At 34.4% G+C, this 72,089-nt stretch overlaps 2 protein-coding genes and 1 long non-coding RNA gene across 3 annotated transcripts; 1 reads left to right on the forward strand and 2 right to left on the reverse strand.

Moving 5' to 3' along the window:
• Positions 1–19,805: 19,805 nt before the first annotated feature.
• On the reverse strand, positions 19,806–21,813 carry LOC149416008 (uncharacterized). Its single transcript, XR_016303480.1, has 3 exons — positions 21,619–21,813; positions 20,334–20,486; positions 19,806–20,185 (listed from the first exon to the last, which is right to left on the reverse strand). It is a non-coding gene; the product is annotated as an uncharacterized LOC149416008 (long non-coding RNA).
• A 3,260-nt stretch (positions 21,814–25,073) lies between these two features.
• LOC149416009 (uncharacterized) lies at positions 25,074–31,257 on the forward strand. Its single transcript, XM_089641537.1, has 4 exons — positions 25,074–25,193; positions 29,665–29,780; positions 30,606–30,755; positions 30,874–31,257. The coding sequence occupies exons 2-4, from the start codon at positions 29,714–29,716 to the stop codon at positions 31,038–31,040; spliced, it is 384 nt and encodes a 127-aa protein (XP_089497663.1). The 5' UTR covers positions 25,074–25,193; positions 29,665–29,713; the 3' UTR covers positions 31,041–31,257.
• A 12,144-nt stretch (positions 31,258–43,401) lies between these two features.
• LOC149416010 (uncharacterized) lies at positions 43,402–49,361 on the reverse strand. Its single transcript, XM_089641844.1, has 5 exons — positions 49,252–49,361; positions 48,955–49,158; positions 47,414–47,563; positions 46,763–47,264; positions 43,402–43,408 (listed from the first exon to the last, which is right to left on the reverse strand). The coding sequence occupies exons 2-5, from the start codon at positions 49,106–49,108 to the stop codon at positions 43,402–43,404; spliced, it is 813 nt and encodes a 270-aa protein (XP_089497970.1). The 5' UTR covers positions 49,109–49,158; positions 49,252–49,361.
• Positions 49,362–72,089: the final 22,728 nt, after the last annotated feature.

A 72,089-nucleotide genomic window follows, 5' to 3' on the forward strand; every position in this document is an offset into this window, starting at 1 on the left:
GAAATGGAGATTTGACGAGACACATGCTGCCTCACAAGCGAGAAAAACCTTTTTCATGTTCCGATTGCAGCTATTCATTTTCCCAGAGAGGGAGTTTGAAGAGGCATAGCTGACCCACACTGGAGAAAAACCTTTTTCATGTTTGAACTGCAGTTTTTCATTTTCTCGAAAGGAAGATGTGACGAGACACATGCTGACTCACAGTCGAGAAAAACCTTTTTCATGTTCCGATTGCAGCTATTCGCGTACTTAGAAGGGGAGTTTGAAGAGGCACATGCTAACCCACAGAAGAGATAAAGGGTTTTCGTGTTCTTGCTGTAACTATTCATGTTCTCAAATTTGGGGACATTTGATTAGTCATATGCTGACGTACAGTAAAGAAAAGCTTTTTTCATGTTCCGACTGTAAATACTCATGTTCTAGAAAAGGAGATTTGAAGAGACACATGGTGACTCACAGTAAAGAAAAACCTTTTACATGTTCCCACTGCAAATATTCATTTTATCGAAAGGGAGATTTGACGAGACACATGATGACTCATATTCATCTTCTCAATGCGGTAATTTGAAGAGGCATATGCGTACCCACAGTCGAGAGAAACCTTTTTCATGTTTTGACTGCAATTATTCATGTTATCGAAAGGGATATTTGACACGTCACATGCTTAATCACAGTGTAGAAAAACTTTTTACATGTTCCGACTGCAACTATTCTTTTTCTCGAAAGGGAGTTTTGAAGAGACACATGGTGACTCACAGTAAAGAAAAATCTTTTACGTGTTCCGACTGCAAATATTGATATAATTATGCACAATCGAGAAAAACCTTTTTCATGTTTCCATTGTAGCTATTCATGTTTTCAAATCGGGAATTTGAAGATGAACATCCTAACCTACACTTGAGGAAAACCTTTTTGACATTCCAAATGCAAATATTCATTCACATGAAAGGCATATTTGACGAAACACATACTGACCAACTTTTAAGAAAATCCATGTAATTGAGAACCTAAGGAATTTCACTTATATCGATCTTTATGGGAAGTATGGTAAGCAGATTAAGAGCTTGCTTCGAGGTACAGTCAGGCAGTTGCGACAACACAACTTTTAAAGACACCATTCGCCTGCACTTAGTCAACACGACAAGTTGCTCGATTTGTCGTCCGTTTTGTGTTCTTTTTAGTGAAAAATGGTTTTTTGATTTTGCGTTCAAACGAAAGCGATGAAAATACAAAAGCGGATAGTGGTATAACATATTTTACATATTAGGAGCATTTCGAATATAGTTTCTGCATTATTGTTTTGTATAAATTAAAATATTTTAATATTTACAATATTTTTAAAGATATATTGATTTATCTTTTATAATCCGCCTTTTTATGTTTTTAGTGTTAGGTTTCGCATTTTCCTCCAGTGGCAGTTTTTTTGTTTGTTTATTAAATATCCCTGGTACATAATATTCCAGCGTTTGGCCTCCATACTTATAAGATATTATGATCAAACCTTTGTTTTCCGTAACACGAGTGCTGTGACTGTGCACTATTGGTTCTCTATACTTCATTCATTTTTTTTTTTTTTTGGAAAAAAAAATATATTCACAAGAGATGAAAATATATTACATTTCATATCAGACATCAATTTTTTTGTTTACCCAATTTGTAGAGAAATATTCTCGGGTCAAACTAGGGAGCTAGTCTATGTGCTTATAGATAATAATATGTATAGTTACAAAAATGGAAAAAGAATATTTTCAAAAATACTGTAAAATACTACAAAATATTGTAGGTACAATTAGAAAATTACATATAATTATAGAAACAGAATATCAACAAAAATCAACGAAAAATCAACAAAAATATAAGCAACAATATAAGCAACAGAAATAAGCAACAGAATGTATCTGAAAATCATCGATAAAAGTAAGTCAATCTTCTCTGTAAAAATACAACGAAAGTTTTTTTTTAATTTTAAATAATTTTTCTCACTTTTTATTGCATCCGGTAAATCGTTAAATAACTTTGGGCCTATATATTCATGATGGTGTTGTGCAGCTGTCGTGTTGCATCTAGGTACATACATGTTCCCAGATGTTCTATGTCTTATACTTCGCGTTGAGGACCTTTCAGAATCTTCAAAAACTTTTAAAATAGCATTTCTTTGAAATAGTTTTGAAATCGGTAGGACCTTAAATTTTTCAAAAAGTTCGTTGGTTGGAAAAATTCTTGGTTTTTTAATAATAACTTTGATTATCATTTTTGTGTTGTTACTATCGAATACAGATTATTCTTATAGATACCTCCCCATGCGATTATTCCGTACTGCAACACTGACTGTACAAGAGCAAAGTAAACCATTTTTATATTTGAAAGATTTAGGATGTTTCTTTGTATAAAAATGTAAGTAGGTTTTCTAATTCTTTTTACACAGTTTTCGATATGTTTCTTAAATTTCATGTTACTTTCTATAGTGATCCCTAGATATTTGACATCTGGGGTTTTCTTCAGGATTTTACAATTATTATCGTTACATTCTCCTCCTTTACACGAACGACTGTGCACTATCACGCTAATATTGGAATCTATGACAGGATCATTAAGATAAAAATGTATTTATGATGTTTTTTCTACATTAAGACTAAGTAAGTTATCATCAAACCATTCCTTCAATATGTTAATGTCAGCATTCGCAGCTATATTCACTTCTGTCCATGTTATTCCTTCGATTATGATGGCTGTGTCATCCGCATATGAGATGACACTTCCATTAAGAGGGAGAGTGAACATGTCATTGACATATATAAGGAAAAGTATAGGCCCAATTACTGTGCCTTGTGGAATTCCATATTCAGAAGACAAGGGTTTACTTAGTGAATTATTTAGTTTAAGTATTGTTCTCTATTTTTTAAGTAACTCTGGAACCAAGATAAAGCTTTGTCTTCCAGTCCAATTTTCTCTAGCTTAGCGATCAGCCTAGAATGCGACACACTATCAAAAGCCTTTTTAAAATCGATAAATATTCCCAGACACTTCCGACGTCTATCCAAGTTTCCAATAACTAGAGAAGTCAATTTTGCAATTGCATCATGAGTTCCTAGATTAGGTCTAAATCCATATTGGTTAAAATGCAGATTTTTTTCTTCTTCTAGAAATAGGAATAGTCTCTTTTTCAATTATTTTAGAAATGTTAGATGTCAAAGATATAGGCCGGTAGTTAGTCATTTCATCTGGGTGCCAGATTTAAAAATCGGACTAATAACAGTTTTTTTGTAATTATTTGGAAATCTTCCAACCGAAAAGCTTAAATTAATGATATGCACGATAGGTATTTTTAGAAAATCTTTAAGATTTTTTATGATTTCTACTGTTATTCCATCGTATCCCGGCGCTGAGCCACCTCTCAGTGAACTAATTATATTTACAACTTCCGGTTCCGATGTGGGTCCAAGAAGTTGCATTTTATTTGTATCTATTGAATTTCTCTCAAAAGCCTCAGTGGTTTTGCTAGCAGCTAAAGGGTTAATTTGTTGTGCTAAATTTTTTCCAACATTTGCAAAAAAATTATTAAATAAGTTCGCACATTGAGTCGGCTCATCTTTTACGTCTATAGAATTACAGTTGTACGTCAGTCTGCGTATTTCCGACCCTTTCCGTTTCTTATCAATAATTTCATTAATTGTTGACCACATTTTTTTTATCATATTCCACTTGCGACATTTTTATTTTATAATATTTTTCTTTAGTATTCCTTATAAATTTGTAAGCATATTTCGATATTTGACAAAGGTATTTTTTTATATATAATTGAAAGCGTTGTTTTCACAAAGAATAAATAAACGTTGTTTTTCACGCACAGATTTCACAAATCCAGGACTAATCCACAGTTTTATTGGGCGGTATTTAGAAACTAGCTTCTTTACCTTAGAGACGGTGCTTGCCTCTACAAGTTTTGTTAAAATTTCCTCGAAGAGGCGAGAGCTCTCTAAAATATCACGGCGGTTTAATACACAAGCCCAGGATTCCTTAGATATTTTTCTCCGGAGAAGCTCTTTATTTAACACTAGTTTAATAATTTATTATAATAAAACAAATAAAAAACTTTATTCCACTTAATTTTATTTTGACCGTAACCGGTTTCAGCTCGTCAAAGCCATCTTCAGACTGGTACACAAAATTCTTAGTCTACGGTTTATATACACAACATATGGGGTTGGGGGGAGAGGGGTAGTTTATAGGGTTTTAATCAATTTTATTTGTTACTAAGTCGTTTAAGATTGTTGATTTTCTAAATATTTGGTAATTCCAGTAAGCTAATTACCTTGGGTTTGTAGCTCATTTCAATATTTATTAGGGAAAAAACCTCACAGGTAATATGCATTATTAATGACCTAATTTTACTGTCAAATCATTATTTATGATGGGATTATATTTGCTTTTTGAAAAGATACATGTTTACATTTGAGAAATTATTATAAGAATTAAGAAAGTAGGGACTTAGCAACTGATACTAATAGCTTATTAATTTCAAAGTTACTTATTGAAGGGGTACATGTTTACATTGAAGTAGGGATGGTCTAACCTAACTACATATTTTAATGTCGAAGTTATTATGAAAATTACAATGGATACAAGAGCGGAGACTTGGCAAATGATTCTAATTGTTTATTCATTACAAAGTTAGGGTCTATTTTATTAATTAAGCGAGTAATTTCTAAAGATTCTAATCTATCAAGCTTGTGGCCTTTATTGCAAGTATGGAGGACTTTAACATCTCTGTCTTTATCAAACGAGTGTTTGTTTTCTAATAAATGTGATGCTACATTTGACAATTCGCCTTTATTATTTACCCAATTTGTAAAATGTTCTTTAATACGGGTTTTGAAAGATCTCCCTGTTTGACCAACGTAATATGCTGGGCAGTTAGCGCAGTTCACTTGGTAAACGCCCGAGTTCTCGAGTTTTTCTCTCTTATCTTTGTTGTTACATTATAAAAAGCTGTTTTGCATTTATCATTATTGGTTAATCTAGATATTTTTGTTGATATTTCACCAATTTAAGGGATTTTAACCCATTGTTTATTACTATCTTTTTCATTTTTATTTTCAAGGCCTTGTGAAATGATTGTTAATGTAAGTTTTTTATCCTTTTTCTCTATTAGCCTATCAATAGTTTTGCTTTTGTATCCGTTGTTATTGGCGATAGTTTTAATAATATTTAATTCATTATTATAATTTATATAATTCAAAGGCACGTGTAAAAGTCTGTGAATGAGTGAATAAAATACTGATAATTTATGTGAAATGTGGTGTCTAGATGTATTGTGTATGATATTATCACTATATGTAGGTTTTCTATAAATTGAAAATTCTAATTTATTGTTAATGATTTCGATACCTATGTCGAGAAAGTTAATCTTATTACCCCCCAATTCCATTGTGGATTGGATTGATTTGTTAATTTTATTGATTTCTTTTAGAAAAATATCTAATTGTCTGTTTGTTCCTGTCCAGATAATCAGAATGTCATCTACATATCTACGGTAGAAGGCGACTTTATTAAACGATTTTAGTTTTTCGATATTAAACGATTTAGAAATTACTCGCTTAATTAATAAAATAGACCCTAACTTTGTAATGAATAAACAATTAGAATCATTTGCCAAGTCTCCGCTCTTGTAGGTATCCATTGTAATTTTCATAATAACTTCGACATTAAAATATGTAGTTAGGTTAGACCATCCCTACTTCAATGTAAACATGTACCCCTTCAATAAGTAACTTTGTAATTAATAAGCTATTAGTATCAGTTGCTAAGTCCCTACTTTCTTAATTCTTATAATAATTTCTCAAATGTAAACATGTATCTTTTCAAAAAGCAAATATAATCCCATCATAAATAATGATTTGACAGTAAAATTAGGTCATTAATAATGCATATTACCTGTGAGGTTTTTTCCCCTAATAAATATTGAAATGAGCTACAAACCCAAGGTAATTAGCTTACTGGAATTACCAAATATTTAGAAGAAGGAGTACGACCACAAACATGTGTGGCACGAGATTTTTTAATATATATATATTTTTTTATATTAACTCCACACAGGAGGCCCTGAAAAAAATAATTTCCCTCAGGGCCTATGTCATCTTTGGGGATGCTGTGTGGAGGGTCTTTTTGTAGAGAGGAAGGAAATAACATGGGTCTTGAAGAGTCCCATGTTGTAGGAGGGTGGAAACACAGAGGCCGGCAGCTCGTTCCACAGCCGAGCTGTTGAACTTAAGAACGAATCGTAGAAGCGACCCGTTCTCATGTGACAAATGTCAACCGTGTTATTTAAAAGTAAAGTAATTTAAAAGTAATATTCGTTTTATTGTGTTTTTACCGAATATCTGCCAACATTTTAACCTTTTTCGGCTAGTAACGCTTATGCTCCTGCATGTAAATTCGCATAATGGTAGTGACGTATTATTAATTCTGTCAACTTATGCTTTGCAGGTAAAATAATAGGATGTTTTTGTTAAGAAGTTAAATGGGGGTTGCTGTGGACAATCTTCCACCAACTCGTTAGTGGGAGATTAATTGGTCATGTAAGAACGGGTTCAGAGCCTTTAAAGAACTGTTTTTATTTACACTTCCATTTTGAAGTGAAACTTCTTTACGCGCGTCATGCATTTTTGAGGACCGGAGTAAAACCGACTCATGATCGTCACGAAAAACCGTGATCATTTTGCTAAAGGAGCCTAGCTAATATTTATATACCTAGTTTAGGTCACTCTCAAAACTCAGCTTCGCGGTCTAGAGGCAGAGCGCCCGACTGTCATCGTGAAGAACCAAGGTTCGATCCCCGCTTTAACTAATTTTTGAAGTGGAACTTCTTTACGCGCGTCATGCATTTTCGAGGACCGGAGTAAAACCGACTCATGACGGTCACGAAAACCCGTGATCATTTCGCTATAGGAGCCTAGCTAATATTATATACCTAGTTTAGGTCACTCTCCAAACTCAGCTTTGCGGTCTAGAGGCAGAGCGCCCGACTGTCGTCGTGAAGAACCGAGGTTCGATTCCCGCTTTAACTATTTTTCTTTTCTTTTTGTGATTTTTTTAATACGAGGAAAAGTGATAAAATGCTCTCGTGCTGCGACTTTGTCAGGCATACATATAAGAAGATATCAACATGATTTGTAATAATGTAGTAAAAAATTACATAAATTTGTTAATTTTAACCGAGAGTCTCCCGAAATGTTTAAATCCATTTAGTGAGACTCTAGACCGGCAGGTGTTTACTCGAGTGATTAGCTAGAAGTAACGGTCGGTACCTATATGATATTTTGGTCGAAATATAGCTTACAAATCGAGCAGGTAGAATCGCTCGGTATTTTGATTAAATATTTTTATTTTGAATCATTAAAATTACTAATCAAGGCCTATAACGCGACTCATTACCCTCGCTGACGTGCGTGACAAGTTTTTTTAGTAAAAAACACAGCCGTAAGTGAGTTTTTCAAAATTTAGAAATGTTTTTCAAATTCAGACTCCATACGGGTATGAGACGGTTAAAACACGATAGATCTTTTCCAAAACGGACAAATATACAGAGATATTTTGAAAAACGACAGATATGACTTCACACTGCCGATATATCTTCGATTCGACCCTATATAAAGCGTTAACGAGACGTTATGTGATATTATTCATTTGCCGTGTTTAAAAAAGGAAAATTTGCGCGGGACAAGTCAATTGAGGAGTACACGTTGTATACGCGGTTCTCGTCGAGCGAGATACCTCTCATCGCGGTCTAGAGGCAGAGCGTTCGACACTCGTTATGCAGGACCCGGGTTCGAATCCCATGTTTTTATAACGTTTTTTTTTTTTTATCGCATGCTACTTATAAATATGTCAATAGACAGAAAAAAAGAGAGAATGAAATGAAAAGATAGAGAGAAGAATACTAAAAGTTTCACTTCCGTCGTGCGTAGGCTTGCCACACACTGTATTTATTTTTTTTATCAAGGCATCTCGTTCTGCCTGAAAACTGTATTTTTGTGACGATGCAATTAAATATTTCAAGGCTAATTCTAGTTCTTCAATGTTTAAATTTACTGATATTTTAGTCTTTGGCTTATCACAATTATTTATGAATCTTAATACAAAGGCAGTTACTTGCAAACATAGGCTCCGTCTCACCCTGTCTCCGCCCTGCGACCGCCAATTTGGGTTCGTCCCCGGTAAGTCCACTGAGCACGCCATTAAGTATGCGCTAGAATGTGTGAGGGTTTGTACCAAGAAGTATGTAATTGGAATATTTTTGGACATCTCGGGTGCCTTCGATCATGCGTGGTGGCCGATGATTTTAACTAAGTTGAAAAGTCGTAATTGCCCGCCTTTACTGTTCAATATTATTAGTGATTATTTACGTAACAGAAAGGTTATTGTGATGTATGGTGATTTTTTCATCATACGTGACGTTAACATGGGCTGTCCACAAGGGTCAGTCCTCGGGCCTGACCTGTGGAACATCCTTTTTGACGACTCCTCTAGGTTACCCTTGCCTGAAGGATGCATATCGGTCGACTACGCAGATGATAAGTTTCTTTTGGTCTCAGGGGACAGCAGAAAAGAAGTGGAGAGTAAAGCAGAAGAGGGACTGCGTGAAATTCTTGAATGGGGTAAGAGAAACAGGCTGAACTTCGCTCCCCATAAGACCGTGGGACTCTTGATGAAGGGTATGCTCAGTCGTGCCAGAAACCCTACCATCAGAATGGGAGGCTCCACTATCCGTTTCGTTGAAAGCACCAGGTATTTAGGCGTCACTTTAGATAGATCTTCTTCGTTCCTAGCGCACGTCAAGAGCGTTTCTAGCAGGGCCCAGGCCCTATTTTTGAAATTGAGAAGGCTCTCAACGGCTGAGTGGGGATTGCGGACTCCGGCACTTCGCCTCATATATAGGGGTGTTTACGTGACGCATGTCTCGTATGCCGCTTCTGTGTGGGAGCACCGGCTGGATAATGCATTGATCCACTTTGCCCTCAAGCGGGGCCAACGGACTCCCCTGTTGGCGCTTTCGGGCGCATATAGGACTGTGGCTAGTGATGCATTACCGGTTCTGGCTGTTACACTGCCGATTGACTTGGAAATTAGGGAAGTTTTGACAAAAAAGGCATTGATAAGAGGTAAGGCCGCTGTCCACCTGGGAGTCGAACTGACACCCGGTGGAGCGGTGTCCCTTCCTGGGTTATTGAAAGCCATGCGAGATAGAACGCTGAGTGTATGGCAAGAGCGATGGGATAGGTCGACGTAGATTGACTTTCTCTTTCTTCCCTTCAGTTAAAAGCAGAATGGAAGGGGCGCACATAAAACTGGATCACTATATGACGCAATTGGTGTCCGGTCATGGGGAGCTCAGGGGGCGGCTACATAGTCTCGCCTTGTCTCCTCATCCGAACTGTTCATGTGGTGACACTAACCAGACAGCCGAGCACATTCTGTGGCACTGCGAGTTGATGAAGGATGCCCGAGAGGAAATGTTGGATGGCTTGAGAGGGATTACAAGACCGGCATGGAATGCCGATCTCGTGTTGAACAGAGAGAATTTGGAATGCTTCAAAAAGTTTGTAAAGTCCTGGGTAGAGAAATGGCCTGTGCTTAGAGTTGCTGATTTAGATTAAAATCATCTTTGTTTCAGGTTCCAAGCGTATTGTTCCTGTCACTCCACGGTTACTCCTCTATTGTTTATGTGATTAACTTAACAATATTAACTTTAATATTGTTTATGCGCGATTGCTTTGTGTTTTATTTTTATTTTTATATACTCATTGGTTTTACTTTCTTTGTTTTATGGCATGATCGCAATGCATTTAGTATCTTATTTGTTTGTTTTATTTTTTCTTATTCATTTATTGTTTATATTGGATTTTTACACCGTTTTTGCCCGTTCTTTACACTGTTTCTTTTTATGTTTTAGCTCTTTAATACTATGTTAATCTTTTTTTCCCTTCTTTTTTTCTATTATGAACGGTCAATTTGTTGTTGATCACAACTTATTTTCTACGTTTGTTGTTTGCCTTCTTATTTGTTACTAACAAATTGGTTTATGAATAGGTTGTCGAACTGAACTCTATCGTACTGTGTTGTTCATTTCCCCACCATGGGGGCGGATAGACCCTGTTCCTGCATTCAGTAAGGTGACATTAATCCGGTGCGGCTATCCCACGAACCACGGGTGCCTCCCCCGGCATCATGAGCGGGCCTGGGGAATGTTTGCGCGAGCCAGGTCCCCTTCCGTCCTGCCTCCGGTGACCTGAGGCTCACTTCATTCCCTAGGGTCTTTGGGAGTATCTCCCCTCCCCCTCCCCCCATTTAAATTTCTTCGAGGGTACTCTCGGAAAACTGGCTAAGGGACGCGGGTGCTTGGGATCGTTGTGGCCAGGCCGCTTGCCACGCTCATTCTTGCCGGGACTGCCCCGTGATAGTGGGGTAAACTGCCCTCGATACGCGGCTTGTATATTTTTATGTTACTAACAATCATGCATGCAGGGACATTGGAGGGTCTAGAATCGTTTTAAAATAAATTTAGCTTCCTTTTACAAAAAAATTAGAGTCCTGACGTGTGCGGCTAAGGAGGTTAAACAATCAGTTTCCTCACACAGTCGTCGGGAAAGGGTGGGTCCCCTCCAAAGTTACTTGCTTTAGTTAAGTTAAAGATGTCACATCCTTTCGGATTAGTTACAATCAAAACATTTTTTTGTTGTTTCTCTACTCAACCACTCTGTCCCATGCCGCCATATTAAGAAATTCACTAGTTGATCAGCAGTAGCTCCTCTTGATAATATATCTACTGCGTTGTTAGAGGATGGCACATGACGTCATTGTTCTGGGTTACTAAGTTCTTGAATTTCAGCGACTCAATTCGCTACAAATGTGTTCCAACGTGCTGGTTGACCTTTTATCCAATTTGTGTCCACTGCCATCATACTTAAGGCTTGTTTGACATTTTTTATTAGTTTTGCTAGTAATAAAGCGCTGCATAGTTCCAGCTTGGGTAATGATATGCATTTTAATGGCGCTACTCTGGATTGATTGATCCAGATTCAGATCCATTGATCATTGATCTGGATTGATTTGAACGTTATTAAATGAGAATGTTGCTTGCCATTGTGATCCATTGATGTGATATAAATGCAGGCTATATACGCCTTTTCAGAGGAATCACAAAATCCATGTAATTTAATATTTTTAACATGCTTGAATACAATTTTCATATCAATCTTCAATAGATTCAATCGGTTTAATTCATTTATGTAAATTCTCCTTGGCATTAGTATTCCATTAGGTAATAATTCATCCCAGGAAGCCTTGGATTGCCACAACATTTGCATTATTAAATTTGTTACGACAATCACTTGTCCTAGTTCTTGATATTCTCGCATAAATTGTACATATTTCGATTTTAATTCTAAAAAAAGTATTGGAATCTTTTCTCCGCTGTTGCCAATTAGTTTCTTTATTGATCGGTATAAGGGGGGCGTGGTAAAGTTACTATGAATCTAACTTCTTCTTCTCTTGCATGAGAAGCTATGAAATTAGCATCGCAAGCTTTCTCCTCATGATTTTGAATTTTCATGGGAATGACTTCTTCTAGATTCCAAAATTTTTCAATTTGATTTCTTAGTTTATTTATAGATAAGCTACAGAATTATTGTGATACTGGCCTTTGGTTGGGATATACGTTGGTCGGTCCTGACACGATCCATCCCAGTTGTGTTCGTTGAAGTGTGGGATCGGTATCCGACTTCATTCTATCATTGGTCAGGATGTCCCAAAAACCTTCAACCCCCAAAAAAATGTCGATAGGCGCTGGAATTTTGAAATTAAGGTCTGCCAATTCTAATCCTTGAGGTAACTTAATCTGGTTTCTTGGTATTGATGTTTGCGGCAGACTTGCTGTTATCTCCTGTAATATCAGACAAGATATAGTATTTTTAAAGTTAGTTCTTAAGGAAATTAAGTCTACCGACAAACTTTTTCTTTTGTGTGTAATATTAGTTGTATAGGCCCGATACTGGCTTATTTATGTGTTTAATTTTAATTTGTTTTTTTTTTTGCAAAATCCTCTCTCATAAACTTGAATTGTGCTCCAGAGTCTATTAGTACTTTTGCCTTATATAAATTATTGTCACTACCCACGATACCTACTATCGCTGTAGACAACAATACTACATTTTCTGCCTTACCTACGGCAGAATGGTTGTCTGACACTTCTTCTTCATCAGTTTCTAAATTTGGGGATTCTACACGGAATTCCTCTTTATGAAGTAACTTATTGTGATCATTACTGTGACGTGGTTGCATTTAAAGGTGATAATGCAATCCTGTGCAAGATGACCCGGCTTCAAACATTTATTTATGTTTTATTTGTTAATTTATTTATTTAACGCCCAGAGGGCTTTTACATGTAGGTGGTACAATTTTGATAACATGAGAAAGAAATAATAAAAATAAAAAGAACAAGAACATAAATTAAAAAATACAGCGAATTGACTGGTTTACAAAAATACAACATCCTTTTAGGAATAGTGTTGTAATAAATCTTTTACGTGATCCACAAAATTCGTAAAGTTAATATTGAATATATCGACATCACCTAAGTATTGGTTTCCCATAGTGTGAAACCGTTGTATTGGGGAGTTCGCAATGTAATTGCGCTTATGTGTGTTGCAGTGGAATAGTGTATTTTGTCGTGTTGTTATTGTATTCATTCGTAAGTTTATGAGTTGGAGAAGTTCGCAACAATCGAATTTAGAGTTTAGAATTTTGAATAAAAAAGTTAAGTCGTTTATTTTACGCCTGTCTTCCAATGTGTGTATTTTTAGAGTATTTAATAAGAAATGATATTGTAAGTCTTCTATTGGGATATTCAATTTAACATTTATTAAACGTGGATTTTTTTATTCGCTCAATGTTGTTAATGTGAATTTTGTAAGAGGGAGACCAAACTACTGAGTTGTATTCAATTATGCTTCTAACTAGAGATATGAATAACAGTATAATGATTTGTATGGAGTTAAAGTTTTAGTTGTTCTTAATACGAAGCCTAGTGTTTTCATGCCTTTGTTTACAATTTGGTGGATATGATTGGCGAAACTTAGTTTTTCATCCAAAATAATTCCGAGATCTCTCATTTCCGTGACTCTTTCTAAAGCTGTATTGTTAATGGAATATTCAAACTAAACAAAATTTTTATTTCTGCAGAAAGTCAAGGTTTTGCTTTTGTTTACATTTAAAAACAGATTATTTTGTACCCACAAATCTTTAAACTTATTAATATTTGACTGGAGTATTTGGCAATGATTAAAATCAGTTATTTTTTTGTATAGCTTGATGTCATCAGCAAAGAGCAATACCTCGACATCGTCGAAGCAATTTGTTATATCGTTAATGAAAATGAGAAACGAAACCGAACCAAGGTGACCACCTTGCGGTAGGCCACTGGTCGCACAGAAAGCTTTCGATAGCAAAGATTTTATTTAAAAAAATAGTTTACGATTTGATTAATAGCTAGTAAACCATTTTAGCATGTTATCTCTTACTCCGAGGGGAAAAAGTTTTCGGGTTAGTAGTTTATGAGACACTTTGTTGAATGCTTTTAAAAGTCTGTACATATGCAGTCGACTTGTTTATTTTTTGCAAAAGATTCTTTTATAAAGTTTTGAAATATTATTATTTTAGTTGCGGTTGATCTACCTTTGATAAAACCGTGTTGTTTTTTGTCAATTAGTTTATTTTATTTGGGATAGATTTCATGAAGGACCAGTAATTCAAAAATCTTAGGAAGTACGGACTGTGTACAAATGGGGCGATAATTGGCTATGTCAGTATCGTCTACTTTTTTAAATAAAGGTGTAACAGTGTAGCTCGATTTCCAGCGGCTTGGAAAATATCCAAGGAAGAAGAGGCGGTTGAATAGTACTGTAAGCGGTTTGGATAATGCACGGTCAAGCCAGGTTTCCGTAAATCCATGGAGGGAAGAGTTGCGTGTAGATCGTCTAGTTTTGTTCGTAGTCAACGGTTGTTTTGGTAATATATTTTCAGTTCAGTTACACTCGGGTTTTTGGATGGATGTTGACTATTTTAGGTGACGAATTAATATGTTTTATAGTTATGTCCTTTTCTCCATTGGCTTTTCGTTTTTCAAGTTGTGACCGTAAGTCCATTAGGTGCTTTTGCTGTGCCGGGGTCGAGTCAGAGTAAATGCTTACATTGTTCTTTAAGAATCCTTGTAGTATTCTAGCTGTCTGGGAGTCTTCAAACTGGATTTTAATTGGTCTTGGTTTGTTATTGTTATTATTACCAAATCGGTAAACTTTAATATTTTTATTTTTTGTGGGTATATCTATATTGGAAATTATTTCCGTTACTTAAGTTTGGTCATCTAAGATTTTGTCAGTAGCTGTTACCTTTGCACTTTCAGGTACATTACACAAAATAATGTTTTTCGACCTCTCCGTAATTTCGTTAATTTCGTGGATTACCTCACAGATATTAATGTTGTTTTGAGATGGAATAATTTTTTGGAAATCTTTATATGCCCGCAGTTCACCTTCCAAGGCACCAGTTTTGGCAGCTACCGCTGCCGACATGCTGCCAATTGCTGCTAAGATTTCGCATGCTATCGGCGTAATTTTGGCGATTTGGTCCTTGTTGAACTTATTTCCAGGGTCAAGAAGCACTTTGTTTATGGCGTTGACTGCTCTTTCTGAATTTTAGATATATGATTGGACATCCATTTTATATTATTATAATTATTTTTTATTATATAAATAATTGAACTCCGTTTCAGAACCACTGGTTTAACTTCACTGTCGCAAGGTAGAGTGATAGATAGTTTCTATATGTGTATTTAATTTGTCTGTTTTTGAACTGTCAGCACAGGGATACTAAAAACTGCAGTTTTAACACTTAATTTTAATAAAGTTAGCACTTTTTATTAATATTATGTATTGTTTTAGTACCTTTCAGATTTACTGTAAGAACGTTATTTTTATTATTTAGACTGGAAAATAATTTTCGAGGCTTGCACTGTCAAATAGCATTGTTGTTATAATATTATTTTAGGCAAGAACTTTAAAATATCGGTTATTGTATAATAGCATGGAGCGACATTGCAAAAATCAAATCTCGGTATTGTAATAGCTGCCAAAAGATGCTTCATGTCATTCATATTCTCGTAAAAATACTTTAAAAAATCTAAACTTATGTCTTCATTCAACAACCTAGCGATTTCGTAACGTAAAAAGCGTAAATTTAGCCTTTTTTCCCAAAATCTGAGTACAGTCTCAAAAATATAAAATAATATCCATTACTTTCAATTGAATTTACCTTTTTGAACATTACATGTTTTATAAAAAAAACACTGCATACATTGCTGTTAAACTTGTGAATTTGTGAGCGCTGTGGAGGTGGGGGGGATAATTTCGCTCCTATTGTTTCGTCGCAGAAACTAGATGCGACTTGCATCTAGTTTCGTTTCGGCTACCGCTGACCGTAGACGTGTTAGAATCCTTGTCCGATTAAATTTTAACACATATAATTGTTGTTAAATGAATGCAAATTACACGAGAAGCAAAATTTTATGTCTAATATTCGGGGCACCAACTGAAATGAACTCTCAAGTGTTACCTACTGTCTCAGAAGTGATTAAACATAATTTGTTCTTACGATATGAGCGTAATCTTAACTCTACAAAAAAACCGTCAGTATTCGAAATAAAAAGTGTTAGATCTGCAATTGTTGAAGGAATTTGGAAGCGCGCCTCTATTCCCATTGTTTCACACAATCGAGTGATGAAACTGATTCAATATCATTATTACGAATACTTAAAACTTAAAAATTGGCCAAATAAAATTGTGCATTATTATATTAAGTTAAATTCTTATAAAATCAAAATGAATAAACTTTTCGATATTGCTTCATGCAAATGTAACAATCTGAATATGTGTTCCTGCGAAAAGACGCGCAAGGTACCCACCAAAGAACAAGCATTCCTTCAAGACCAAAGATCCTCGAGAAAAATGATGCTGGGAGCAATAGACACCGACACAACAAAAAAATTACATCGGAAAATGAGGATGCAAGCTCGTTTATCTGATCTTGCTTCGAAGGTCAGCTCATCTACAGCATCAGCGACAAAACCACGTCAACCCTTTTTTGATGAAAACCAATCATTTTCTTCACATTCTTCGCAACCTCCAGAAAATTCCCGTATGATGTTAAAACTCCCCACTTTGGCCAGAATCTGCGATCAGTATGGTTTGTCAGACAGGTCGGCATCAGCTGTTGCAAGTGCTACATTACAAGATTTTGGCATAGTAACCGAAGACGACTCTAAAATGGTGATTGATAGGAGCAAACTCAGACGAGCTAGACAAACGTGTCGCACTTCTTTAATAAAAACATGGCAGATGTCGTCGGAGTCAACAAAAATTCGAGGTCTATATTTCGATGGAAGGAAGGAAAAAACACTGTCTCAGGAAAAAATAGGGGATAGATATCATCGGAGAACGATTTTAGAATAACATTATTCCATTTTATCTGAGCCGGGGTCTCAATATGTTGGACATGTTACACCATCATCAGGAACTGGCAAAAACATCGCAAAGAGCATGTTACACCATTTAAAAATGAACGGTTTTAATTTGAATGGTTTATCAACGATTGGATGTGATGGGACTGCTGTCAATACAGGCAAAAAAATGGAACTATTAGATTCATGGAATTGGAATTAGGTCATCCGTTACAATGGTTTATCTGTCAGCTGCATGCAAACGAACTTCCCTTTCGCCACTTGTTTCAACACTTAGATGGTGCTACAACAGGACCTAAAGGGTTTTCAGGACCTATTGGAAAACTTCTTTCAAGCAGCTCTAAAAACACCGTTATAAATTATTCATATAATACACTTTGAGATGCACAAACTCAACGCAGAGGAATTGAAAAATTTGAGCACGGACCAAAAATACTTGTACGAAATATGTTTTGCAGTTACAACAGGTCACTGCCCACCAAATTTAACAAACCGTCATCCAGGTAGTATTTGTCACTCACGCTGGTTGACCACAGCAAACTCAATACTTCGATTATATATAGGAACAACTAACCCTTCAGTGAACCTAAAAATTCTTGCTGAATATGTTGTTAAAGCATATGCTCCGACATGGTTTGAGATAAAGAGGCACCCGTCGTGTAAAGATGGGGCATTACATGTTTTTACTATAATCAAACTCACCCGATATTTGAGCACCGATCTACGAGATATAATTAATCCAGTAATTCAAAGAAACGCCTATTTTTGCCACCCGGAAAATCTGCTACTATCCATGATAATGGATGACAACCTTATTGTAAGAGAATTGGGTTTGATACGAATATTAAAGGCGCGAGATAGATGTCCGAGTCCATCTGTTGTTAGAGACTTTATTATTCCAACAATAAACTTTTCAGCAAGTAAATATTACGGTATTATCAACTGGCAGGAATGCGAAGTTACACCGCCACCGATACTATCCGAAATCAGTAATGACGACCTAGTCGAAATGATAAATAATTACGGTAAAGAAAAGGACAGTATTGAATTTCCCAGATTTCCCTGCCACACTCAAGCAGACGAGAGGTGCATCAAATTAGTTACCCAGGCATCGTTGTCTACAGTTAGGCCTGAAGCAAGAGATAGATTCATTCGGGCGACAATAAAATCTAGGCACATAATGCCCGAATTTTACACCAAATCTCATTTCAAAACACGATAAATATTATAAAACTTCGATAATGTTTAAAAAAATTCTCTTTGTTCAAGTATTTTATTTAATAAAAAAACAAGTTTCTCAAAAACACGAAAAAAACAATAAAAATTAATAATCCTCTTCAAAAAACCAAAAATAGACCCCGCCTTGAAACTATGGTAATTTTATTTTTATTTTCACATGTGTTATGCACCTTATTAGCTATAAAACCCCTAATAAAATTGTATTTTTGCTATGAATATCGCTTGTTTATAATGCTTGGCAGAGTTTTCAGCGACTTTTTTCATAGAATTTTTTTCTAAATATAAATGTGCTGGTTGTTGAATAAAGGAATGTTTCGATCGAGGTGATTTTTTGCGTACCGCAAAAAATTTGCTATTGCTCCAATATATCTGGCTGCTGCCCTACTAGATCCAGGTTCCCAAGGACATCTGCTAAGCCACGCACAGCAATTTGAAGCACTTGAATTCATTGACCAAGTCATAATGGAGACTGTTAATAGTGCAAATGTTCTTGTTGATTTAGCCAATTGTAGGGCTAAAGAAGAATCATAGAGCAAGGCATTCCTATGGAAGTGTGTGGATAAAATCACGCCAGTGACCTGGTGGAAGGGGATGTGTGGATGTTCTGATTTTTCAAAGGTTGCCATTAGAATATTGACTGCTCCCATTACTTCAGCAGCCACTGAGAGATCTTTTAGCACGTTTAATCGCATTCATACAACACGGATGAATCGTCTAACAACTCAAAGAGCAGAGAAAATAACATTTGTGGCACACAATTGGAAACTTCTTTCCTTTGAAAAAGGCTCTCAAGTTGCTCCCAAGAAAACTCTTTCTGCCACGGATGAGCAGATTGCTTCGCATCATAACGTTTCAAACCTATCTGGTACTCGCAAACGCAAGCATCCAATTGACTGTGCTGAGGAAGAAGAAAACGTAGATAATCCTGAGTCGGCAACAACTTCGTCCGGGTCGGATGAAGAAGAAGAAGAAGAAGAATATGAAGGTGAAAGTGGAAGCGAAGATGATAGTGTCAGTGTCCAATCGGTATCATCAGATGAACAGTAACCTGTTCGAAGAACGAACAGGGGTTGGAATAGCCGCCCTTTACAGGGCTATTCCACACAGATAAAGTATAAATGAATTATATAGCTTATGACAAGCGATGCGAGAACACAATGCATAACGTTAATTCACAATCAACTTACCGGGAGGAGATGGTGAAATCTGCATAGTGAGCATCATCTGTCAGCACTGGAACGTTTAGCGTGGTTGTTAGCACTCGTTATTTTAGATTAAATTGCGATAAAAAATACGTAAGATAATTATTTCGATAAGGAACCGGCAATGTTGTTATGACGGGACGAACGGTTTTTTTGCAACTGGCTCGGCTCACGGCTTTCCGTCGTTTTAGCTGACTTGTGCGAACTTAAACTACACAGTTCAAATTCTGACGATACGATTGGTTAGTACACGGCCTGTCAAAAGCAATTGGCGTTACGGAACAGTAACCATCTGTGAAGTTGTTTCATTTTTACAGTTTTACGATTGATTTTTTATATGTACCGTTTACTAGCATAGAGTGTATATAGGCTACTAATAATGTACAGTATACAATTATATAGAGATATTACTCACATTAAAATAATTTTGATCGGTGTTTTTTTGATATTTTTCTCTTGGATCCTATTCCTATATATATGGGAATAGTTTTTATGTATCTATCCTGCTCTTTATGTACCATATGTGTGTATATTTTATATTTTATTTAATAAATATTATTCTTTTTGAGGTATTATGTTGTTAAAATCAAAATTCCAGAAATTCCCCGTCCAATATTTCCGGGAATATTCCCCAGAAATAAATTCCCGGGAATTTATACATCACTATGTGTGATGTCAATTTTTTTTCCAGAAAATGAATGGTCGCACTCGGAACATTAAAAAGGTTTTTTTCCGCTGTGAGTCAACATATTATGTATCTACAAATGACCCCTTTGAGAACATGAATAGTTGCACTCGGAACATGAAAAAGGTTTTTCTCCACTGTGAGTCAGCATGTGTCTCTTCAAATTATCCCTTCGAGAATATGAATAATTGCACTCGGAACATGAAAAAGGTTTTTCTCCACTGTGAGTTAGCATGTGGCTCGACAGATTATCCTTTTGAAAACATGAATAGTTGCATTCGGAACAGGAAAAAGGTTTTTCTCCACTGTGAGTCAGCATGTGTATCTTCAAATTACCCCTTCGAGAACATGAATAGTTGCACTCGGAACATGAAAAAGGTTTTTTTCCACTGTGAGACAGCATGTGTCTTGTCAAAGATGACTTATGAGAGTAGGAGTAGTTACAATGAGGACAAGATGATCGTTTTTCCACGGAATGTGTCCTCAGATCTGTGGATAAATTTGAAAAATAAAACGGATTAAGGCTCAATAAGTCTCATTACCAACACAAAAGGTAGATAAGCGCAGTAAAATCGTCAAAACGTTAGTAAAATAGAAAGCACGAATCGATAAATCATTCAATGAAAATCGGTGTTACCTGTTGTCCTGGCAATTCTTTCAAAACGTTCTAAGCATTCATTTTTAATATCCGGCAGGTTTATGTCAATTTCAATATTTGGACATCCCCTTTCATCTTCTTCTCGGGGTCCTGATTCCGCCTTGATGGTTACCGTCCCCACATTAAAGCTACCTGGAAAATCAAAATAATAATTTGTACATTGATAAATAATTTATACGAAACGAAACATATTTTTTCAATTAAAAAAGCAATAACCGTAAAAATAACGAATAAAGATACCATAGATTAACCACGTAGATGCGGGATTTTGTATAAAAGTCTTTACGGTCAATTGACGATACCATACGAACACAGACACACTCACTGACCAATAGGGTGCATCATCTGGGTAACAAGAAGGGGGATTATTTAAGTCAATAATTATTTCTATTGAAATAATTATTGACTCCATTTATAGAATTAAACATAATCTATACCAGCACTTTGTTGAATCCTACAAATTAGAGTAGCGTTGGTAATGTAGTATTGTAGGTGTTTAGATTTATAATTATGTAGTGTTGTTTTAATTTCTTTTTTTTATGTTACTCTTACGATTTAATAATATTGTTTAGTATTTTTTTTTTCATTATTTTATAATATATTCTATTAAACTTGTAAGCAGAATTTTACATTTGTGTATTCATAGATATATGATGTACGTGCTATATAATGGATTACACCTATACACTGTTAGTATTTTCAATTTATACATATATTCTCAAATGTACACTGCTCCATGTATCAATTTATTCAAAAACCTTTTAAGGCTTACAGATAAATGAATAAGAATGACCCCAGATGTCTCCAGCGACCGATGTTTGACTCTTGAGCGCTATCAATAGGTTGTTTTAAGTCGATGGAATCTAGCATCGATCAATGTAAAGTACAAATACACGTGTGTTTAAAGTATTCTACTTCCTTATTTCATACTAATTTTCGTATGAAATAAGGAAGTTCCCGAACTGCACTTGATAAAAACAATAACACTTGAAACTTACATCATGTCCCAAATAAAATGAGGTGAAAACTTGAAGAATCGACAACTTATTTGGAGCAATATAATAAAGTTAAAAGAATACTGTAATCTAATAGTTTCCAGCAAGGACGAATTTTAAGGTAAATACCAAATAAACTCATGTATGATAAGAGAGGGTGTTGTGAACCAGCATAGTGTGTCCTGTTCTCACGACATTTCAAAACGGTCTTGGATTCCGAACATTCAAATTAAACATCCTAAATTTTTAATATATTCAATTAAACTAACTGGCTGACCGGCTACTATATGCATATTGCAAACATTCCTTCTTTAGATCTGGGAGGTCGAAATCTATATCCGTACACGACATTTCACCTCCGCCTTCTTCTTGGGGTCCTGGTTCCGTCTTGATAGATATAGTCTCTGGATTTAGTAGATCCATGGAGAGGCTGTGGTAGCGTTTGGTAATTGGTTTGACTTCAAACAAACATAGGTACCTGAAACAGAACATAGTGTTAACGGCAAACTAACTTGAATGAGTTTTTAAAATTTGGTTACGATTGGAATATTTTGTCAAAACAATAAAGTCGTAGCCAAGACACTTATTTAGAAAAAAATGATGCAAATTGTGACTTTTAAGTAATGACAAAGGTTGAGAGAATCGTTTGGAATATAAACAATCCTTCTTAGTAATAACTATCACAATTTGGGATTAAGTTTAACCGAGTTTAATTACAGGAAGTAACCACTTTCGGTTTAGAAAACATGCGTCAAAAAAATTGCAGGTTATGCATAGACAATAATGAAGTCATAGACAATGATTATAGTTCCATGAATCTGACCTTTCAGGTTCATAGTAATTTCATTCAAATTTCGTTTTATTTATTGCAGGGACTGCAGATCGTCAATTTAAGGCGATTTAAGAAAAAAATAAATTTAATTAGCTCAATTGTCCATAGATGTATAACTCCCTAAATACTGTAATCATGTTTAAAATAAAAAATGGATAATCCGAGTGTTCTATATTTCTAGTGTTGGATAAGACACAATATCAGAATGAGTTTCAATAAGGTTATCCATTTCCGAAATGAGGTGTTGAAGTGTCCAACCTCAAATGAGGTGAGGTGTCACAATATTTTCCTATACGTCAGGAGGGGTTTATTGAATTTCAGAGAAAAAAAATTGGGTGGTCTGGTTCCCACTATAAAAAATAAATAAAATAAAGTATAAGAATTACTAACCATGAAAGGAAACGATTTCAATGTACTAAATGCATTATGTTGTCATGAATGCATCTGCACTCATCTGATGCACGAAATTTGAAAAATGTTTTTTTTTTTGGATATCGGTAAATTTAGTAGTTCATCGTTCTTAGTGATGGGATGGATCGAAAAATTCACATGATCAAAACATCAAAAGAATCGAGTGATTAATCGATTTAATTGCTCTGACTTCATCGGGAATACTAGCTGTCGATGGAGCCAGATTATGATGGGGTGGAGTGAGGGGGGGGCATAGGCAAGGCATGGTACATAGGTATGGTATGGGTATGGCAACATTTTGGTAGTTAGGTCTTCATTCTGACCAGGGGGGTATAACCACGACTCTTTTTTGGTTTTTTGATGACGTCAGTTCCAGACTATCCAATGAAAAGCCGTCCTGGTTTTATCTCTCACTCTCTCCCGTGTAACAGAGAGAGAGGCTACGCTCCATTTCCCCCGGAAACAATGTGACCAATGTGACGCCATTATTGCGTCATGGTTGCGTCCTTCTGACAGATTGTTTGCGTGAGTGGTTTATTTATGTTGTTTGCTTTCGTGAATTCATGAGTTGTTGTTGTGTGAAAATGTCTAAAAGGTGTGAATATCCCTTTGTTTGTTTTCAGTGTTCCATGTAATGTGTAACTTAATTTCACCTAAGAATTGAATTTACTTTTAGACCCCATCCGCGTTCCACCAGGACGGTGTGATGTCATAAAAGACCATAATTACTTTCAATATGATATGTTTATTTGATGAACTTTGGTTAACCCGATAAATATGTTTATTTCAGAGCTTGAAAACATCTTACCGGGTACCAGCGGTGTGGTTCCTTTTGCCAAAAAGATCATGGAGGATTATAGAGGTATAAATCTGTTTAATGTTACTTGAAAAGGAATAGTATGATATGTTTAGTTCACAAACTTTGGTTAACCCGATAAATATGTTTATTTCAGAGCTTGATAACATCTTACCGGGTACCAGCGGTGTGTTCTTTCTGCCAAAAAGATCATGGAAGATTACAAAGGTAAACATCTGTTCTATGTTACTTGTTATTCAATATGCAGATCTTTTCTTCCTTTCCTTTGACCACTAAGATCATTTTGTTTTCAGACATCAGTGTTCCTGTTTCTGTGGGACCCAGCGGCAGTAATTTAATTCAGCCGCTACACGGAAACACAATGCTCCTCTGCGTAAGAATATTTATAGTTTTTTGTATACATTTAAGATGTGTTTTGTGCTCATGAACTCTGTAAGCATATTATTTTTTGAATAACTTCATGACTTAATTCTCAAATTGAAATATTTAATAATTAAAAACAATATTAGCGAGTCAAATGAATATTTAAATCAGAAAAAGATTTAGTCGCAGACTTGGTACAAATTTAAAATGTGTTTTGTAGTCATGTTTTCTGTATTCATATTATTTTTTGAATAACTTCATGACTAAATCCTCAAATTGAAATATTTAATAATTTAAAACAATATTAGCGAGTCAAATGAATATTTAATGTTCTTGTTATGAAATTATGATATACCGTGTTATTTATGTATGTATATCTAATATGTCCAAAACAGATCTAAACGTCTTGTACATTTCGGTACGTCATTAGGGTAAATGTCAATATTTCCAGGTAACTGACTTGATTTATGTGAATTCGTTAATAGCACAGGTGAGGTGTCTATATGGAACGATATTCAAATTGTTTCTTTCACTGGAAATGTTCACCAAATTTGTTTTATTCATTTCTAAATACAGCTGTAATAACATCTTGAATTTGAAGTGAAAAATGTTGACATACCCCTATATCGCGCCAAAAATATCGAATCTTCCCAATTAAGCATTTCATTAAACAAATTAGAAAATTAATTGATTGAAAAACACATTTTGGGGAAAAGGCTTTAGTCGGACGTAGTCGGAGGAATTATTGTGACCATAAACAAGGTGACAGTTGGTTTAGTGTTGTTTGGCATATTTTTATATATATTTTTTAGTGTACAAACGAATATTTTTTCCAATTAGAGTACAATTTTACATACATCAGCATTTAGCTAGGTGACTATTCAATAATTGTTTTAGGTCATTTAGAGAACAGTCACTTACATCCAAATTCTTTGCAAGATCGTTTAATATCATAACATCCCAAGAGAAATGGGCTATCGATAAAATTGTTTTTATTTTGAAATACATTATAGCTTAACTTACTTTCCGCCTATATATTGGCAGTTGTTACCACTCGCGTGAAATGACTCGCAAATTGTGCTGAACATGAAATGTTCTTAAAAATCATTATTCTTAGTTACGATCGTTCTTAATAATAACCGTTCTTATTAACTTTCATATGATAAATATGTATGTTAAGAATATGGTTGTGTTCAAAAGTCACACGATGAAAATGTTTTTTTTTTTTGAGTTATCTGGTCGCCATGAAAATTATAATAATTGTCTATGACTTCATTCTTGTCTATGCATAACCTATAAATATTTTTGACAAGTGCTAATAAGTGCTTTCTTCTCCGAGAGCCGTTTCTTCCTGTTTCCCAACTCTGTTTATCCCGCGTTGTTAAACTTACTATCCCACGCCTGTGATGGTTACTGGTAAAGTAAGTACTCACTCTTATATTCATCGCTATTTATTTGGTAGCTGCCGTTATTCCAGTTTAGTTAGGGAATCATTGGGCGTTTTTTCACCGTATCATGTTTAAACTGTCAATTTGACGTCTACCGATTATTAGATTAGTATTTAGAAGGCATTTATTACAATTACACAACCAAAAACATATTGTTGACATATATTTTGTTAAAAGCGGAATGGCGGTTAACATTGTAAATATATAAATATAGTTTTCCCACGATAAACAACGTTTCTCTTAACTGTTGTCATATCTTCAAGGTTTTCAAATATGTGTTTTGGCTGCGACTTCGTTATTTTGACAGGATATTCCAAGCGAAACCACATTTTATTATTTTTTTTTAAATGTTTTTTTTATTCTAGATAAAAGAAAATTACATTTTCACTTATTTAACTAGAAAAAACTAATACATTACATATTAATATATTACATTACGATTTTATTCACGATCATTGTTTTGTTGACTGAGCATAAAACTGAACAACTTTTTTTTAAATTTACCTTCACTTCTTTCATTTTTAATTTCGTCTGGGAGGCAATTATATATCTTGCTCCCCTCGAAACCAATGGATTGCTTGCCGTTTTGAGTATGTATGGTGTTTAAATGTATTTTATCTTGTTGCCGTGTAAAGTGTGTGTGTAATTGGTACGTTTTAATGATTTCTGTATTTGGATGTATGAGTTTATTATTTATTTTGCATATAAGGAGACATGTATAATATTTTTTAAAAGTTTCTTAATGTTAATAGTTTTGTTTCCATGCATAATTTTTCTGTTGATGTTCTAGGTTTGAAGTGAAATAGCTTTTTGATTACATTGTTTTGTTTTACGTGTTGTTCATTTCTATATGTTTCATTGGTGGCCATCCCAAAAAATATGCACTTACATGCATTCATGTTCCACCGGGCAAACACGGTTGATCAAATAACCTCATTTCTAAAAATGAAGAAACCCGATCTAGAATTTACGGTAGATAAAACTCGTTACGAGACATGAGAGGTATGCCTCTTTCAAAATAGGAATTCCGGAAAATAGTTTCCATTTTTTCCTGGACCCCATGATCTGGCCTGAAAACGTGGCCTTCAACGAATGGTCATTTCGGAGGCCACGACCCAAAACCAGATGGCCGACACCAACACGCACGAAAACCAACATCAGTGGAATCTACCAAATCGTCAGAAGTTTAAATAATAAAATTTTAGATTTTATGACCAATGTAATGTGTCAGAAACCACTTCTGGTTGCTCTTACTGAAACGTGGCTAACTTCGGGCACGTATTCCGCCGAGCTATTCGGAAATCTATACCAAGTATACAAGGAGGCAGTCGCGGATTAGGGACACTCCTGGCCCGCCTAGCTGACAGCCACTCACACGCTGAAAGACTGGAATACATGGAAACCCAAGGTGAAGACTTGTGGGTGAAAGTTTCACACAGAAATGTCATCATATTATATGTATATACTTATCATCATATCATCATATTATATGTAGTATACTTTCCTCCAAATACAAAATCGGAACAATATAAATTATTTTACGAGAAAATCATCAGTGAAAGTGCAAAACTAAAATCTAAAAATATTATTATCTTCTGTGATTTTAACTTTTCGTCACGGAAGAACCCGAGTGATGTTTACGATTATTTTTGTTCTTTTTATGATTTGACACAAGTAAACACTGTTTATAACATAAATGCACGCATGTTAGACTTAGTATTAAGCAACATACATTCCAAAAATACTGTTGTCCGTCGCCATGATTCTCCACTTGTCAAAGAAGACCTTAATCACCCTTCACTATCATTCACACTCGAGTACATAACAAAAACCCAAGAAAAATCAGACATATTGCCCCCGGACATAAACATGGGTTGGATTTTCAACGAAAACTTAGATCATAAACGTAGAAATGCCTTAGAACAACATAACTGGAATCATTATGACTGCCTCGATGTAAACCTAGCTGCTGAAATGTTTTATAAGCAGTTCAATAATATTTTTGACTTATGCTTAAAGAAAAGATCCACACGTATGCTCGGAGATAATGAACAATATCCAAAATGGTTTACTGGAGAGATCATTCATCACATACGAGAGAAAAATAAAATGCACCATCTTTGGAAAAAAACTAAATCCGAATATGCCTTAACAAACTTTAAAAAATCACGAAAATTAATCAAGCAGTTAATTAGTAAGGCCTACACTGACTTTACACGTGATGCAGAGAATAGTATTACAACAGACCCCACTCGATTTTGGTCTTACACGAACGATAAACGCCGCGGCTGTAACAAACTTAATCACATGACCTTTAATGAAAATCAATACAATGCATATTCTGAAATCGCAGAAGGTTTCGCAGATTATTTTCAATCAGTATTCAGCGACAATATTCCTAAACTTGACATTTCCTCTATAGCTTCTTCGTCACACAATGCTTTACCTGTTCAAATTCACGAAATTAACGATGATGATATTGTTGCCGCTTTTCACAAGCCAAAACCTAAATACTCTGTCGGTCCAGATTTTATACCAACCATCATACTCAAAAGATACTCAAAACATTTAATTCAACCTCTAAAGCACCTTTTTAACCTTTCACTTTGTAATAATACCTTCCATGAAATGTGGAAACTAACAAAAGTTCGGCCTATACACAAAGAAGGCAAAAAATCGGCAATCGATAATTACAGACCTGTAGCTGTCTTATCAGCACCCGCAAAACTTTTAGAAACCATGATTTACTCACAAATATAATAATCAAACAAAACATACACTCACCGAGAATCAGCATGGATTTCGCCCCACTCTATCACCCTCAACAAACCTTATGAATCTCACCACCTATATAAATAAATCGTTTGAAAATTTTTTACATGTCGATGTGATTTATACAGACTTCGAAAAAGCATTTGATAAAGTCGACCATGATATTTTACTAATAAAATTGAGTGACATCGGATTCTCTCAGGATTTTCTCTCTTTCGTAGCTAGCTACTTACACAATCGTCGTCAGTATGTCAGTTACGGACACCAGTTCTCTCACAAAAAAATACAAAACTAACTCCGGGATTTCCCAGGGATTGGATCTAGGACCCCTCCTCTTTCTTTTATTCATTACTGATATATGCAAGACCATTAACCGCTCAAAATATCTCCTCTTTGCTGACGATATCAAATTTTTCAGAGCTATCAAAAGTTGTATCGATTCCATTCTTCTGCAGAATGATCTTGATTCTCTTGTCAAATGGTCGGAATTAAATAAATTACCCTTCGGCATCCAAAAATGCAGTGTAGTTACATTTACAAGATCCAAAGATACATTTCTATTCCCATATCACATTAATAAAAATTTATTAACACGCAAAAACGAGATTCGTGACCTTGGGGTGATCTTCGAAGCAAATCTCTCTTTCAAATCCCACATATCTGACATTGTCTCCCTCGCCAACAAAATGCTTGGATTTGTTCTTCGTAATTCGAGTTCATTCACTAATCGAATTGCAATACGGAGAACATATGAAGCACTTGTCCGCAGCATCCTGGAATACAGCTCCATTATTTGGGCCCCTTCTGAACAAAACCATATCTTAGAAATAGAAAAAAGTACAAAAAAGTTTTTTGCGTTACCTGTATATGAGGGAATATACATACTATCCATTCCTATATTCATCCTTGTTCTTATCAGGAATGCTCGATTTCAAAACATTAGAAGCCCGCAGAAAAATATTTTTAGGCAAACACTTTTTTAAGTTAATCTCTGGTACAATACACAATCCGCCTATGCTGGAAGAGGTTAACAAGAGGTTTTATGTCCTTAACAATTATACTCGAGGGAGATCCCATGCACTCTTATATGCTCCGAAAGCGAGGACTTATGCCTATCAAAACGCGCCAATAAACAGAGCGACTCAACTGCTTAACGATTCTGCATTAGCCATCGACATTTTCAATGTCACCTACAGACAATTCAGTACTAACTATCTTATAACACATGTCACAAAATAGTAAAACTGCCTCTGTAAACTTTTAATTTGTAATCTTCTCCATGATATATTGGTGGATAACCGTTTTATGGAGAACATGAAAAAAAAAAAAAATGCAGATTTCAATCAAGTAGTTAAAATTTGAATTTACGAGGCTATAATATAGACCTTTTTAAATTTTATTTGGTAACAGATATGATATCTGTCTAAATACGCTAATTAAAAGGTTGATTTTATCATTAATATCTTTAATATGCTGTTTAAAAGTTAGGTGTTTATCAATGCACCGCCCAAGATATTTCTCCCGTTTCTGGATTTGCAGGTTGTTATATTCAATTTTTAAGGGTACGTAAGGAGGAATGATTTAACGAGTTAAACTAAAAATCATGTATTCTGTTTTAATTTAACTTGTAAATTTTATAATTTTATTTTGTTTTAACAATGTTCTGTTTCAGATATATTTTTTGGGGTTTAACCAAAAACCAAACTCTACCAAAGCAGAACATGGATCTACTGAAGCCAGATACTATATCCATCAAGACGGAACCAGGGCTCCAGGAAGAAGATGGAGGTGAAATTGAATTTTCTGATTTAGATTTCGACCACCCAGCTGTAACGAAGGAATGCTCGCAATATGCGGAGAGTACTCAGACAGCCAGTTTGTTGCATTGCATACGTGTAAAATAAAGAACTTTAAATTCGGATGTCCGGAATCAATGTCTCTTTTGAAATGTCGTGCAAACAGGACACACACTTGTGTACAACATCCTCTCTTATAAAATATGAGGTTTTTTGGGTATTTACCTTACTATACGTCCTTGCCGGAAAATTCCAAAATATACCACTCATTAAACTTTATTATATTATTAAAATAAGTTGTCTGTTCCTCGATTTTCACCTAATTTTATTTGGGGTATGATGTGAATTACATGTATTATACGTTAAAAATACATAAATATTGATTGGAAAAACAATATCCAATTGACTGAAAACAACCAAACTCTCTACTACAGGTGCTCTAGAGAAAGGTTTTTCCTTTTTGAAGTATCGGTCCCTGAAGCGGCCGTCAAAATGCAATTTTTCAATAAAAAAAAATCTCGTTTATATCAATTTGACGAAGATACAGCGCTGGCCCTCTGCGGGCGAAATTGGTGCAATTTGCTCCGGGCATCGAATACTTAACCTAACACATTGCCCTTGATATTATTTTTGATAAATACCGCTCTACAAAAAAAACACAAATCATCATTTTAATGATTACAGTGATATACTGCCTTGGCGTGTACTAATTTAGATCGTTAGGGCAGCCAAAATTAAACTTGCGCCAGGCGCCGTTTGGTTTGGGGCTTGCCATGCAAAGATTCATTCATATCTTTACTGTTCTTTTTTATTCCAGGAAACATTAATGTAAAGACAGTTTCCATAAACGCGGATCTTGGACCCCGACAAGATGAAGCGGCGCTTACTTATATGAAAATTGACATAGACCTGCCGGATGTAAAAGAGGAATGCTTAGAACGATTTGGAAGTATTACCAAGGAAGCAGGTAAAACCAATTTTTCACTGTAAACTTGAACGACTTACTTCGCTTATTTACTCTAAGTATAGGAAATAAGTTTAACTGAGTCTTTTTCACCCATGTTGTTTTTCGAATTTGTCGACAGATCTTCATACGCATTTTGTGGAAAAAGAATTTACTCCTCCCCATCACAACTACTCCTCTCCTAAGTCAAATTTTGCAATAAACGTACGCATACGCGTACGTATGTTAGAGAAAAAACTTTTTCATGTTCCGTGTGCAACTATGCATGTTATACAAAGAGCCGTCTAACGGGCCACCTGCTGACTCATGGTGGAAAAAAACCTTTTTCATGTTCCAAGTGCAACTATGCGTGTTGTCAAAAGGGTCAGCTGAAGAGGCACATGCTGAATCACAGTGGAGAAAAACCTTTTTCATGTTCCGTGTGCAACTATGCATGTAATCATAAGGGTCTTTTAAAGAGCCACATGCTGACTCACAGCGGAGAAAAACCTTTTTCATGTTCCGTGTGCAACTATGCATGTGGTCGAAAGAGTCAGTTGAAGAGGCACATGCTGAATCACAGAGGAGAAAAACATTTTCCATGTTCCGTGTGCAACTATGCATGTAATCATAAGGGTCATTTAATGAACCACATGCTGACTCACAGTGGAGAAAACCTTTTTCATGTTCGGAGTGCAACTATGCAAATTATAAACAGGGTAACCTGAAGAGACACTTGCTGACTCACAGTAGAGAAAAACCTTTTTCATGTTTGGAGTGCAACTATGCATGTTATAAACAGGGTAACCTGAAGAGACACTTGCTGACTCACAGTGCAGAAAAAGCTTTTTCATGTTCCGTGTGCAACTATGCATGCAATCGAAGGGGTCAACTGATTAGCCATATGCTGACTCACAGTGGAGAAAAATCTTTTTCATGTTCCTTGTGCAACTATGCATGTTATCAAAAAATCCACTTAAACGGACACATGCGGATTCACAGTAGAGAAAAACCCTTTTCATGTTCCGAGTGCACCTATGCGTGTTGTCAAAAGGGTCAGCTGAAGGGGCACATGCTGATTCACAGTGGAGAAAAACCTTTTTCATGTTTGGAGTGCAACTATGCAAGTTATAAACAGGGTAACCTGAAGAGACACTTGCTGACTCACAGTGGAGAAAAACGTTTTTCATGTTTGGAGTGCAATTATGCAAGTTATCAACAGGTTAACCTGAAGAGACACTTGCTGACTCACAGTGGAGAAAAACCTTTTTCATGTTCCTTGTGCAACTATGCATGTTATCAAAAGGGCCAACTAAAGAACCACATGCTCTCTCACATCGTAGGAAAACTTCTTTAATATTCTGTGTGCAACTATACATGTTATCTGAAGTGCAACATGCTAAACTCACGGTGGAGAAAACCCTTTTTGATGTCCCTTGTGAAACATTTAATTTTATCAAAACACCCATCTAAAGACCCACATGCTGACTCACAGTGTCGAAAAACCTGTTTTACTTTCCAAGTGCACATATTAATGTTATTATAAAGGCAATCTGAAGCGCACGGTGAGACACTACGGAGAAAACTTTTTCTTGTTTTTTTTTTTTTTTTTTTTTTTTTTTTTTTTTTTTTTTTTTTTTTTTTTTTTTTTTTTTATTGTACAACAGAACATTCGTTCCAGTTACAGTACAATTTAATGTTCCTTGTTTTGTTTTGTTCCTTGTTCATCTATGGATATTCTCAAAACGCACATCTAAAAAGCCACATACTGACTCACAGTGGCCACAAACCTTTTTCGTTTATCAAGTGCACATATTCAGATTCTAGGAAAGGCCACCTCACCCCCCATATAGGTTGGAACACATGCTGACTCAGAGCGGAGAAAAATCCGTTTTCCAATTCCGAGTGCAACTATGCATGTTATCAACAGTGTTCCTTGAAGAGAAAAAACTGACTGACTGTTGAGAATTTTTTTTTTCGTTTTCTGGCTGAAGAGAGATTTGATAAAACGCGTGCGCACTCACAGTTTTTTTTCGTATGCTATTATGCGTTTTTTCGAAAAGACTCTTTGACCTTTTCTTGTTCCTTGCTTTAACATTCACTTCACGAAAACTATTTACAGAATAAATTCTAGTAATAGATATGATATGTTTCACCAGAGAGTTTCCAGTATATAAAATAAGTATAATTTTATAATGGTCAAAATATTTATAAACTTTCGATTTCTTTGAATTTGTTCTAAATCGCATTGAAAAAGATTTGATTTTTTTTAAACTTAAATGTACGTGTAACTTAAATGTTAATGTATGTGTAAAAAAGTTAGTTATGTCATACTACTAACGCGAATATAAAAATATATATGAATATGTGTACAGTAATGTATTTATTTATTTTTCACATAATATTTTTACACTTCTTTCTATTTTTCACTTTCAAAACTGTAGAACTGTAGCAGCAGCGTTCTAGAACATTTTATTTTCTGTATACCCTGTAGAGATCGCACCTTGTACCTACGAGAATTATTTGGTAAACACATCTGATAGGTACTTCAACCGCTCGAGAACGTACTACCTGGGCAGACAGAAAAAAGTTCCATTGATTTGACTGATTTGACGATTTTCCTCTCAGATACATCAAAATGCAAGTACTTTTCTCCGTACAAAATAGAGCCGACAAATTTTAAACTTTTTAAAAAAAATTTTTAAGTGGGGTTTGTAAAGGCTGCAATGCCGATATAATCTATGATTTTATTCGAAAAAACGAAAACTCTTTCATTTAAAAAAGAAGTTGAAATATTCTTGTTTTTGTAATTATTAGTAGTTAATACAGTTAACTACTTATTGGCTACAATTTTTCATTTAAATCAAACTTTACCAACCGCATTTAGCGTTGTTCACCATAGTTAACATTTGAACTCTGATATTACTGAATATTTTAAAACCTATTCATTTTATTGCTATTTTTTTCAAGAACTGTTTTAGACCCAGAATCCTAATAACACGGTTTAATTTTTTACCGTCTTGCATATATGCCCAGAAAAAAGTGAACTATTTCACAGTTCCATCAGGACTCGCATTCCTTTTGTGCGCCCCACTGGTCGTGGGCGTCATGGTAAGATCAAGACTTTCAGGTGATGAAACGTCTGATAAATCTACGACAGATGTGGCATCAAGATTGCCTGTTGTGGGACGTCCTTCCAAATACGGCAAATCTCCAAGGCGCCATCACTTTCCCCGCTTGGCCACTATTCTTAATGCGCCTTTTAATCGCACTGTTGTAGCAATTGCGCAACTTACTCCAGTCGTCTTAACACTGGTCAACTGAAACAATCATTTTTGTTTATTACCTACAGATTTTTGGCTACGGGAAATTCATTTGGATCTATAGGATTCAGCTATCGCATAGGATTATCCACTGTATACAATATAGTCAAAGAAGTTTGTGAAGCTATTTGGAAACATATTGGACCGAAGGTAATGCCCCAGCCAACAACAGAAATGTGGAAAGAAACTTCTGGAATTTTCCTAATCGAATTGGTGCTCTAGATGGTAAACATATCAACATTAAGTGTCCAATAAATGGCGGTTCAGACTACTGGAATTATAAAGGTCAAAATTCCACAGTAGTGATGGCCTTAGTAGATGCTAATTATAAATTTATAACGGTAGACGTTGGCTCATATGGAAGAGACAGTGATGGAGAAATTTTAGAAAAATCTTCAAAAGGTAAATTATTAGATCAAAATAAGTTAAACATACCTCCTGATCAACCACTGGTAACAGGATTTGAACCGTTACCATACGTTATAGTGGGTGATGAAGCGTTTCCGTTCAAATCGTTTTGATGAGACCGTACAACAAAAACGCCTTGCTGAAAAATGAACCAAATAAAATTTTCAACTATCAGCTGTATCAGGGTAGAAGGACAGTGGAAATGCGTTTGGCATATTACGAGCTAGGAGGCGAGTTTTTTAGGGTCCAATGCAAATGCAACCAGCAATGGTGGACAGAATAGTTCTGACAGCTGCCTTCATAACTACTTGGGCACCACGTTCGAGCTTAGCAACGAACAGTATTTGTTTTTTAAAGAAAGACACGTTCCCGGGTTACGAATAACCTGACAATATTTTAAAATCTCCCACTACCACCACAGTAAGCTAAAATGTTTGCTTGTGTTGTGATGGAGGACTTAGCCAGGATGCACCCATAGAAGCGCAAAATACTCTAATTCCATTGGATGGAACAGGAGAAACCATACTCTAACGTGCTTATCATGTGAGGGAAAAGAGGCAAGATGTGGCAGTACCGTGGCAGATAAGTATGGGGAGGCAACATTCCCAAAATGAAAATATCTAAAACCATACAATTGTGTCTTATGTTTTGTATATCATTTACTAATGTTGTAGAAAATTTAACAGAAAAAATTTAGTGTTATTTAGACAATTCTTACATTATCGGTAAAGATAATTTCGTTTTTTAATCAATTTTTTAATTTCTTTGTAACCCGTAGATGTTTATGTCTAGAATTATTTTTAAATATATTTTTTTCTTTTTTTGAGGTTGCAAATTTTATCATTTCATCATATCTAGTGATTTCAATAATGTCAAGCCTGTAAAAACATTATATATGTCACTAGTGAGGAGTCATGTAGAATACAATTCCACGGTTTGGTCCCCAAATTATGAGGTTCATTCACATGCGATTGAAAGAATCCAAAATAATTTTTTAAGAAATGTAAATTTTAAAATGGGCATTCCTAGATAAAACCTAAATTACGAAAACGTACATTGTTTATTAATTCAAAATTATCTGATCGTAGAATAATTTCCGATTTAACCTGTTTGTATAAAATCATTAATTTAATGTTTGATACCCCTGATTTATTACAAGTAATCTCTTTTCATACTCCAAGCAGGTCGGTTACAAGACAGTAACTACAATATTATTGTAGCAATTCTATATCAAAGTCTCAATATCACACTCCTATGCAACGGATTCAACAGCTAGGAAACAAATACTCCGATATTGTTGATATATTTAGTACATCAATTTCTTTATATAAGCATACCTTATTGAAGTTTTTTTCATCAAGTGGGTGAATATTTTGAAAAAGCTATTTAAATTGTCAGTATTACAGTATTTTGCACGTAAACAATATTTTGTCGGCTGAAACAAAAAAAATATTTCGGATATTTTATATTTATATTTTGTACCTACATACTGTGTGGATCAAATTCAAATTTTTTTTTATATATATGTGTTTTAAACAGTCATTTCCTGCACCATTTACGAGTTTAATTTCTTATATATTGTTATATATGCATGTAAAAGCCTTAATAGGCGTAAAACGTGAGTATTCACAACTCTATGGTGATGTATCGGCAATCGTCTTCATCGAGGGTAACTACTTTGATGCTCAGGACGTCGCTTGTGTCGCAGTTGACGGAAAAGCACCTCCTGTTGGCACAGCTACGGACGCCGGCAAGACGAGTAGTAGTGAACGACAAGTTTGCCAACCCTTCCCGCCTCCGCCCTGGTAACCACTTCCCAAAGACTAATTTCATGACCACTGACTTACAGACTGAAACAAACGACATACAACCTCCACCAGTAAATAAAAAACGGCGCCTCCGGTGCATTTGGTGTGCCGACCGCAACAGGGTTTAAAAGAGAACAATTTTTATTTGTGAAACCTGTGAGGTACCACTCTGCGTAGAACCATGCTTTAAATATTATCCTGCCTTTAGTTTCGCAGGTATGGTGTATTTAGAGCGGCGACCTTGTTGTGCGCAGAAAGGAATCTTATTAGTTTATCAAATATAAATAAATCTGACTGAATACTCATATTGTGAGGACAGGGTTACAGTATTTCTGCTTGTCGTGACTGATCATCTATTGTTGATTGTTCATCTATTGGATGCTAATTGTGCATATATTTCCCTCCCCCAGGCGGCCCAGTACCTGCTTTGCACATTATAATGCTATGTTTTCGTCACTCGACCGCCCGTCGTGGTTCTATTGAGGAAAACTTTGCTACTGCGTAGATTTGAATTACTTAGTCTGTTTAATGCGTGTTTCTTATCAACGTTGTATTCAATTATCTTTAGCACTGCTGCCTGCAATTCACCTGCTATCAACCCTCAAGTAGTTTTGTTTGACGTATGTACATTAGAACGATCACGGTCCTTAGCATGGTCACGGTTTCACTAGTTACTTTTCCGAATCTAGCGACATAATGTTTATATATGTCTGAAAAGAAATAATTAGTTTCATCTTGTTACAGGCTTGTTTTTTAAATTTTTGGTTTACTATTTTTTAGTATTCAGGCATTTGTTGTGGGTTCGCTTTTATAAGTTTCTTCTTTTGATGGCAAGTGTTGTTAACGTTGTGTCAAAAATTTTGGGATTAAACATGTCTTAGTTGTCGGCTGCTTTTGGTGTCATATGTTCTTTTCACAAAATACGAACTCAATCAATTTTTTTATTACTGTTGTGATCATTCATGTAGGCTTAGATGATGGAGACACGAACCTTTTTTGATCTGCTACGATAACATTTTTTTTTTCTTTTCTTATGGCTCGAATAAGTCATACTTTTTTAATTCTGGTATCCTTCGCCCAGGACGTCCCGATGGTTATGTTAGCTATTTCGTCGTGGTCTTGTTATTATGAATGTACCTATTTTTAACGCGTTTATTTTCTTGTTGTTTTATCTCCATTTATTTAAATTAAGCTTTGCTATAATATGGCATTAACAAAGATTTAACTGTTCTAAAATGGGGAATGTCTTCACATTTAATTAATTTTATGTTTGTTTTATTATAATTTAAAATCATCAACGAACTCATTGCAAAGTGAGTATGATAATTACAATTTACCCAATAAATACAATACTAGACTCCATGCTCCATTCAATATAGTTGCCTTCGCACTAATTTTTATATACAGTTCTTAGATATTGTATCGTGTGGGGAATGAAACTTGCTCTGTCGATATATTTCACTCTAAAAACATTGCTTCCAAAGCAAATATATATGAAGATATGCGACAATTCTTAAGTGTTTCCGATTTTTTTTACATATTATGTTATTTACAAGATTATTTTTCGTTCTACTTATATTCTGTATAGAAAATAATTTAATATATATTGAAGTAATAATAAATTACTCGTGCGCATAAATATTTTTATTAGAAGTTTAATTTTGTACCCCAATAAACAAAGCGAAACCGGTATGTCATGTAAATCAATTCCATGGTTTTTATATTGTTTTATTTAATTGTAAAAAACGAACGCGGGACAAAAAGCCCCGCAGGGGAATTTCGAATCGATTCGTAATTCGTCTGTTTGAGTTGAACTGCACATCCCTAATGAACAAAATGTCAGTTATATTTGCGTGCGGGAACGTTAGGAATCGAGTTTTTTGCGTGTTTTAATTTCAAAATTAATAGTATAAATTGGTGGTTATACCGTTTTGTTTAAACAAATTGATCAATTATGTTATATTAACCAGTAAATTTCAAGTTCTACGTTGATTTTATCGTCACGATTTGGGAGAAACAGAATTTTTTGAGGTTATGCGTAACACTAATTTTAAATTGAAAAATATTCATTAAATTTTACAGGAAATAAGCAGAAGTGATATTAATTTAATATATAAATGCTTTAGGCATATGTGCATCGTAAATATTTTTAGAATCAGATTATGCAATCAATGGTTAACGGAGGTAAAAGTTTGAATAAATTAAGTGATTGAAAATATATGAAATAAAAATATCGTAGTTCAACCCTCAATTTTAAAATAAAATTATATGAAAGCTTTACAAAGTGAAGTGGTACTTTAATTTTAAAAAAGTGTTGAGTGATGGAACGTGTTTTCAAAATTCCGAGTTTCGTAAATTTTAATACTTTTTTAAATGAAAATACACGGGTAAGTTTTTTTTAAGCCTGTTGGCATTTTTGATATCAAAATTTATTTATTTAGAAATAAATATGTTGACTTGTAATACACACATCTCAAAGAGTATTTTATCTAGTTTTTAGAACAGTTTTTTTTGGCAAAGAGTTACCAAATAACAGTTTTATATGAATGATTGTAAAATTCAGTAAAATATTGAATCTATGGAAAAAATGGAAGGTTCGAGAAGCTTCGATCCGTGCAAATCAACAATGTCTCAAGAGAAAAACATTACCAACGGTAATTTTCAACAACATTTTGCATTAATTAAATAATTCGTACCAAATAAGTTTTATTTTAATAAAAAAAACTATATTTCTAAAATTCCGGGTCTACTGTTTTTGAAAGGTGGCAGCCCTTAGTGTTCATCAGTTGTTTGGTTTCCAATTTAGAAAATCCACATAAACAAAATCAGTTAACAATTCACGTCGTACCTACAAAGCGTCGCGCTCTGTCAAGCTATCGTTTTATACATGGAAAACAATTTTTAATAATTCCGCCGGAAGAAAAAACTATATCGTAGTAAAAAACAATTTAAGTTTATCACGTGGTAGTGTTCTCCCGTGTTTTTTTTAACATTTAACCATTGATATTTTAATATTATAAACAATTGATCTCACTGTTTACCAAACCGAAGTGTTGTGTACAACGTATCAAGTGCGCGGATTGGACGATTAATTATGAGCTCACTTCTCAAGGCTCCTATTGGTTGCGATTGTGCTGCGAATCTGTGATACCTATTGTTTACAATCGAAACTGTCAATATAAATTCAAAAACAATGTCGCAATCTGAAGCTTCTGATGATGAGAATGACCTTATCCCCTTGAACTCACAAGGAATTTTAAAAGAAACTCAAAATGCCCTCAAAACTTTACAAGATACCTTGGGAAATACAAAGGTTTCCAAGGAGCAACAGCTGAAGATTGCCAGTAATATAGCCTGCGTTCTGGGATCTGTTGGGCAACTAATTTTGGAGAGAGAAACTCTCCGAGGTGAACTCGACTTAGCAAAAGCGCAAAATAAAGTAATGCTAGCAGAAAAAATGGTGGTAAAACAGGAAAATAAGCAACTCCAATCCAAAATTATTCAGCTAGAATTAGACCTAGGACCAGTGATGAAAAGAGTGGCAGATGCTACGGAAGTGAGTCTCTCTTTTGCAGAGGTTGCAAGTAAAAAAGTTAACTTACCTCCACCATTATCGCGTTTGGACGTCCCCATAGGAAAACCGAGGCCATCCGTCTGTTTCTTTCCAAAATTACCATCAGTGGAAGATAGCGAAGAAACAAAGAAAATAATCAGGGAAGCACTGAAGCCATCCCAGCTAGGAGTAAGAATTACCGGAGTAAAAAATATACGAAACAAAGGAGTAATCATCCATACGGCTAGTGCTGCGGAACAAGAGAAATTACTAAGGTCGGAAATAGTAACCGAATCTGTGACTCTGAGCGCCCGACCCCCAACAAAGAGGCTACCAAGGGTCATTTTCTTTAACGTTCCAAGGGAGTTGTCTGATGAAGCTTTTCTTGAGTGTGCCCTAAATGGAATACAAAATATCGAGGAGACAAATGAAACCATAAAGAAATGTAAGCTTAGTCATCTAGCTGGCCCTCGAACTGGACCTGCATGCCATAGAATCTACGTGGTCCCCACATACCTGAGACATGCACTGGTCAAGCAAGGACGCGTATTTGTTGATTGGACAGTTTGCGGTGTTCGTGATTTTATTGGATTAACTGTGTGCTCAAAGTGTCAGATGATAGGACATTCCTACAAGTTCTGCAAGGAGACGACGAGATGTGGGCACTGTGCCCGGGAAGGACATACCCGTGAGACATGCCCTTCTGCTACTGCGGAGCCAGTCTGCGCGACATGCACGAGATTTCACAAGCCCGCAAACCACCCGTCCGGAGATAGGGACTGTCCGGCTTACAAGGCAGCCCTTCAAAAGGACTTAGCTAAAATTGACTATGGCGTCTAATATTGAGTTTGAGACCTCAGATATAGAATACGAACGGATTCAAAAGTTCGAAAACTGGACCCAATTCAAACATGAAACAGGCGATAAAGCAATAAATGTCGTTAATTTGAACATTAGGTCTATCTCCAAGTACTGGAATACATTCCTACTAAGTATTTATAGTCAACTAAATAAAATTGATATTATAATACTCTGTGAAACCTCGATAGACGAAAACAGTGTAAATCTATACAAAATATCAGGATTTAACTCGATCTATTATTGCCGAACAAAAAGATCGGGAGGCGGGATTATGATTTATATTAAAGAAAACCATATATTCGAAAAAAAAAGATATAATAGCTACTACATTCGAGTGCGTCTATGGAACCTTCTCCTTAAACAAACACAAACGTATACATCTATTTGCATTATATCGACCCCCGAACACGAACAAAAAAACCTTCCTACAACAGCTCGAAAATATAATACGAAACATTGATATTAAGGAAACCATCTTGATACTTGGAGACATTAATTTAAACCTATTAAATAAACACGACTCAATAATTCTGCAATACGAAAATTTAATGGCTAATTACGGTCTAGTGAAATGTATATATGACATTACGAGAGAAGCGGTGGTCAATACCTACACAACTGCGACGTGTCTGGATCACATATATATTAGAGAAAAAGAAAAGTGTGAAATTAACTCATGCGTATGCGAAACAAGGATAGCAGATCATTATATAACTGCCGTGTCTGTAGTATACCTTTACACTAAGGACAAATGCAAAATATCGCACCATGAATACAACACTGTACTATCTGAAAAAAAAGTTGGAGAAATGATTACAAAAACTGATTGGAACTCAATTCAAATTCACACTGATCCGGATATCATATATCAAGACATTAAATCACACTTTAAAAAAATCTACGAAAAAAGCAGTATCACAAAATTAGTAAAAAATACGTATCGCCATAATCAAAAAAGTTGGATGAACGATATTCTCATAGAAAATATACAAACGAGGGATAAATTATGGAGAAAATGGAAAAACATGCCAACAAACAAGAATTATGAAAAAGACTACAAAAAATACAGAAATAATCTAAATAAGCAAATATTACATGCAAAAAAAACGTACTTCAATAACAAATTCAATAATTGTTTTAAGGATATAAAAAAAACGTGGAACGAAATAAACAAAATATTAGGAAGAAAAAACAAATCCAGTTGTGACGCAGTTATATCTAAATTCTTCTTGAAGACCAAACCGACGGATGAAGTTGCAGAAAATTTTGCTAACTTCTTTGATGAGGGAGTAAATGAGTTACTACACAAATGTGATGTCCGTGCGTCTCCGTGCCAGCTAGACGATTTACCGCATTCTATGTACCTACCCAGAGCTAGCGTAAAACAAATCGAATCTATTATCGGAATATTGAAAAACTCAAAAACACCAGGATTGGACCAAATACGTATGTATGATATAAAAAAACATGTAAAAATACTGAGCCCAGTAATTACTCATTTTATAAACACAATAATTGATACTTGCCAAATACCTGAAGAATTAAAAACTAGTTTTGTTAGACCTATTTTTAAAGGCGGTGATTTTTTTTTTTTTTTTTTTTTTTTTTAAAAGAAAGACAAACATTCCCGGGTCACGGATAACCCAACAATGTTTGAAAATCTCCTACCACCACCACAGAAAGCCGAAAATGTTGCTTGTGTTGTGATGGAGGATTTAGCCAGCCGAGGAATCGATTATAAATAATTACAGACCTATTTCCCTATTACCTATTTATAATTGATCATTCAATTATAAATAATTACAGACCTATTTCCCTATTACCTGCCTTGGAAAAAATTCTCGAAAAATATATAGCAATATACCTAGATGGATATTTAAATAAATTTGGTATCATTGACGAATGTCAATACGGGTTCCAGAAAAAAAAAAGCTGTGACGCACTACTTAATAATTTTTCTAATTTCATAAACACCCAGCTCAACTCTCAAAAACATGTACTTGTACTCTTTATTGATTTCTCTAAAGCCTTTGATACACTATGCCATAAACAAATAATAAAATTTCTACAAATTATTGGAATCCGTGGTAAACTGCTAACTTTTTTTAATAACTACTTATCAAATAGAAAAATGAGGGTAAAAATATTGAATGAGATGAGTAAATCTAAATTTGTAAGGTCTGGTGTCCCACAGGGGTCAATTTTGGGCCCAAAATTATATATTATATATGTCATAGCTATGTCGAAACTATTTAGAAAGGCGCGCAGATTCATTTTCGCAGATGACACCGCACTTGTAGTATCTCATGAAAATCCTCAAATAGCGATTCAAGAATTGCAAACCGACTTTGATGAACTGCTAAAATGGGCACACGATGTAGGATTGGTTATAAATGTAAAGAAAACAAAATGCATGTATATCAGATCACCAAGTTTGAAAATGTGGAATATCCCCAAACTAACCGCACATAACTTTGAATGCATCCATAGAAAAATAATATCCAACTGCCAATGTGAGAAAATTGATTTTGTCAACGAGTATACTTATCTGGGATTAAAAGTAGATAACACATTTAAATGGGATAAGCAAGTTACTAAAATATGTAACCAGCTAAGAGCTCTAGCAAACAGTTTCTATAAATTAAAATTTGTCTTGCCTCATAGCACACTCAAACTAGTATATTTCTCATTAGTAGAATCTATTCTTAGATATGGAATTAGAAGCTGGGGAAATACAAGCATGACATATATTAAGTATGTACAAAATTTGCAAACCTCTATCATTAAAAAAATTGTATCACCTAATATGTATAGACAAAGACACAATGTGCAACTCTTATATTGTGCTGAGGGCCTGCTCCCAATAAAAGGTTTATTTTGGTTCCTTACCATTAAAGATAACTGGGGCGATAGTACTTATAAAAAACCACTGGTACATAGTCACAGCACACGTCTTACAGAAAACAAAGGGCTGAAAATACCTAAAATAACAAATAAGTATGGAAGCCGAACGCTGGAGTACTGTGTACCAGTGATTTTTAATAAGCTCAAAAATAAATTTGTTTTTTCAGAAAATAAGAGTTTAAGCATGAAAACTGTAAAGATGTGGCTTATAAATGAAAAATCTGTATATCTATAAAAAATAGAGCAAACAAATAAGAAAAGGAAAGACATTAATTGAAAGTTTAAATTCTTATATAAATGAATGTATTTTTTTTTTTTTTGTTCACTAGCAAGCTTTTTATTTGTGTTATGTTAATTCTATTACATTGTGTTATCGTATATGTCTTACTTTGAATGTATGTTATCTATGTGCTATATTGTCTTGTATTTTTGAATGTATGTTATCGTATTGTCATTCAAAGTGTTAGTGTACTTGGGACGCTTTAGTGAGTTCTATGATTGTATGTAAGAGCCTATTATTTATTTTGTATAACGGGAGACTTATATTGTATTATAACTGTATATTGAGATAGAACCTGCAGACAAGCAGCCATGTGGCAGATTCGTGGGACTATCTATACATTGTCTAAAAAAAAAAAAAAAAAATGTAAAAATTTTCATTCAATAAAGAATCATTTAAAAAAAAAAAAAAAAAAAGAAAGCAATTCAAAATGAATTCATAAAATATATTTGTTACAAGTCATTTGTAAGATTTAATAATTATACGGAGGCAGCTTTATACTTTAAAATTGATTCACTGAGTGTACGGAGGCATCATTATTATTAGGCACTATTCCTGTATAAAGTAGTTAAAATAATATTCCATGCCCTGAGTTGCTAAACAAGATGCCATTCAATGTACCTGCGCGTTCAACACGCTCTTGTGTCCTATTCAGGGTTGATCAAAGCAAAACGAATAATGTTTATGTCTCTATTGTTTATATCTCTATTATGATTTAATTTATATCTACAACCTCTCTCCATGGCTATAAATGTATTGTTTCGTAAATTTGTCGTTTTATATAATCTTTTGATTGGTATAATTTTTTTAAATAATATTCCTTTCTCACAAATTTAAATTATGTTGTCTCAGTTAAAGTCACAAGGAGGAAATCATTAATTGGTTTTATTTTACTAAATAACACTTATGTACAAAGTGATTAAATGTAAACTGTCAATTTCCCAAATGAATAAATAAATAAAAAAAACATTAATATGAGACTTATGGAAGATGAAAAATGTATTTTTGTAATGTGTTTTTAGGGTGTTATGCCGTGTTGCGCTAACTCCTTCTTTAGCCAACGTTTCGGACAGCATTGCAGTGTCCATTATCAGGGCAGATGTGTTATTTGAGGTTGTGGTGAAATGTGAGCTTATGTATGAGGATGGAATCCCGTGTTACCACCTCAAACCCTCTGAGCAAACATTAACGTATTATTATTATTTTTTTAAACGTTGGCTAAAGAAGGAGTTAGCGCAACACGGAATAATCCCCCAATAACAAATAACAAAAATACTTTTTGCAGTGAAAAAAAATCTTAAATCATATGAAAAAGGTATTTCTCCACTGTGAATTTCACAAGAAACATGAAAAAGGATTTTCTCAAATGTGAGTCGGCATGTGTCCCGTCAATTTGCTCTTTTTATAACATGCATAGTTGCACACGGAACATGAAAAAGGTTTTTCTCCACTGTGAGTTGTAAATAATTAAGAACTCATTACCATTTACGGAGGGGAAAAGATAGATTGGTTTGACCAACCATAGATCAAGTCATCGGTTTAACCAGTAATAAATCAATGTATGCACCTTCAAAATTTACATTTGAAACAGTATAAAAACGTCGTCTCAATGTGGACTAACCACAGTTTGAAAATGGCCTTATAAGCCGAAACAACTGTCACAATAATAAAAAACTAAAACACTTGCAGAACTTAATAATAATATTATCAAATTTAATCTAAATTAAATTTATAAATAAAAAAAAAATTAAATGGAGTTCTACGAATTAAACACAAAAACAATAAATAAAAAAAGGTTATTCTCCATTGTGAGTCAGCATGTCGAACTTTAGTTGACTCTTTCGATAACACGCATAGTTGCACAGGGGACATGAAAAAGGTTTTTCTCCACTGTGAATCAACATGTGTCTCTTAAGTTTACTTTGGTGATAACTTGCATAATCACACTCCAAACATAAAAGTGGTTTTTCTCCACTGTGAATCAGCATGTGTCTCTTTAGTTTACCCTGTTAATAACTTGCATAGTCGCACTCTGAACATAAAAGTGGTTTTCTCCACTGTGAGTCAGCATGTGTGTCTTCAGGTTACCCTGTTAACAACATGCATAGTCGCACTCTGAAAATGGAAGAGGCTTTTTTCCATTGTGAGTCAGCATGTGCCTCTTCAGCTGATCCTTCTGACAACATGAAAAAGGTTTTTCTCCACTGTGAATCCGCATGTGTCCGTTAAGGTCTCTTTTTTGATAACATGCATAGTTGCACACTGAACATGAAAAAGTTTTTTCTCCACTGTGAGTCACCATGTGCATCTTCAGCTGACCCTTCTGACAACACGCATAGCTGCACACGGAACATGAAAAAGGTTATTCTCTACTGTGAGTCAGCATGTGGCGCGTAAGTTGGCTCTTTTGATAACATGCATAGTTGCACACTGAACATGAAAAAGGTTTTTCTCCACTGTGAGTTAGCATGTGCATCTTCAGCTGACCCTTCTGACAACACGCATAGCTGCACATGGAACATGAAAAAGGTTTTTCTCCACTGTGAGTCAGCATGTGGCTCGTTAGGTGGCTCTTTTGATAACATGCATAGTTGCACACTGAACATGAAAAAGGTTTTTCTCCACTGTGAGTTAGCATGTGCATCTTCAGCTGACCCTTCTGACAACACGCATAGCTGCACACGGAACATGAAAAAAGTTTTTCTCCAGTGTGAGTCAACATGTGGCGAGTTAGGTAGCTCTTTTGATAACATGCATAGTTGCACACTGAACATGAAAAAGGTTTTTCTCCACTGTGAGTCAGCATGTGGCTGGTTAGGTGGCTCTTTCGTTGACATGCATAGTTGCACACTGAACATGAAAAGGGTTTTTCTCCACTGTGAGTAAGCATGTGCCTCTTCAGGTGACCCTTATGACAACACGCATAGCTGCACACGGAACATGAAAAAGGTTTTTCTCCACTGTGAATCCGCATGTGCCCGTTAAGGTCGCTTTTTCGATAACATGCATAGTTGCACACTGAACATGAAAAAGGTTTTTCTCCACTGTGAGTCAGCATGTGCCTCTTCAGCTGACTCTTCTGACAACACGCATAGCTGCACACGGAACATGAAAAGGGTTTTTCTCCACTGTGAGTCAGCATGTGTCCGTTGAGATTGCTTTTTTGATAACATGCATAGTTGCACAAGGAACATGTAAAAGGTTTTTTTCCACTGTGAGTCAGCATGTGTCTCTTTAAATTTCGCTTTTGAGCATTTGAATAGTTGCACTTGAAACAAGAAAAAGATTTTTCTATTACATGGGAGCTTACGTTCATGGCAAAATTTGACTTGGGAGAGAAGCAGTAGTTGCGATGGGGAGGAGTGTATCCTTTTTCCACAAAATGCGTCTGAAGATCTGTAGACAAATTTGAAAAATAACATCGATGAAAATGACTCGGTGAAACTTATTTCCTAAACTTAGATTAAATAAGCTAAGTTAGTTCCTAGAAACGTTAAAAAACATAGGAGAGGCCGAATTGTTCAGTTTACAAAAATTGGTTTTACCTGCTGCCTTGGTTATTCCCCCAAAGCGTTCTAAGCATTCCTCTTTAACATCCAGCAGGTCTATGTCAATTTTCATATGAGTAAGCCCCGCTTCAACTTGTCGGGGTCCGAGATCCGCGTTTATGGTAACTCTATCCACATTAATGCTTCCTGGAATAAAAAAGGACAATAAATAGAATGAATTTTTGCATGACCAGCCCCAAACCAATTTTGGCTGCCCTAACAGTCTAAATTAATACACGCCAAGGCAGGATATCACTGTAATCGATAAAATGATGATTTGTGTTTTTATGTAACGCGGTATTTATCAAAAATAATATAAAGGGCCATGTGTTAGGTTAAATATTTGACGCCCGGAGCAAACTGCTCCAATTGTACCCACATGGGGGCAGCCCTGTATCTTCGTACCATTGATATGAAACGAAACATTTTTTTAATTGAAAAAAAAAATGCTACTTTTTTACGAATAAAGATACCATTGATCAACAATGTAGAAATGGGGATTTGGATGGAAGTTTTAAAGGTCAATATCAGATAAAATGACCTTAGACGTCTGCTTGAGGGAACTTCAAGTAATAAAAACCCTGCTCTAGGGCACCATAAGTAGAGAGTTTTAAGTCAATGGGAAAGTGTTTTCTGAATCAATATTTATGAATTTGTAGCGATCGATAGTGCTAGAGTATTCGAGAAAGCCGACCGGTTTAAAACGCATGGTCTGAGAATGTACGAGACATTTTATGCAACAAATTTCATCGCGTAATGTAAATAGGTACCAGCTACATGTCTAAGCGACGTCCAAGCGAACTACATACGACAATACTTTGCGATTGAATTATGATTGAACTATGAACATTTCGCGCATTTGCTTGAAGGTTCTAGGCTATTGCCTAGGCATAATTCCAGCGCCATCGAAACTACCAGAAGAATCTCGCTGAAGCGAGGGACCCGTTGTTTACCAGCGGTCTCGCGTGTTTACCACCGCCGCCGGCGTTGTCTATATAAGTAGGCCCAACGCAGCGAGTAGTCAGTCATTTTTAACCAGTCAGCCAGCGTATTACGCCGCGTTTGTAAACTTAATCTAATTATTCACCCGCATTCCGCGCCAAAATAACATAGTGCCTCCTCGTATTAATCCTGTAAAACAAACGCGTTATTGTGTGTAGTAATTGCTATTTGTGCATTCTTAAATAAACGCTCAAACTGGATAAATCGAGACGTTTATTTAGTACACCAAGTTAACCAAAAAATTTTAACGTATAAAAAATACGTGTTATTTACTTTATGTCCAAAATAAAATTAGCTAAAAATCGAGGAGTCGACAACTTATTGTAAATAATATAATACATTTAAAAGAGTGCTGTACTATGATGGTTTCCGGCAAGGACGCATTTTAAGGTATATACTATATACACCACATGAATTACAAGAGAGGATGTTGTGAAAAAGTATTTGTCCTGTTTGCAAGACATTTCAAATCAGAGATGGATTCCGGACATCTGAATTTAAGGATCTATATTTTACACTTATGCAATGCAACTAACTGGCTGTTTGAGTACTCTCCGCATATTGCAAGCATTCCTTCTTTACAGCTGGGAGGTTGAAATCTAAATCCGAAAATTTAATTTCACCTCCATCTTCTTCCTGCAGCCCTGGTTCCGTCTTGATGGATATAGTATCTGGCTTCAGTAGATCCATGGTCTGCTTTGGTAGAGTTTGGTAATTTGTTTAACCTCAAACAAATATATCTGAAACAGAACACAGTTGTAACGGAATTCAAACATAAATCAGTTTTTAAAATTTGGCTTCTCAAGTCGTAGCAAAAATACATATTAGAAAACCTTGAAGTTTTGACAAAGGTTGAGAGAGACGTCGTTTATCTTGGGTAAATTCTTTATTTATTTACTGTTATGTCTACCGCCATTCCGTTGTAATCCACCTGTAATAAAACATCGGTTACAAGTATATCTGTTGTAATTTTTAAAAATTCATTTGAAATTCTAATCTAATAATAGGTAGATGTCAAATTGACAGTTTAAACATTCTGCTCTGACAAAACGCCCAATGATTCCCTAACTAAACTGGAAGAACGGCCGCTACCAAAATGAATAGCAATGAATTTAAATATTATTACTTACCAATAAGCACCACATGCATGGGATAATAAGTTTAACAGGGCGGGATAAACAAAGTTTAGAAACAGGAAGAAAGACTGTCGGAGAAGAAAGCACATGTCAAAAAATATATAGGTTATGCATAGACAATAATTAAGTCATAGACAATTAATATAATTTTCATGAACATGGCCTTTACTTGCGTATTGTAAATATTATAGCTCTATCAGATCTTTAATCTATTAACTTTGAGAAATCCCTGAACCTTAAAAAAAACACAACAATAAAAACGAAATAAAATCGTTTCTAATCGAATATTTAGGTCAAGCAATACTGACTTTGTCCATTATACATTTCTTTTACACGCATGGGTCAAAATCCCTTTAAAATTCATTGTATTTGCTTTTCTCACAGTATGTTTTGAAATCCGTGTAGGGGCAGTTATTAGAGAATTTCCAAAGTAAGTAATTCCCCACAATATTAGTATATATTCTTATCCCAAATAAACCAAAGTACTTGCATTATCGGGTAACTCTTGTTGTTTTTTTTAATTAAATTTAGTAGCTGTACTGTATAATAGGGTGGAGTGACATTGCAATAATCAAATCTCGGTATTGTAATAGCTGCCAAAAGATTCTTCATGTCATTCATATTCTCGTAAAAATACTTAAAAAAATCTAAACTTATGTCTTCATTCAACAACCTAGCGATTTCGTAACGTAAAAAACGTAAATTTAGCCTTTTTTCCCCAAAATCTGAGTACAGTCTCAAAAATATAAAATAATATCCATTACTTTCAATTGAATTTACCTTATTGAACATTACATGTTTTATAAAAAAAAAAAACACTGCATAAATTGCTCTTAAACTAGTGAGTTTGTGAGCGCTGTGGAGGTGGGGGGGATAATTTCGCTCCTATTGTTTCGTCGCAGAAACTAGATGCGACTTGCATCTAGTTTCGTTTCGGCTACCGCTGACCGTAGAAGTGTTAGAATCCTTGTCCGATTAAATTTTAACACATATAATTGTTGTGAAAATGAATGCAAATTACACGAGAAGCAAAATTTTATGTCCAATATTCGGGGCACCAACTGAAATGAACTCTCAAGTGTTACCTACTGTCTCAGAAGTGATTAAACATTATTTGTTCTTACGATATGAGCGTAATCTTAACTCTACAAAAAAACCGTCAGTATTCGAAATAAAAAGTGTTATATCTGCAATTGTTGAAGGAATTTGGAAGCGCGCTTCTATTCCCATTGTTTCACACAATCGAGTGATGAAACTGATCCAAGATCATTATAACGAATACTTAAAACTTAAAAATTGGCCACAAAAAGTGTGCATTATTATGTTAAATTAAATTCTTATAAAATCAAAATGAATAAACTTTTCGATATTGCTTCATGCAAATGTAACAATCTGAATATGTGTTCCTGCGAAAAGACGCGCAAGGTACCCACCAAAGAACAAGCATTCCTTGAAGACCAAAAATCCTCGAGAAAAATTATGCTGGGAGCAATAGACACCGACACAACAAAAAAATTACATCGGAAAATGAGGATGCAAGCTCGTTTATCTGAACTTGCTTCGAAGGTCAGCTCATCTACAGCATCAGCGACAAAACCACGTCAACCCTTTTTTGATGAAAACCAATCATTTTCTTCACATTCTTCGCAACCTCCAGAAAATTCCCGTATGATGTTAAAACTCCCCACTTTGGCCAGAATCTGCGATCAGTATGGTTTGTCAGACAGGTCGGCATCATCTGTTGCAAGTGCTACATTACAAAATTTTGGCATAGTAACCGAAGACGACTCTAAAATGGTGATTGATAGGAGCAAACTCAGACGAGCTAGACAAACGTGTCGCACTTCTTTAATAAAAACATGGCAGATGTCGTCGGAGTCAACAAAAATTCGAGGTCTATATTTCGATGGAAGGAAGGATAAAACACTGTCTCAGGAAAAAATAGGGGATAGATATCATCGGAGAACGATTTCAGAAGAACATTATTCCATTTTATCTGAGCCGGGGTCTCAATATGTTAGACATGTTACACCATCATTAGGAACTGGCAAAAACATCGCAAAGAGCATGTTACACCATTTAAAAGTGAACGGTTTTTATTTGAATGATTTATCAGCGATTGGATGTGATGGGACTCCTGTCAATACAGGCAAAAGAAATGGAACTATTAGATTCATGGAATTGGAATTAGGTCATCCGTTACAATGGTTTATCTGTCAGCTGCATGCAAACGAACTTCCCCTTCGCCACTTGTTTCAACACTTAGATGGTGCTACAACAGGACCTAAAGAGTTTTCAGGACCTATTGGAAAACTTCTTTCAAGCAGCTCTGAAAACACCGTTATAAATTATTCACCAATACACTTTGAGATGCACAAACTCAACGCAGAGGAATTGAAAAATTTGAGCACGGACCAAAAATACTTGTACGAAATATGTTTTGCAGTTACAACGGGTCACTCCCCACCAAATTTAGCAAACCGTCATCCAGGTAGTATTTGTCACTCACGCTGGTTGACGACAGCAAACTCAATACTTCGATTATATATAGGAACAACTAACCCTTCAGTGAACCTAAAAATTCTTGCTGAATATGTTGTTAAAGCATATGCTCCGACATGGTTTGAGATAAAGAGGCACCCGTCGTGTAAAGATGGGGCATTACATGACTATAATAAAACTCACTCGATATTTGAGCACCGATCTACGAGATATAATTAATCCAGTAATTCAAAGAAACGCCTATTTTTGCCACCCGGAAAATCTGCTACTATCCATGATAATGGATGACAACCTTATTGTAAGAGAATTGGGTTTGAGACGAATATTAAAGGCCCGAGATAGATGTCCGAGTCCATCTGTTGTTAGAGACTTTATTATTCCAACAATAAACTTTTCAGCAAGTAAATATTACGATATTATCAACTGGCAGGAATGCGAAGTTACACCGCCACCGATACTATCCGAAATCAGTAATGATGGCCTAGTCAAAATGATAAATAATTTCGGTGAAGAAAAGGACAGTATTGAATTTCCCAGATTTCCCTGCCACACTCAAGCAGTCGAGAGGTGCATCAAATTAGTTACCCAGGCATCGTTGTCTACAGTTGGGCCTGAAGCAAGAGATGGATTCATTCGGGCGACAATAAAATCTAGGCATATAATGCCTGAATTTTACACCAAATCTCATTTCAAAACACGATAAATATTATAAAACTTCGATAATGTTTAAAAAATTCTCTTTGTTAAAGTATTTTTTTTAATAAAAAAACATGTTTCTCAAAAACACCAAAAAAACAATAAAAATCAATAATCCTCTTCAAAAAACCAAAAATAGACCCCGCTTTGAAACTATGGTAATTTTATTTTTATTTTCAGATGTGTTATGCACCTTATTAGCTATAAAACCCCTAATAAAATTGTATTTTTGCTATGAATATCGCTTGTTTATAATACTTGGCAGAGTTTTCAGCGACTTTCTTCATACAATTTTTTTCTAAATATAAATGTGCTGGTTGTTGAATAAAGGAATGTTTCGATCGAGTTGATTTTTTTAGACGAAAGAAGTGTTATATAAAGGCAACTTTTTTTGCTATTACAGTACTGGCATCTTTTAAAAAAAAAGTCCCATACAACGTCACTCCACCCTACTGTATAATTATTAAATATTTAATGTGTTAGTGTAGTAATAAAATAAATAATTAATTTCGCAGGTAAATAACACATGTACTTCTATACACAAACAACATTATTAACTGTTGTTTTTCAAATAAAAAAAGTTAACCGTGATTTAATCAACAATATCATAAAATACATATAGTGAATAAAGTGTGCTAAATTAATTTTCTTTTTATTTTTGCATACGTAGGACATATTTTTTTATGCATCTTATTTGTGATAACAGACTTTCTTCATTATCGTTTTCAAAATAATCATTTCCCGATCGACGCAGGTGATATATTAGAAAATTTTGTTTGGCATTAGTGGCAGTATTGTTACAATAATATGAGCATAATATGAATCGAGTTGGTCTACTTCGTAAATGATTATTTATCAGCGAGACTAGTTCAGGGGATCCAAATCAGTTACTGTAAATTGTAAATTAAATCATATAATATTCGTCTATCTCTTAACGATAAGAGTCGCAATTTTTCGGTCCGCCCCGGGTACCAAGGACCAAGGGGTGACAACGACAACACACTTGTGCAGCCAAATAAGACCTGCGTCACACACAGCTATAAAAGCGCAAGCAGATATCTTTTGAACCGCGAGCGCTTATCTTTTCTACCGTCACACGACGCTATCAAGTTGAAGTGAAGGAATCATTTCTAGGTTTTTTCCCTATAGCTGGAAAGACTGCAGTTGATCTTGCTGAAAATATCCTTACACAGCTGGGGAGTGATAATTTAGACATACATCTATGTCGAGCCCAAAGATATGATAATGCTGCAACCATGGCAGGAATTCATGGTGGTGTACAAGCAAAAATCAAAGAACGCAACCCGAAAGCTTTGTTTTCGCCTTGTGCAAATCATTCGCTTAATCTATGTGGAGTGCACTCGTTTGGTAGCGTTTCTTCAAGTTTAACTTTTTTCCGAACTGTAGAAAGAGTTTACACGTTCTTTTCATCATCCACACATCGGTGGGAAATATTAATGAAAAATGTAGGCGTGTCCGTTAAACGGCTATCAGATACAAGATGGAGTGCTCATCACGACGCTGTTAAACCATTGAAGAATAATTTTGAGAAGCTTGTATCAACACTCGAAGATATGTGTGATCCCAACACCAGTAAAGAAAACGTTGAGACAAGGGAAGCAGCATCAACACTCATACCAGCTTTGTGTGACTTCAGTTTTCTATGCTATCTTTCCTTTTGGTGTGAAGTACTAGAAGAAGTTAATCAGACGCAAAAGTATATTCAAACATCTGGGCTATCATTAGAAAAGTGTGTAATAAAGATTAAGGCCCTTAAAATTTTTCTTCACAGTCAACGCAATCAAATAGTGGAAAGGGCTATTTGCTACGCAACAAAAATATGTGAGGACTTTGACATTCCGATTGAAGGAAAAAGAGGAAGGAGGAGATTTCGTAAACGTATGCCCGGAGAAATGGCCCGAGATGCTGGTCTTACATTACCAGACGAGCTGCAGAGAGCAATGTTAGAATGTCACGATAGATTTTACAAAGAACTAGACCATCGTTACAGGGCAATGGATTTTATTCTGGTTATATTTAGTGTTGTTCAGACAAAAACGTTGGTAACATCACCAGAAGGAGATCTTCGTGGAATGGTTCCAAATTTATTAAAAGTTTACGATGAATTTTCAGGAGAGGATATCGTGTTGGAGATATTACGATTGAGGCGCCATTGCCGCCAACATTTCTGCCCACGAAACAGTTCAATGGACTACATTGGAGCTCCTCAGATTCATTGTAAATGGGGCTATTCTGAGTCAGTTCCAAGTTTAGCGCTGTGTCTAAGATTTTTTTTTGACAATCTGTGTTTCGGTGGCTTTATGTGAAAGAAGCTTTTCAAAGTTAAAATTAATAAAATCTTATTTAAGATCCACAATGAGCCAAGCGCGACTAACCAATCTTTCGATTTTATCAATTGAAAGAGACAGGAAAATAAATTTTGATAATGTCATCGAATATTTCAGTAAAATAAAGTCTCGTAAGCATGTTTAGTATTCGGTGTTTTATTTTAAGTAGGGGTGCTCAATACAAAACCGCCCCGGGTGCCAATCTACCCTAAGCCGCCACTGCCTGTCCATATACACAAAACATCATCAACGTATCTTTTCCAGTACAAGACATTTTTAATAAGATGTGAGGTACTAGATAAAATTTTTTTCTCTAAGTTATCCATGAATATATCAGCAATCAGAGGACTGGTAGGGCTCCCCATAGCTAGGCCGTCACGTTGCTGATATATAACATTATTAAATTGAAAATAATTTTGATTCAGGCATATATTAAACAAGGAAGTTAAATCTTTTATAAAATCTATAGAGAGATCGGAACTATTTAATAAATCAGAAATTAAACATTTACTCTCTTCTATGGGAACATTGGGGAACAAATTTACAACGTCAAAAGAAATTAGTGTAGAATTACTAGGGAGAATCATATCTTTCAATTCTTCTACTAATGAAAAAGACTTTTTAAGGGTATTTTTAGGTGAAAAAACATTAGTATTTTGAAACACATTAGTAATAACGGAAGATATTTTAAAATTTGGGGCATTACAACATGAAACTACTGGCCTGACGGGGCAAATATTCTTGTGTATTTTAAAGAACCCATATAATTTAGGAGTTTTGGGATTTTTAGTTAAAAATTATATACTGTAGTTAGTTATAAATTATATACTCCTATACTGACGTTGTCATACACAGCACCTCCAATCATCCTATTTCACATAAGCACTCCGCATTCCATTCAATGGTCCATCGTTTAGTCACAATTCCAATGTCCGACAGTAATTTTGATAGTGAACTAAAACTAATTAAAAACATAGCAGTAAATAATGGCTATGAATCAAATTTTATAGATTTAATCTTAAATAAAAAACTAAAACAAATAGCCATTAATCGCTTCCTCTTCGCTAGTCCTTGTCCTCAAATCAATGATAATAATATTAATTATCAATGGCGGCGAATTTTATTCATTAATCACTTTTCTACCTTAAGTGTAAAAAACCTTCCTTCTGAAGTCAAACCAGCCTTTTATACGAATAACAATATAGGTAAATTTCTAATTAATTCTAAAGATAAGGACGATAAATTAAGTCATTCGGGGATATATAAATTAAATTGTAACAATTGTCCGGCTTTCTATATCGGTAAGACATCACGTAATGTTAATATTAGGATAAAGGAGCATCTTCGTTGCCTCAATAATAACGGTTTTTCTGAATTCGCAAATCATTTGATCGATAAAGATCATACATTCTGTCATAGCACCGGTGCTAACATCTTACATAAAAACGGGCATGGTAACAGACTAAACAATCTAGAGGCACTAGAAATTAAAAAAGCTGTAAAAACCAAAAGTCAGATACTTAATAATCAATTAGAAATATCAAATAGTCCAATATTAGGTCTGTTTCCAATAAACCCATAAAAAAATTCTCAGTTCTCCTTACCTCCTTACCACCATGCCAGTTGATGCTTTGTTTCTCCCAATTTATTGGTATAACCCATTAGTCTACATAATTATCTGGCGGTTTTTTCCATTACTTGTGCACTTATGTTAATGTATTTTATGACCGTCTTTGTGTTGCTAATATTTGTATCATGTTGTCTCTATAATATATTTGTATCATGTTGTCTCCCTCTATATTTTGTTATATATATGCACACATTAAGTACTTCTTGTTTAGTATTAATTTGTACCCTGATGATGCTTAAGTAAAGCGAAACCGGTCCATTCTTAAATTAATAAATATCGTGGTTTTAAAACAAAGAAGTATTTTATTTTATTAAATATATATTTTACGTCATACTTCCAACGCAAATATTGAAAAAGTTACTTTATAAGGGCCATTTGTTTCACAAAAATTCAAATGGGACATTGTCATCGAATGGCTATTCAGCGCATTATTATTTTTTTTAAAATTTTAAGTTCCTAGTTACACACCGATTCGTCCATCAAATTATAATTAGCTGACCAGCTTAACAAACAGATAGTTGTTCTCTTCTGCTGATTACAATTTGTTCAAAACCTGAAACAGAATCAGCATTTAACGGATATTATATTGGCGACTCGTTAGTCGACCTAACTAGAAGCTTGCTAATTGGAATCTGGGCCAGTGAGATTGTCTGAGAGCCTTCGCAACCATGGCAACAACCGGCCACTGGCTCCATCTTGCGGACTTCCCCGCAAGCTCTACGCACTGCCATCTGTGCGTGCATCTACAAAGCTTCCTAACACTTTTCGACTGCCAAAAAACAAAATTGCTCTGGATAGCCATTTGATGACAATATTACGTTGGAATTTCTGTGAAAAATCCATAACTTATTTATTTATTTGTCAACATCGTAGGCTAATACGGGCTTTGACAAATATCATGCATGTCGAAAATTTACAAATATAATACAGAAACATATCAGTTCTATTCACAACTACTTATTTTTACTTTGATGTAGGACTGAAAGGCTTAAAATATTTCGAACAGGTCTGTTTATATGTACAGTTATTTACTAAATTATCAATAAGATACAGAAGACGAAAGTTTAATCGTAAGTTAAGTTTCTGACTATCCACTTCTGGCTCTGACTTGCCAAGGCGATAGGAAGTCAAAGAGCCAAGACGCTGGTAATAACATATCGCCCTGCTGACAGAAAGGAAGTTTCTTTATCGAATTGCCACAAAGTCGAAGAAATAACAGATGGGCAGACAAGTACCTGATAATCAAAAGATACGTAACATGGGCAGACAAGTACCTGATAGTCAAAAGATACGTAACATGGGCAGACAAGTACCTGATAATCAAAAGATACGTAACATGGGCAGACAAGTACCTGATAATCAAAAGATACGTAAAACCAAATACTTAATATTCGGCAAAAGCGAGAAAACTGTTTACAGGCTTAAATCATTTGTACGTTTCGAAATTCTAGATTTTCTTCAACAATCTTTAACTTTGATATTTATTACATAATTTTTTTTTAAATTTTCGTCTTAGAAAATATCATAACGAAAATAATGAGAAAATTAAAATGTAATTTAATCCAAAAATCTATTATTCAGGAAGTGTGAGAAAACTGTAGGCTTTAATATGAATTGAATATGTTGAAATTAAAGTTTATTTTTATCAAGTAATGTAATTAATAATTTGAAACATTTAATTATAAAGGAACATTTAATTTTCCGCATTGAAATTATCATTGTAAGCATATTTGCATTCAAAGTTGAAGAAATGTGGAATAATTTCTGGTACATACATTGGTATAACTTTACGATAAAGGATACACTTTTTTTATATAAACAGTTAAAAGTAAAAAATGGTACATTTAGCAGATTAACCAAAAAATCCCACATAGGCATCGCCAGTTTGTGGGTATACTTGTGTTTATTAACAGTTAAAATTTTACTCACAATATATGATCTTTGTAGAAGATCAGAAAATCAAATTGAAAAAAATCAGTAAATAAAATAAAATACTTCTTGTTTAAAAACCACGAGCCTCCAACAATTTCTAGCCTCAAACGAATCGGAGATAAGTACCTTTTTCTGGTTCTCAGATATGAAAGTAGCTGCGGATAATGATATCAACACTTTGAAGAAATGGTTTGACGATAACTTCTGAGTATTGTAGAAAAAAAATCATGTATGCCTTTTTATCTTAATGACCTCCAATACTGGAGTGATGATGAATAGTCGATTATGCCTAACTGGTGTGATACGCATATTGTAGATTAAATTTAATATAAATCAAGTTATAATGTTATTAAATTCCCCAAGTACTTTACTGTTTCGGCGTTCAAGGCCATTTAACTGTGGAAACAGCTGTCACAATAATAAAAACTAAAAACTTGCAGAACATAATTAATAAAAATAAAAATTTAATTTAATTCTACGAACTAAACACAAAAACAATTTTATCATAAAGTTTCAGATGTCAAATGACTACGTTTAAGACGTAGATTAGACGTAGACTTTAAAGGATTAGAAAACTCACTTACGATTAATTCATTTAATTTTTATTATTTTTTTGGCTTCCACTCATTAAGGGTGATGTTGGCCAGACACAAATATATATTTTTTTCTTATAAATAAATACAACAAGTGACAGAATATAAATAAACAGTCAATTATACATCATATACATAACATAACGTAACATAAATAAACCTAATATAACATACCTAACGTAAACGGTACAGAGCTGGTAACAGGAGGCAATTACAACATTATACAAATAGGAACCTGAGTGCAATAATAGTGGGAGTTTTTCGTTATTTAACCAAATAGATTTTTATTTTTATAAACAATAATTGTTCGCCTGAAACACTCATCCACATTGAAAAAATCTCCTGATAAAAGAGGTGATTTTGCACAAAAACGGCGCTATACAAGTCATCCAATTATTATTATTATTATTATTAAAAAATACATGACGCCAACGGGACTCGAACCCGTGTCCATTCGATTTCCGGTCGAAAGCTCTGACCACTGAGCTATGGGGGCTTATTTCTTACCCGCGAAATAATTCAATATATGCTAGTGTTTCATTCAACAATTACTGCTTGTTACATTTTTTTTTCTTTTTTTCACCTGAGAACAACCAACTTTATTTTATATGAAAAAGGCATTGTAAGTGCTAAATCTCTCACTAGATGGCGTTGAGACAAATTGTCTACATTTTTAGGTGAAATACTTGAACTTGTCAAATATTAATTATTGTTTTTTTGATAAATTAAAGTTTTTAAGACAAGATTTTATTTATGCATAGCACTTACAATGCCTTTCTCATATAAAATAAAGTTGGTTGTTCTCAGGTGAAAAAAAATGTAACAAGCAGTAATTGTTGAATGAAACACTAGCATATATTGAATTATTTCGCGGGTAAGAAATAAGCCCCCATAGCTCAGTGGTCAGAGCTTTCGACCGGAAATCGAATGGACACGGGTTCGAGTCCCGTTGGCGTCATGTATTTTTTATCAGGAGATTTTTTCAATGTGGATGAGTGGTTCAGGCGAACAATTATTGCTTATAAAAATAATTGTTATCCTTTGTGCTATGCATAAATAAAATCTTGTCTTAAAAACATAAATTTATCAAAAAAATAATAATTAATATTTGACAAGTTCAAGTATTTCACCTAAAAATGTAGACAATTTGTCTCAACGCCATCTAGTGAGAGATTTAGCACTTACAATGCCTTTCTCATATAAAATAAAGTTGGTTGTTCTCAGGTGAAAAAAAGAAAAAAAAATGTAACAAGCAGTAATTGTTGAATGAAACACTAGCATATATTGAATTATTTCGCGGGTAAGAAATAAGCCCCCATAGCTCAGTGGTCAGAGCTTTCGACCGGAAATCGAATGGACACGGGTTCGAGTCCCGTTGGCGTCATGTATTTTTTATCAGGAGATTTTTTCAATGTGGATGAGTGGTTCAGGCGAACAATTATTGCTTATAAAAATAATTGTTATCCTTTGTGCTATGCATAAATAAAATCTTGTCTTAAAAACATTAATTTATCAAAAAAATAATAATTAATATTTGACAAGTTCAAGTATTTCACCTAAAAATGTAGACAATTTGTCTCAACGCCATCTAGTGAGAGATTTAGCACTTGCAATGCCTTTCTCATATAAAATAAAGTTGGTTGTTCTCAGGTGAAAAAAAGAAAAAAAAATGTAACAAGCAGTAATTGTTGAATGAAACACTAGCATATATTGAATTATTTCGCGGGTAAGAAATAAGCCCCCATAGCTCAGTGGTCAGAGCTTTCGACCGGAAATCGAATGGACACGGGTTCGAGTCCCGTTGGCGTCATGTATTTTTTATCAGGAGATTTTTTCAATGTGGATGAGTGTTTCAGGCGAACAATTATTGCTTATAAAAATAATTGTTATCCTTTGTGCTATGCATAAATAAAATCTTGTCTTAAAAACATTAATTTATCAAAAAAATAATAATATATAGATTTTTCCAAAATAAAAGCAATACCTATATGAAATTGACAAACTTATAAACAAATACAGGAAATGTGATTTTATTAATGTGATTATAACACATAAAAATAAATATAACACAAACATACCATTAACATAAAATAAACACAACATAAACATAACATAGGCAACATTAACATAACTTAACAAAAACAATAAAAAGCTGGTAATAGAAAAATACAAAATTATAAAACATATGAACCTATGTACAATAATAGTGAACGTTTTTCGTTATTTAAAAGAACAGATTTTTCCATAATTAGTAGCATTTTTTTAAAAACGGTACTATTTAATAGATATAAACAAATACAATAAACGAAACAAGAAAAATAGACAATAGTGTTTAACTCTAACAGTCAAAATATACGTAATGAAATAAAAACAATATTTTTTGTTTAAAACCACGAATTTTTTATTAATTTTAAGACCGACCGGTTTCGCTACACTCGAGCATCGTCAGGGTACAAAATTAAACTAATCAAAAATACAAAATATGTCATTATATATACATACAGAGGGAGATAGAAAGTAAAAGCAAAATGAAACAACAATATATTAAAAGAAAACAATTAGTGTACATAAATATTATAATAATAGAGAATAGGCATTAATAATTGTAAGGTGATTAAGGGATACTGGGAATTTTACAGTTTATAGGGAATATTCCCAGTATTGGGCTTTTTGACAAATCTAATTGATTATTCAGAATTAAACTTTTGGTTTTAATGGCTTTTTTTATTTCTAGTGCTTCTAGATTATTCAATTTGTTACTATGGTCTTTTCTATGGAGAATCTTAGCACCGGTGCTTTTATCGAATGTATGATCTGTTTCAATAAGATGATTTTCAAACTCTGAAAAACCATTGCTATTTAGGCATCTAAGATGTTCTTTAATCCTAATGTTGACATTGCGCGTTGTCTTCACGATATAAAACGCTGGACAATTGTTACAATTTATTTAGGAATTCCTTAGGAATTTATTAGGATTATAAATAAATTTTGCCAACAAATGGTAAATTTGAGGAGTGTTTAGACTAAGAAGGCAGCACTTACGATAAAGCAATATTATAAACGTTTTAAATATCAAAATGGTTTACTTTGCTCTGGTACAATAGGTGTTGCAGTATGGTGTAATTGTATGGGGAAGCATTTATAAGACTAACTTGTATCTGATGGAAATTACACAAAAAATGATTATTAAGTTTATTTTTAAAAAAGAGAGATTTTCCAACCAGACAACTTTTTGATAAATTTAAGGTCCCACCGGTTGTAAGACTTTAAAAAAAATGCTATTTTAAAAGTTTTCAAAGAATCTGAACTGTCCTCAACGTGAAGTTTAAGACCTAGAACATCAGCGAATATATACACACCCAGATGCAAAACAACAGCTACACAAGACCACTACGAATATCTAGGCCCAAAACTATTTAATGATTTACCGAATGCATTAAAAAGTGACAAGAGCTATTGAAACTTTTAAAACAAGCTAATGGGATATTTTTTTTTAATAAATGATGTTAGTAATCTACTATTTTTTACAAACTCCTGTATATTTGGATATATTGGATAAGTTGAATTAAATGGACTAGTTCCCCAGTTTGACCCGATGATATATCTCTACTATTTGGCTATTTAAAATAGTAAATGTAAACGTTTTATAACATATTATTCATAATTTGTACCTTTTCTTTATAATTTCAATAAAAATAAATTTTAAAAACTGAAATGACTTCAAAGGTGCAGATTGTGTGACAAACGGAGTAAAGAAAGATGCGACATGACATCGAAAACAACGTTACTGGCGTGAGTGTAGGTTGGTTCCTGGTTCCCGATGTTTCTGGCTGCAGTCTGCAGAATAAACCACCCTCAGATAGGAGAAGGCTCCGGAAGAATAATAATTTGGTACATCCTTTCCAGAAAATTCTTTTTTAATGTCAGAATAGTCAATATGTATAATATGGCAGCAATGTGTGGAGTCACCAGTGTGGCGGTGATGTGTGTAATTTACGGTGGCTGCCTCGACCGTAAATTAGTGTTCAAGGAGTTTGGATGATTGAAAAATAAATGTTTGCGGTATTAGTTGAATTTATTCGTGAGAATGAATTTACAATTTATACGAAACGCGGAGACGGTGGTAGACAAGGTAGTGGAGAGTGGTGGTCTGATCGAAGGTTGAAACTAGAATGAACGAAGACTTCTCTTCTCGCGCCCGCCTGGCTCTTCTGGGGCGTCAGGCGGCGGATTAATTTAAAAAGTGTTGCCACATGTGGAATGGAATAAAGTAGTCCCACATACCTCCCCACCAGCGTCTCTACGCGATACAAAGGAATATAGCATATATTTACAATAATTGGTGAACACTTTTGATTTGTTCACAGTATATGATGTTCACAACAAAGAAAATTTAAAAATGTCATTAATAATTTATAAAATACAGGTTCAGTTGTATTTACTAGGTTAATGTTAAATCATAATATAAGGTACATACTGCTGTAATATTATTGCGCTCGGTTTGCAAAAGGAAAGTAATAACAATGATAAAATAATAATAATATATAGTGGCTCGATGCCGACGCTGCATAGTAACTGTATACCTATGAGTGGCATGAATAATATTTGGCCGTACGAATTTTTATTCGGCGTAGTAAGTAGATAACAACATAAATAATATAAAGGTAAACATAATTGTACTGTACATAGTATTGGTATAGTTGTTGATAAACGGCGAGCGCTAGTCGAAATGTACCTAGAGTGGTACCGAGCTACCTGTGTTTACTATGAATATTTACAATGATTTAAAATACGCTTGTTTTGACAGTTCTATTGTTGTTTTATTAATGCACTTTTGACAGAGTACATGCAATTGTAAATATTTACCCATTACCGCTAGTAACCACAGCGCTGGAAAATTTTTCATCCACAAGGATTTACCGCATTCATCACACGTTTTCCTACGCACCGATGCCGTAAGGAAACCGCTTCAAAACCCCTACCAAGGACCCTATGAAGTCAAAGAACGTGACGATAAAACTTATGTTATCATGGTCAACGGTAAAGTTGAAGAGATACGAGTTCTTGATGTAAGGCAACTATACATAAAAAAAAATTATATTACACACTCAAAAACAACGTCACCACTACCCTTCCATTGATCATTATCACGACACTAGACATTCAAGGAGGAATCCAGTTGTTCCACCTACTACTATGACATCCTTTGCCCAAAGACAATTCTATTACCTTGGTCCAAAATTATTCAACCTCTTACCCGATTTATGGAAATCGAAAAGCATAAGCATTCTGCGTAAATTAGTTAATTATTGGCTTCTAGACTTAGGAAGAGTCGAAAGCGAACTTATGATGACCAACAGATAAACAAAAATGTTCTGTACTCACATTTATTCATTGTTATTGGCAGTTAAAATTAATAAATGCGATCGATAATTTTTGTGATTGATAATGTTTATACAATATGTTTTCATGTACCTTGTTTATATTTTTCTTGATTATGTATATTATATTATATGTAGGTACCTTGATTATGTAAATTAATACACAGCACAGTAACAGCGATCAAATTAAGAAACCCACCTAATATTTTTCTTATATTGTAACTATAAATTGAATTAATCCAAAATGTTATCATGTACCCTGATACAGTGTTTCTTAATTATGCATATTATTACATGTACCTTGATAAAATTTATCAGGTGTTTTCATTAAAAAAAAAACTAATATTCGGGTGTACAAATATGTCTGAAAAAGTTTTAATTTTGATTACTTTGATAAATATATATGTATATAGACTATATATTACTAGCTTAACTATTAATGTAAAGTATGGAAATATAATTCATAACAGCAGCGTGTACAAATGTAAACTAAACCAGGCAATTTGGCTGTCCTAAACAGGGAAAATTTCCTAGTTGGACAGCCAAAGCTTCCTTAATATGTATGTAATTATTTGTATCTAATAAATAAATAAATAAAAAGGCCTACAGAAAAGTCTGTTATATATATATATATACAAACGTTATACATATCGCAGTTGCCGTCTGGTCCCCAAAATCTCCAAGTGCGTCTTCTGTTTCCTGGGAGAAAGGGCTGCCGTCGGACCAATGCAGCTCAAAATGACCTTCGTTTTACCTAGAAAAAGACAAAATTTGAGACCAATGATTACACTATTTTAGTATTGTACACATATTTAATAAATTTCATGGATAAAATTAATTACAAAATATTTTTAGAAAAATGGGACATGGTGATTGATTAATTCACTGTTGAACTTTCTTGTATGGGAAAAACTAGCGTTTTATGCAGTTTCTGCAGAATTTGTAGGGAGCGAAAACAAAACTTCTTGAGCGAGTTTCACTACAATATAAATTAGGTGTATACCTTCAGAATATTCCTTCAAATGAGGATTCCACACTGTTCAAGCGTACTGTAGGTGACTTACATCTTATAAATATTAGAAGAGTAACAAATTTAAGTGTTAATTATTATAGCCACAGCACTAGAAGTTATTCAAATTCTCCTGCAAGGGTTTCATATAATTTCCACAGCTTTGTCGTCAGCAAACATCATGGAAAATGCTGGTTAAATCTAAATACTTACATGATGCAATTCTGGAGAGGTTTAAATGACCTCGTTTGATGTAATCGTAGCTTTGTTTAGCAGTTTTAGCATCCTTATACGTGGTATAGTATCGCGTCGGAATACGGATAGGTCTGAAAAGGAAAATTAATTAAATTATTAGCCAATGAAGTACATTCAAGAATCAGGAACACTGTACCAAAGAACGAGAGGTTAGTACCTGTATTTAACAACGGGTTCGGGTCCTTCTTTCAATTGGTGGAGATATACCTTATAACACACTTTAACACAATACGGCATTAATTTATCACCTTGAAGAATTCTAGCACGCAACATTATTTTTAGATGGGTTAGACGATTTTCAAAATTCAAAATATTTACGCTAAAAACTTCAACTGACTAACTTTCGAAATGGCGTCTTGGAAATTACCGTTAATTTTTATCGCAGCATAACACATGCTTAGCTTCTCTTTCTGTTACACAAGTCGCTATGTTAGAGAGCGAGAGATCAAACTACAATTTTTGCTCTGAGCCAATGAGATCTGAGCTTTCAGCCACAACAGCTTTGTCTATAAGAATTTGGGTTGGGAATAACTCCTCCCATCAGGGTTACAAGGTCAGACGGGAGTTATACGCCCCTGGTATTGACACATTGACAGATGGGTGAGGTGACGTCATAGTCTTAGACAAATCAAACAAAACAAAGACAAACCATTTTTTATAAGTACCAGAATATTGTATTTTATTTATATTAATTTTATTAATTCAATTAACCTTTTTTTAGAATTTTCAGATATTCTTCACATAAAAACACCCGTGAGTCTTTTTGGGAAATGTATCTCCCAGCCTGACAATGTCTCCAAAAAGTGACGCTATCTCATTTTGTGTTACTGTGAGATATTATATGTTTGAAAGAGTTTTCAAAAAATAAATCTTATCGTTGTGTGCGTTCAATATATTCATATTTTGATTCTAATCTGTCGATTTATATTATTAAAATTTGAAAAAGTATTCCAACTGCTTAGAAAAAGAGAAGAAAAACAGCGAATATATCTGAAATCGAACGTAATGCGATAATATTTTCCGGGCAGTCAGAACAACACAATTATTGAGCTTTTTTAAAAGTAAAAAAACAATAGGTATAACTGAATTACCTATAAATAAAACTACCAATTTTGACATTTCATATGCATTCTGATGGCGACATGCTATACTAGCGTCTTCTAACGCCATGAGTTGTGCGCCTTGGTTTTCTTTTATACTATTTTGTTTGAAACATATTCTTTATTTTACCTTCATAAATTAGGAAATCGAAAAAAATAGGTAACGTACAAACGACCCTTATGCTTTTTTTGATGGTACAATCAAAACGGTTTTTAACTTTGTCTCTCATACTTTAGAAAGTAATAATTACAAATAAAATTGTAAGAAATTTTACAAACAAATACGTACATAAATAAATAAACACATATTATATACTCGCTGTACCCCGTCACGCGTTGCTGTGGTTGATTATGCCTGTGCAGAAAGAGAAACAATAGCGCGATAACAATAGCATTTACGTCAAAGAGATGGTGCTGTTTCGTTGAAATATTTAAATGCAACGTTGCCACAAAATTTCAAAGCAATCGGTGAAGAACTTTTAGAGATTTATATTTTGAACAAACAAACTTTTTCATATAGGTACCTAAATGGTTTAAGCAAGTTGATGATAATATAACATTTATATTCACAGTGATTTTCATAAATTTGTAAACATTTTTTCTAACACAAATGTTACTGATGCAAATTGTGTTTATAAGCGTGAAGGTCTGTCATTTTTCAGTTCCTACTTGAATAAAATAATAAAAATGATTTATATAGTTTATGACTGTCTATACTCTTTGCATATTGATCTATATAGTTTATGACTGTCTATACTCTTTGCATATTGATCTATATAGTTTATGACTGTCTATACTCTTTGCATATTGATATATATATAGTTTATGACTGTCTATACTCTTTGCATATTGATCTATATAGTTTCTGACTGTCTATACTCTTTGCATATTGATAAACGACCGGGAGTCCCCCCAAAAATACATATTAAACTAAACAATAGACAAAAGAGATACCAACTTCTTACAAACAGGAAACTTTTAAGCTCAGCCACTGCGCAAGATCCAGAAAGTCAACGAATCTACATCAGCGAAATTCTCAGTCCCCATTACAAAGACCTTCTATGGAGAACAAAATCAAAGGCGAAAGAAAGGGGATATAATTATGTGTGGTACAAAGATTCAAAAATTATGATTAGAAAAAAAGAAGGAGAAAAAATCATCTATATTAAACACGCTGATGATCTGTTAAAAATGGTTTAGATGCTTCTGGAGAGCTCCAACGCCGGTTAGTTATTGGCCCGATCACCCTTCATAATCAAACGGTAAGGAGAAACTTCACATTTATTGTTTCGAACTACAACAATAATTATCCACTTCGGTAATTCTCTATCTGCAACTAGGGTGAAACTCCCGGTAACTGCCACGGACAGTGGAGCTCCCATAAACATATAAACTATTTTTTTTTAATTTTCGTATAATTATTATATCAACATGCCTATCTCAATGGAATTTTTTGATGAGGAATTACACAACCAAAACCTTTCTTACGCAACTTCAGATACTAATATGTGTAAACGCCTGATTGGAAACTCTGCTAATACAAAAATTATGCACCAAAACATAAGATCTATAAATAAAAACTTTGACGAACTCTTAATTCAACTTCACCACATAGATATTGTTTTCGACATAATCATTCTGACCGAGTGCTGGTTGTCAAACACATATACACCTAAAATCATAAAAAATTACACATCACACAATTCAACTACGTTTGATAATCAGAACGATGGGATTGTTGTTTACACAAAAAATAATCAAAACTTCACAGTAACCGAACTAAAAATTCAGGATGCAAGTTGCACACAAATAGAATACAACAATGATACAGTTATCCTCGCTATATACCGCTCGCCATCGACTCGTAACATCACGCCATTTCTAAACAGTCTTAGTTGCACACTTTCAAATCTTTCCAATACCAAAAATATCATAATAATGGGCGATCTAAATATTAACATACTACCGAGCAACCAACACCACCAAAGCCAAGACTATATCAACATGCTAGAATTTCATGGATTAGTGAGTACCGTTAACTCACCAACAAGAACGACAAATGGATCTATATCATGCATTGACCACATTATGGTAAAGTCAAAAAAACCATCTAAAAGTATCGTCTACAAATCAACTATCACGGACCATTATTCAACTATCTTTGCACTACAAACAGCTATCCAAATAAATAAATGTAGCCTGCCTTTAGCATACAATAAAATCAACTTTCAAAATATAATAACCAATTTTAAGAACAAATCATGGCAAGAACTCTTCCAAATTAAACAATCGGAAGACGCATGGATATACTTTATTAACTATTTGAAAAACGAATTACACCACAATACCCTGACGATGACCAAAAATATAAGTAACAAATTGAAACCCTTGAAACCATGGATTAACCCCTCCATTATAAATTGCATTCACAAAAGAAACACGCTACACAAAAAAACCAAAGAAAATCCGTATGACCAACTAACATTCAACTATTATAAAAAATATAGAAACATGTGCTGTAACGTCATCAGAAAAGCAAAATAAATTTACTACTCAGAAAGAATTAAAGAAAGTAACAATAATCCCAAAAAATTATGGGAAATACTTAGAGAAGCCACAAACTCGCAAACTACAAAAGAGAAACAGAGCATAAATAAACTTTCTATTGATGGACATATTGTTGAAACCACAAAAAATCCTAAGCTCGTTGCTGATCATGTAAACAATTTTTTTTATTAATATCGGTCCAAATCTTGCTTCTCAAATTGCCCAGAGCGGAATCACCCAATCTACCGATACAGTGGTTCAAACAAATAACATAAATACAAAATTTCTATTCCAAAGTGTGTCACAGGAAGAAATTCTCAAAACAATTAATTCTCTAAAAAACACTTCTTCTGCTGGACCAGACGAAATTTCAACCAAAATCCTTAAAACGCTGTCTTCGGAGATAACATTGCCACTAGAATACCTTATAAACCTAAGTATTACACAGGGCTACTTCCCCTCTAACCTAAAACAAAGTATCGTAATTCCCATCTACAAATCTGGAAACAAGTCAGATATCAATAACTATAGACCAATTACTTTACTGAATAGCTTGTCTAAAGTTTTTGAAAACCTTATTAATACACAACTTTTAAAATTCATCGAGAGCCATAAAATACTTTCAAAAAATCAATATGGTTTTCAAAAAAACAAAAGTACCTCAGATGCCATTGCCAGGGTGACAGACTTCATTGTAAAAAGCCTTGATAAAGGAAATAAATGTATTTCAATCTTTTTAGACCTCTCTAAGGCTTTTGATACAATATCACACTTTAAACTAATTAAAAAACTTCAAAAAATCGGCATCACGGACAAAGAGCTAAACTTCTTTAAAAGCTACCTAAATGGACGCAAACAACGGGTTAAAATACATAATACCCTCAGTAACCAGCGCTCAACTGACTATGGAATTCCACAAGGAAGCGTATTGGGACCAACTCTGTTCTTACTGCATATAAACAACTTTTGCAACCTTGAAATTGCGGGAAGCATTGTTAGCTTTGCCGACGATACTGTCTTACTGTTTGAAGACAACAATTGGTCAGCAGTATTTAAAAAAGCTGAAAAAAATATTAACTTAGTTAAAAAATGGTTAGATATAAACACGCTTACCCTTAACACGAAAAAAAACAAAATATATCACTTCAAGCATCAATACTGCAGGCCAACCTAATGATGATTACTCCATAAAAATACATAACTGTACGAATTCCAATGTATGCAATGAGTGCCCCTGTTTAGAGCGAACTCCACAGATGAAGTACCTCGGCCTCACCATTGACCCATACCTCAAATGGAATATACATACTCAGATCATTGCGAATAAAATTAGGAAAACAATACATTTCTTCAGATCCGTAAGGAACTTCCTTAACTTACAAATTCTAAAAACGATTTATTTTGCATTAACCCAATCTATCATTGAGTATGGAATCATTGCATGGGGAGGGGGTACTTCATCAGCTCTAGATCCTGTTGAAAAGGCGCAGAAAACAATTATGAAAATTATTCTCAAACTTCCTCAAACTGCAAACAGTAACTTAATTTTTAACATAATGAGAGTATTTGATGTTCGACAGATCTATGTAAAAACTATCCTCATGCATCTCTTTAAAAACAAACACGTGCTTTACGAAAAAAAAACTAACTTTAGATTTACGCGTAATTCGAACAAAGACATGTTGCAAGTTCCAGCACTTTCTTCCACCTTTGGTCAACGTAGCTTTGGCTACTTTGCCACAAAGATCTTCAACATGCTCCCGGAAAATATTAAAGAGAGTCAAACACGGAAAGAGTTTAAAAAAAATGTTAAAATTTGGATTTATTCAATTGATCGAGCCTACACCGGTGCCCTCACCCAAACGCCTTGTCATTGACAGTTATTGCAGTATGTACGGTGCTAAAACTTACTATATACGTATTGTGTAAATGCAAACAATAATGAAAAGTAACCAAATGCCTTGTCACAGTGAGTTATTATAGTATGTATTGTGTTTAAACTTATTCTATCTGTATCTTCAATATGTAAACAATAATGTAACCTAAAATAATGGATTGCTGTATGGGAACCCATACATTTACATATTAGCAAACCATAGACAAAATGGAGAAATAATAAACTAAAAATTCTGCCTCAATACAGGTTCGCCTAGTGAGGCAGGTTATGCACAACCTAAAATATAGTATATTATACCATTTCTATATAACACTCTTACATTGATAAATATTTTTTCTTATATTAGAAACTGCCGAATTATTGTAACATTATTATTTCAACAATTTCATTGTTTCTAACTGACATATAATTATACAACTTACTAATGATATATTATATATATTCTGTAATTTTTTGATGAAATAAAAATAAATTTATCTATATAGTTTATGACTGTCTATACTCTTTGCATATTGATCTATATAGTTTATGACTGTCTATACTCTTTGCATATTGATCTATAAAGTTTATGACTGTCTATACTCTTTGCATATTGATATATATATAGTTTATGACTGTCTATACTCTTTGCATATTGATCTATAT

This window comes from Hesperophylax consimilis, chromosome 17 (assembly GCF_061612785.1).
Source record: "Hesperophylax consimilis isolate HC1 chromosome 17, BYU_Hcon_1.0, whole genome shotgun sequence".
NCBI classification, from domain to species: Eukaryota; Metazoa; Arthropoda; class Insecta; order Trichoptera; family Limnephilidae; genus Hesperophylax; species Hesperophylax consimilis.

Bases quoted from the DNA above. Each gene is read 5' to 3' on its own strand.
- LOC149416009 (XM_089641537.1), top strand. From the start codon at position 29,714: ATGGATCTACTGAAGCCAGATACTATATCCATCAAGACGGAACCAGGG. The intron at 29,781-30,605 runs GTGAAATTGAAT...TTTTTATTCCAG, and splicing joins GCTCCAGGAAGAAGATGGAG to GAAACATTAATGTAAAGACA. The intron at 30,756-30,873 runs GTAAAACCAATT...ATTTGTCGACAG, and splicing joins AAGTATTACCAAGGAAGCAG to ATCTTCATACGCATTTTGTG.
- LOC149416010 (XM_089641844.1), bottom strand. From the start codon at position 49,108: ATGGATCTACTGAAGCCAGATACTATATCCATCAAGACGGAACCAGGG. The intron at 47,564-48,954 runs GTTAGTTGCATT...TTTTTATTCCAG, and splicing joins GGAGAGTACTCAAACAGCCA to GAAGCATTAATGTGGATAGA. The intron at 47,265-47,413 runs GTAAAACCAATT...ATTTGTCTACAG, and splicing joins GGGAATAACCAAGGCAGCAG to ATCTTCAGACGCATTTTGTG.